The sequence below is a fragment of the Rousettus aegyptiacus genome, unplaced genomic scaffold, assembly GCF_014176215.1.
Source record: "Rousettus aegyptiacus isolate mRouAeg1 unplaced genomic scaffold, mRouAeg1.p scaffold_m13_p_4, whole genome shotgun sequence".
In the NCBI taxonomy this organism is placed as follows: domain Eukaryota; kingdom Metazoa; phylum Chordata; class Mammalia; order Chiroptera; family Pteropodidae; genus Rousettus; species Rousettus aegyptiacus.
The window spans coordinates 82,749,633-82,821,721 of NW_023416307.1; positions in this window are offsets into that span (position 1 = coordinate 82,749,633).

Consider the following 72,089-nt stretch of genomic DNA (forward strand, 5'->3'; position numbering starts at 1 on the left):
TATTAAACGATTGTCGATAGCTTAACAACAAATATTACCTGAGATTCTAGCAATAACTTCTAGAAATTCCTTGGAGAAAGAAAATCCATCAAATATTCTTAATCATGATGGAGTGAGAGGAAGAGAAGGAAACCAGATAACATACTCAATTTTCTTCCTTTTTCCTTTCTGTTCTTTGTCCACTTCCAATGAAGCTGACTCCATCTTAGTATTCACTTTATAAAGCAGTTGACACAAATGTAAATAAATTATAAATTGAATCATCCTAAGAGAATTTTCAACTCAGGAAAGAGTTCAGTTATCCAAAATGAATTTCGAATTGATTAAATATATAAAGAGACATTATAAGGAGTGGCATGCTTCTTGCCTAATCCACAGAATATATGTGTATATATATATGTGTGTGTGTGTGTGTGTGTGTGTGTGTGTGTGTGTGTGTGTGTATATATAGTTTGTTTGTTTGTTTGTTTTTTCTGCAGAATATATTTTAATCTGTCGGGGGGTTAATATAAAGAAAACAACAAAAAATCAGGTTTGATTATACTTTTTAACTACTTTTATTTATCAAGCACCAATTTTTCTTAGACCTATTTCTCATTGATTCTTCAACAAATATTTATTGAGCACCTACTATATACTATGTATGAGAACAACTCTGGAGATGTAGATTTCAACAGAGAGATGGTTTTCTCTTTTCATGGAGCTTATATAAATCCCGAATCTCCTATTCTATTCTCACAGAACCCCCGTGAAGTATCTAAGTCATCATTCTTGCCCAGTGCTCATTCAGAGCTGTATAAATGTAAGCTGAGGTCATATCAATACAAAGTAAAGAAGTGAAGAATATCAGCTAAGTTTTATATTTGATTGAATGGTCACTGTTGTAGGCTGAAAGTTTATATATATATATAATATATATATATATACACACACACATATATATATATATACACATATACATATATACATACATACATATTCTAAGCCTAAATACCCCAGAATTTAACTGTTTTAGGAGATATGGTCTTTAAAGAGGTAATTAAGGAAAAATGCAGACATATTGATGGACACTGATACAATATGGCTGGTGCACTTATATAAAAAGAAAATTTAGACACAGACAAGCATAAGGAGAACATCTACAAGATAAAGAGAGAGGCCTCAGAAGAACCAATCTTAATGATACCTTGATATATGATTTCTAGCCTCCAGAACTGTGAGAAAATAAATTTCTGTTGTTTAAGTTACCTAATTTGTAATATTTTGTTAGAGAAGACTTAGGAAACTATTGTAGTGGTCCCAAAAAACACACCCCCATGTCCTAACCTCCAGAACCTATGAATGCGACCTAATTTAGAAAGTGATCTCTACAGATATTATTTAATTAAATATCTCAACATGAGATCATCTTGAATTATCCAGGTAGGTCCTAAATCCAATAAGCATCCTTAAAGGAGGAGAGGCACACAAGGTAAGGAGGAGAAAATCCTGTGAAGGAGTAGACAGGGATTAGGATTTTGTAATCACAAACTAAGGTACACTTGGGACTACCAGAAACTAAAAGAGACAAAAAACAATTTTCCCTTAGACACTTTTGAGGAAATGTGGCACTGTAGATTCCTTAATGTAGGACTTTTGGCCTCCAGAAATGTGAGAGACTAATATTCTATTGTTTTAAGGCACATAGTGTGTGGTAATTTGTTATGGCAGCTCTGGGATAAAGAACCCTAGATTCTTCATCTGAAGAATGCTTCTTCTGGATTTCCAAGTTCAAACTCCTTTCACTCCACTGTATCGCACTAACTGAAATTTCTAAAGAAGAGACCAGTACAAAATGTTAGAATACAAATGTGATTGTTGATTTTATATATGCCTTCAGAATTTGCCAACAAAAGTGGCTTTTTAAAAAAAATAATTTGTGGACTTTTTCTTTCCTAATCTTGTCTGTTATTTTAACAAAATCTTTATACTGTCATCTGTCCCATAGCTAAAACTCCTAATTTAGTCTGGACCTATTGCAAAATTTGATAAAAATGAATGTTTAAAATAATTTCTGATGGTGTGAACAGTCCTTTCCTCAATATTCCCAATTCCTTCTATAACTTTCCCATGATAATTTAAATATCATTTTATACCCTGGGAGAGACCATAACCAATCATAAAACAAAATATTTCTAATAGATCCTAAATCTAATGAGATCTCAAAGAAACAAAGATATAGAATGAGAAAGCTATGAAGAGACATTCAAATTATGTTCTTTGATCACTTTTCATGGTGCCCTAAAGAGAAATATAACAGCAATATGGTTGAGAAAGCAATCATATTGATAATCTAGTTCTTTTCCTGCATCATAAATAAATTCCCAGAGAGGTTAAATGATTCGACTTCAATTGTATAGTTCTAAGGGAAGAATAGCAACTAAAACCCATTTTTTTTTTCTGGGGGAAAAAAAACAAAAACAAAAAAAACAAACCAGGACATCAAAAGTTGGAGATTAGCAAGCAGACATAAGAGCTCTAGTCAGACTGGTTGGCAGGAGTCCTGTGAAACTGCCTCTTGTGATTCAGAGTGGGTAGTCAGCATCAAGCCCCTGCCTGCACCTGTGCTTCCCAGTAGGTTGACCTCCACAAAGACTATTTTGGTTAAAATATTGTCTTACTGAAATGAGTAAGATAAAAAAGAAACAAGTCATAGACTTTCAAATAATAGTAAAACTGAGCTGTAATGTCAGAAGTTAGAAAAATGGTAGCATAGTGCTACCATTAAAAAAGAAAGAGAGAGAGAGAGAGAGAGAGAGAGAGAGAGAGAGAGAGGGGGGGGGAGGGAGAAAGGAAGGAAGGAAGGAAGGAAGGAAGGAAGGAAGGAAGGAAGGAAGGAAGGAAGGAAGGAAGGGAGAAAAAGAAAGGTGTATGGTGGATTATTTTAGCTGCAGTTATCTAGAGAAAGTAAATAATTTTTTTTTAAGCAAAATGGATAGGAACAACAACAACAACAAAAACCCCACAAAGTTTATAAACAATATGATACAGTTCAAATGTCGGCTTAGCCACTAAATTGCTAAGAGCTATTTATTTATCTAAGCTTCAAGTGACTTAATACTTACTTTGAAATATTTATGTTAGAATTAGAGATGTTCTAAAAGTCCAGAGAGTGTCTATACATATGCAATGCTATATCATTACTTTTTTACTATGTAATCTAATTAAGAATTTGTCCAGAGACTAAGACTCTGTCATAGTCCTAAGCTCATAAAGAAACCAAAGGCAATAGTGTCTGAACTTACATTTTGGCACCTCATGTTTTTAAAGAGGTAAAATATGGATGATGATAAATGGTCACCCAACTCCCACTATTTCTTCCATAACAACATCTTACACTTCATGAGATTTTTTTGTGTGTAAGGTAAAGCATACAAAATCAGGATCAAACTAGGCATACCATAGTTTCAATTACTTGACTATCAATTGCAATATCAATGAACAAATAGTTCAGTAGAAGTACATACATTCCATTTTTCCTTCCTTAATACTGTGAGATAAGTTTACTAATAAGTTTTATATCAGAACATAATAAACAATATCTCTGGAAACTGACAACATTGAGGCAGGAAGCAGGCCCTAGTAAAGTTCCTGGAGTATAAGTTAGGATGGAGAGAGAATAGAACTGAACAGATAGCAAAGTTGGGAAATGATCCAGTATACTTATGAGCTTAAATTGGGATGCCACCCAGGAATTTAGCATAATTGTCAGCTACCACCAACTTAAGCCATATGTCAATAAAGTTTGTTCCCATTTTTAATTGATAATTTTTCAAAAACCTTCATAGTTTTTTTATATTCTGGATTCTTATTTATGATTTATTTATGAATTAGTAGACTGACATGGCTCTCGGTGTATTATCTGTGGGCTCATATTGAACACTCATGATAAGAAATGGTCTGGAAAGAGCAACTTGAGGGAAATAAATATATGTAATATTGACATGATATAAAACCTACCTTCACTTTAATCCTTCACTTTCGTTGCTGATGAAATAGGATTTAGAGAGATGAAATGGCAGAGCCATGACCAGAACACAATGATTCTGACATCAGGTTCAGAGTTTGTAACATGAGCTGACAGTTGTCCCGTGACCATATTTATTTCACTGAATTACTCAACTAGTTACAGAGAAGCTAATTCCTTCTCCTACTAGAAGTCATGTCTTAAAAGTGTTATTAATGAGCATTTCTATTAATCTTGGAAACTTTTCAGAAAGAAATAGTTTTAAAATCCAAAGTATAAGACCATACTCTTACCTACTAAAACAACTATAACAATTTTAAATAATTTATGCTTAAATGTAAACATTTTTATTTTCTATTTTTTTCATATTTGAAACACAAATCACAAATGCTGTCAATATGGAATTTTTAAATGTAAATATACCTTTTGGTAAAAAAATTAGCAAAATTATTTACAGAATGAAACTCAAGTTTAATCTTCTTAAATTTACGAAGGTCGATAAAACCTATTTTCTGTTTTTGTTTTGTTGCCTGGGTACAACAGAGAAAACAAATAAACAAAACATTATTTGAACAGAATTGAAACAGTCAAAGCAGTTATGAGGTTACAAAAATATTTGCATATAACTTCATGTTTACCTTGGCCAAAAGCTGCAGTCGTCAGAATGCTGATATTTGTGCTAAAATTTCAGCAGCCATGTATGCTAAAATAAAAAATATAAATAATCAAAACTGCCACATGAACATGAAGCAAGTAAGAGAAATTTCGAACTCTGGAAATTTTATAAGTTGTCTTTAATAGTCATATAATGATTTCTAAATATAAATGAATTTTGAAAGCTGAACATTTTTCTCCTGTAAATACTTTGTTTCACTCAGTAAACAAGCAGACCAGAATCACAGAGAAAGTTGAAAATGATCATGACATAAAGAAAATATTACTCTCCTAGTTTTTGTTATAAACCTAGGAATAAATGTTAGTAAAATATCAAAAGAGAAGGAGAAAAGAAAGTATTGGTGGAAAAACAAAATCTTTTTTTTAAAAAAATAAATTAGCAAAATGAGGAATGCTTGAAAAAGGATTAATATATATATATATATATATATATATATGAAATTCTGTACTTTTTCTTTACTTTTATGTTTTCATTGTCTCAGTTTCCTGGTCTCTGCAGTTTTGATAGCTGTTGTTTTGGCCACAGGGTTTATTGGCCTCATTTGTGATTTCCTGATTGACAGACATCTGTGATTCAGAGAACAGCACAGAATAAAAGAGCATTAGGGGATTCCATGAGCAGGTGTTAAACCTATTATATTTCTCTTTAGCATCCTCCAGTCTTCTGACTTCAGAATTTTTAAACAGATGTTTTAGACAGATTTTCTCTACCTTTTGTGTTTCCATGGGGTTGTCTCTCACCTGATTAATTGTTCTTTTCAAATAAAAGAAAAAGAACATGAAATACACCTTTTCATTTCCCAGGTGTGAAGAGTTTCCTATTTGATTTTTTACATTTTTGTTCACTTTCCTTTGAAGGTAAAGAGCTAGTAATAGAGCAAAAACAAACTTCTCTATTAGATTTTAAAACTCTTGAATACAGGGACTATCACCCCAAGTTCTGCATTTTCTTAGTGTTTACAAAATTTCTTGAATATCACAGCTCTTCAACCAATATCTTCTCTTTGTCTAAACAAATAACTTTTTGATTTAAGTCTGGCAAAAAACTTAAACAAGAATAGTGAGTGTAAATATAGTTATGCAGAAAGCCTGGGTTTAATAAGTGGATAGAAACAAAGAAATGTAATACTTAGGAAGAAGGAAACTATATGTCATGTAGAATTCTTGGTTTGATATCACATAGCATCACATTTCTGTGAATGTCTGGAACACTGGTAGGGTAAATTCACAGAATTTTATAAATATACATTAACTATGACTTGCTTTCTGGAGCCATTATTTTAAGGAAAGAAGTAGTCATGTATAATGAGCGTGAGTCAGCAGGAAAGCCTTGGACAGAGAAGTGGAATAGGGTGCTGAATGCAGCACAGTAGTATCAGCAACCCCTGGCCTAATCATAAGCAAATAGGTTCTTATATTTCTCATCTGGAACCTGAAAAGAAATATCTGAAAAAATATAAAATAATGGGAATAATAGTGTCTCTTTGAGATGTTTCTACTGAAAGGCTTTTATGAGTGCTGCCACCATCAAGTTGGAAAGAACCAATACCTAAAGAAAGGGCTTAGATTATATTAGTGAAAATAGAATGCCAGATAAGAGTTTTTATAAAAATATTTTGGGGGCAGATTTTGGTTATTCATTTTTGTGTCTGTTTGACTGGGCTATGAAATGCCTAGAGATCTGGTAAGGTATTTCTAGTTATGTCTGTGAGAGTGTCTCCAAAAGAGATTAGCATTTGAATCAGTAAATAGACTAAATAAAGAAGATTGGCCTCATAAATTTGGATGGGCATTGTCTAATACACTGGGGGCCGAATAGAACAAAAAGGTAGAGGAAGAGGGAGTTTGATCTAAGCCGAGTTTGATCTCCGTCTAAGCCGAGATATCCATCTTCTCCTGCCTTCAAACATCAGCAAGTCCTAGTTCGTAGGTTTTCAGACTCATCTCCCATTCTCAGGCCTTTGGACTCAAACTGAATTATACCACAGACTTTAATAGTTCTTCAGCTTACAGATGAGATTTTGTGGGACTTCTAGGCCTTCATAATAACATAAGCCAATTTTTATAATAAATCTCCTCTTGTATGTATGCATATATGTATGTGTATATCTATTTATTTATTATTATTTGTTTATCTGTATAACCCCGATTAGTACAGGGATTCTGTCGAAAGTCAGAGAACCTGAACTAGCTTTGAGAGTGAGGGTTATCGAAATTTAAATTATATCATAGAGTTGTTCAATATCAGTGCCAACCTTCTAAATCTTTTCTCCTCTGGACTAGTTTTCCAACTAAATACTAACTCTACTGGATTCCTGTGTTTCTGAAGTCGTAGATGTGATTTTGATTCTGCAATCAAGTACAGTGAGATGAGAAGTGAAATGTGAGGTAAAAATGGCCTGGTTATAAAGCCAACAACAGTGATCTCATTTTCCTCAGTGAGCTGAGGATTTATGATTATAACAGGAAAAAATGCCATTCTGTCCAGCTGTGTAATGTGGCCTTGGTAGTATTCTTAGTGTGAACTAAATTTTGAATCTATGTCACCACCTTTTTCATAATTCTGTAGTCCAATTAATACCTTGAAAATCACCTTTTGCTTAAACTAGCTATTGAGGTAATAATTGTTTGAATCTGAACTCTGACCAATGTAATCAGTAGATGCAACTCCATCAGTTCTTAAAAGTTTCCAAGGGAACAAAAAATTCGATTCCATATAGTGCAGGGCAATCAAGGTAGATTGAGCTGTCCCAATGAGGAGAGTTTTTATAGAGTATACAAATATAAAGGAGAAATCAAGTTGAGCACAGGCATAATCACAAAGGGAGCGCACTCACACCAAATATTTCACCTGTTTTCTGAATGAAACATTGTCTCTGGATATTGGGAGCCTTCAAATATTCCTCACAGACTCACAGGAGAACACTGAAATCCTCAACATTTATCCTATGTAATGTCAACAAGTATAGTATGGCCTCCCTAAATAGATACAGGTCCTCACTCTCCTGACTTCAAGGACCCCTCTCTATGCTGCATTAATCAACTACAAGTATGCAACGCCAGTTCTCATCACCCACCGGAAACATGCCAATTTAAAACTTAAAATCTCTCATTTTCTCTTTTTTCTCAGAATCTCTCACATATATTGAAACTTATCTTTGACCAAGATGCTGTTTTTGTTTTTTTTCTTCTTCCCCTCCCTAAGCTTACAGGCTATTATTCCTCCCGAACCATACTTGTCTTGCTATTTAGTGTACATCAGATAGTTATTTTGACTGTGCCTTTTCCTGTAAAGCATAATAACATAATTTCGATCATGAAACTTAGCCCATATTATGCAATTTTAATTAAAGGGTTGATAAAATTATATCAGATTTGCTCAGAAAAAAAATGACCTATCCAATATTGAATGAGCCCTCATTGCATCTTGATAGTAATTTTATTAATTTGTATTTGACTTCGCTTATATTTGACATACACTGTAATAGTCTATTTTATTGTTTTCAAGTTAATAAAAACTTTTTATATTATACACCTAACACATCATCTGACTATTTCCCTAAGAAAATCAAGAATATCTTATGTGTGTTGTACACCAAAAACTAATATAATATCATAAGATAACTATAATTTTTAAAAAGTTCAAAGAAAAGAATATCTTATGTGACCTTCTCTCCTTCCTTTCTATGCTAAAGTCAATATCATACATTGTCTCCTACTTAAAACTAATTACCCATAGAATACTTGATCATTTCTCCTTCCTTATCTTCTGAGATCTTCTGATTATGACCATTCTTATTTAAATTTTCAATTGCACTTATTCTACTGGCTTTCTTCTCTTAGTGTATTTAAATAAGCCCAAGCCTTCACTTTCTCGAAGACCAAATTTAAAAATAATAATAATATATATATATATATTTGCTAGCCTTGTTTTATTTTTTTATTTATTTTTATTTTTATTAAACACGTATATATGTATGTTTATACATATGTGTGTGTGTGTGTGGGCATATAAATAAATAAATAAATAGATAGATGATAGATAGATAGATAGATAGATAGATAGATAGATAGATAGATAAAGGATATCACTTTTTAGGAAATCTTATATCTTTCTATACCCTATCTCCAGCAATGGTCTCTCTCCATCTGGTCTCTTAACTATCCTCACCATGTACCTTGCTCATTCTTGTTTCATTGTTCTTTTAGCTTTTTTCCCCTCACACCTGAAGTACCCTTTACTTTCTTAACATTTAAGCAACATTTAAGCACTGATTAAATTCCACTTTCTTATTAAAACTGAATTCATCTTCAATTTCAAAATTGTAGACTCAACATTATCTTCAACAAGCCTTTATTTTTTATAATCATAGTTTAACCTTCCAGAATTCTGTCCTGGTTATTTAACATTTAATGCAATAAAAGTATATTTATTATATTATACAATCTATTGTCAGAGGCTAACTTCCTCTCATTTAGCTATATTGCGAATATCTTCCCATGTCCCATATAAAACTATATATTTTTATGACTGCATATTTTTATTTTGTTTTATGGATGCTCATAATTTATTTCATCAATCTTCCATTTGTTGATAGTTACATAATTTCCAATTTTCTTTATTTATGAACGATTCATACATTTAGCAAACTAACATTTAATCTGTTATGTAGAACTCTTGTTATCTAGTTCCTAGTCTGCCTTTTAACTTTTGTGGGTTTGCATTCGAAAGTTTGTTTTTAATTTTTTTGTTTGTTTATTTTTGATTGTCTTTACCTATTTCTGTCCCCCTCAACCCACCTCTTAACTCTAGAAACCACCAATCTGTTCTCTGTATCTATGAGCTTGGTTTTGTTTGTTTGTTTGAATTCCATATAAGAGAGTTCATATACTTTCTCTGTCTTAGGTATTTCACTTAGCATAATGCCTTAAGGTCCATCCATGTTGTCATAAGATTTTATTATTTTTTAGGGTTGAATAGTATTCTATTGTGTGTGTGTGTGTGTGTGTGTGTCTGTGTGTGTATTTCATCAGTACATATATAAAAAGATATGTTCAGCAGCATTATGTATAATGGCCAAGGGATGGAAACAATTTAACTCTGTTCATCAATAGATGAATGGATCTATATATAGATATACATGTACGTATACATAATGTATACGTACATATAGATACATACATATACATATATACACACATACATATGTACTAATGAAATATATATATGAATGGAGCTATATATATACATATATATGTGAATATATACGTATATATATTTATATATATACGTATATGTAGATACGTGAATATATACGTATATATATAAATATATATATGTATATATTTATATATACGTACATATATACATATATATGTAGATATATAGCTCCATTCACCCATTGATGAACAGAGTTGATTATATCCATATCTTGGCTATTATACATAGTGCTGCAATGAACATAACTTTTTGAATTAGTGTTTTTGTTTTCTTTGGATAAATACCCAGAAGTGGAGTTGCTGAATTATATGGTAGTTCTATTTTTAATTTTTGAGGAATTTCCATACTCCTTTCTATAGTGGCCATACCAATTTACATTCTCATCCACAGTGCATGAGGATTTTCTTTGCTCCACATCCTTGAAGTCACTGTTATTTTTTGTCTTTTTGGTAATATTCTAACAAGTATGAGATGATATCTTTTTGTGGTTTTCATTTGAGGTTCCCTGGTGATTAGTAATGTTGAGCATCTTTTCAAATACTTGTTGGTCATCTATATGTCTTCTTTGGGAAAATGTCTCTTCAGATCTTCTGCCCATTTTTTAATTTAGTGTTTATTTATTTTTTGACTATTGAGTTGTATGAGTTCTTTATATATTTTTTTATATCATCCCCTTATCAGACATATGATTTGAAAATATTTCCTCCCATTCAGTTGGCTCTATTTTTATTCTGTTGTTGGTTTCTTTTGCTGTGCATAAGTTTTTAATTTGATGTAGTCCCACTTTTTAAGTTTTATTTTTCAGTTAGAGTTGACATTCAACATAGTCTCATTTTTTATTTTTGCTTTTGTTATTTTTAATTTTTATTGGCTATATTTGACATTTATCATTGTGTAACTTTAAGGTATATAGAATGTTATTTTGCTATATTTATATATTGTATTATGATTGTTGTAGTAATATTCAACATATTCACATTACATAATTAATTTTCTTTTTAGTGGTTGGGATAATTAAATTTTAGTCTCTTAGCAGGCTTGATGATTATAGTACAATATTATTGTCTACATGTATTATATTCTTCATTAAATTTCTATGGCTTATTTAATACTTGTTGCAACTTTGTACCCTTAGATAATATCAATCTTATACACTCACTCCCGTCCCATGGTAACCATCATTTCACTCTCCATTTTTATGAATTTGACTTTTTAGATTCCAAATATAAGTAATATCATATGGTATTTGCCATTGTCTGGTTCAACTCACTTAGCATAATGTGTTCAAGTTGCATTCATGTGTCACAAATGGCAGAATATTTTTTACTCATGGCTGAATAATGTTCCATTACACACACACACACACACACACACATACACACACACACACACACACACACAATTTATGTATATCACATTTTTAAAATCTATTTATCTGTTGATAGGCATTTAGGTTGTTTTCATATCATGGCTATCATAAATAATACTGCAAAAAACACGGGAGTGCATCTATTTCTTCAAAATCTTGTTGTCTTTTTCTTTGATTATGTACCCAGAATTAGAATTGCTGGATAGTATTATATGCTTTCAATTTTATAATAGGAATGTGATAATCCTGAAAGATTACTCTGCAAGCAACAAATATAGTATGTGAAAGAGAGATGTCATTGGCACCTGAAAACAATTTAGGGCCCCAATAAAAGACAGTTGGAAAGGGGGAGGGGAAGGAGTGGGAAGCAAATGTGAATGGAAAATAAAGAGCAAATAAAAGAACGCTGCAGAAGAGAAGCAATAAAATAGTAGAGGTAGAGTGTGGAGAGGGACTGGATTTGATGCCATGAGGTACAAAACATTGGCAGGAGAAAAAGTAGAAAAGATTTTTTTAAAAAACATTGCTATTGTTTTTATGAGATAATTTTCTTATAACTAAATGTTGACATAAAGTCATAGTAAATGTTTCTCTGTATTTTTTTCTACTAGACATGTCATATGCTTCAGACTAGCCATTAGTTATGTTACATTTGAGTTTTGAATACATTATATTCAACAAAAAACAGTAGTTCTTATATAATGATGACTTGAGAAGACTTGATTGATAATGTCTTAGAAATTAGTTCAATTCTAACATAATTTAAATCAATTTTCTTATTAAATAAACAATACATTTCTAGAGAAATTAAAACATACAACCATTTAGTGAACAAAAATATTATTTAGGCAAGGATAAGGATATAGATGATAAACGGCTCTTGTCTCTACTATTTGCTTATAAAACAATATGCTTTTATACTTTTATAGGATCATTTGAGCAAAGCTGTTGCATTGGAATGGCTACTTTGTATCATAATTTATCAGTTATATGACTTAGAATGAAATTCATAAAACTCTAGTACCAGAAGTATGGTCAATCCCAAATAAAGTTTAATGACACACACAAAAAATTTCATAATTTAGGTTGCAAAACTGAAGCTTTACTATACCATTTTAATTAAAGGGATGATTTAAATAGGCAAATAGTAATTATATAAGTTGAAATTTAGTCAAGCTGTTAAGATCAGCCAAAAGTACTGACCTTAACATGTATTCATGAACCAAAGTAATAAGTGGCTTCTTTTCCAGAATACCCAAAATAGTGTGTTTAAATTCACATTTCATATAAATAAGGTGTAAAGGAATGAGAATCAGATGAGCTCTATTTTTTAGAAAGCCTTTCAATTTAAATACTAAATAACATTTTTTTTTTGAGAATGCCATATTAACACGGCCAAAAAAAAAATTTTGATAAAAAGGGTTATAAATAAGTTACTTTGATGGCATGAGATCCTGTAGAAAGAAAAGAGATAGGTAATGAAAAATATAGTATTTATTTGTGCCTAGTAATTAAATGCATTCTTCCCTTGCAAAAAAGGAATGGATACAACATCTTAAAAATGCTGTTACCAGTAAAAGCTCAAAAGCCTTAAAACTGTTTTATTTACATATTTTGGTTTGCATAGAATAGATATCGATGAGTTTTAAAAGATTTCAAATGTTAGGATTGGGTAAGCTTAAGAATGGGTTAGTGGAAGTTAGAATGAAAAACTCAGATCTAATTTTCTGTAAGTAAATGAAGATTTTTTCTTTATATAAAGCCTTTTAAACATAGAATAATAAGCACAGCAGTCGAGATGGGTTATGAATGAAATGTAATCAACTGGCAGCTGGGTTCAGAATATAATCATGTTACTTATAAAAACATGTTATGGCTGATGTAAACCAGGCCTCTGACAAGATGGGTGGTTTATCCAAAAGGGAATCCAGGATCAAAATGTCATAACAGTTATAAAAATCATTGTAGGGAAACTAACAACTTTCCTTTATTGCAAAAGAACATTTTTCTAGAATTGCATTTGAACTTAGAATTCATCTTGAACATATGGCTTTGTTAAATTATTGACAACGAAAATGCCTACACAACCTAAATGGGCTAGTTGCACCAATCTGAATGGTACAATAGAGTCACAAGAGTATTAATAAAATTAAATCTCTCTAGCTTGCTCCTATCACCAGCAGCATTTGTTTCAAGGTCAGAGACAGAAAGGATGGCATTTTTTCTGTAGCATTTTAAACAAACATGAAAGAAATTTCTTAGGAATAGTAAAGTTGAAAAATAAATATTGATTATAATTTAAGGATATTTCCACCATTTTATAGATTATTGAACAATATCTTTAAATCATTCATTGAACTAATAGAAAAATGTCTCCAGGTAGCATTTTTATCCCTAGTTTGTTTTTGCTGTTTAATCAGTTTCTCCTCTATTCAGAGTCTACTGTGTGGGACTCTTTTCATAGGCCATGAAATGGTGCTATTTTGTGCTTTATTATTTTAGAGATTTTAGCGTTATAATCTTTTAATTTTATTTTTCCTTAATTACCACCTATTCCTACTGAATACTTGACTAAAAAGCAATCTAATGACTGGTGCTATGCCATGCCCATAATTACCCTTATGATTTGCTCACTGATCCAAGTGTCAGGTACAGTGTCTGTGTTTCTTCAAAATGAACAACTTTTCTACACTCCTACCTGGAAAGTTAAAGGCCATCTTCTATATTTTGACATTTCAGGGAATATTAGTCCTAAATCACCAACTACTAATGTTTCTAATTATTTTCCTACCCAAATACACAACTTCTTTCATATTCTGAACCTGGCCCACCTTACTGACTGATCCTCTAGAGTCTAAATTGTCATAATTTTATTGAATGTCTAATTGAAAAAGAGTTACAGTGCAGATTGCAATTGAGCATACCAAATACAGTAAAAATTTCCATTCATTATTTTGTTGTCTTTCATATATGTTAACAGTGGAATTCTCAAGTCTCTTTGAATAATAAAAGTTTCTTATTTCTTTCAGTCAGTAAATATTATTTTCTGGAATCTGATAAACATGATAGATAGAATTTTAATTTCCAGTAATAAATATGAAACAAATTTTTTCAAGAATTATTCTAAAATTGGTTAATTTATTTTCTATGGTGTTTAGAATAATTAGTTTTTAAAAATTCTGTGGGTCTAGACTTTTCACATTTGAACATATTTCTAAAATTAAAGACAAACAATATCAAACATATTTCATCAACTATAAGTACAAGATTCTATGTGAAATTGCACTTGGCCATGAGTCAGCAGAACAGTGTTCCGATCATTTCAGTTCTCAGGGTCTCATGAACTAATTGTTACTGTTTTATTTTTAATTACAGTCAACTTTTTATATTATATTAATTTCAGGTATACAGCATAGTGGTTAGACATTCATATAACACAAAGTGATCCTTCCAAAAAGTTCGGCATCCATCTGACACCATACAGAGTTATTACAATATGACTATATTCTCTATGATGTACTTTACATCCCTATGACTATTTTGTAACTATCAATTTGTACTTCTTAATACCTTCACATTTTTCACCCAGTCCTTCAAACTCCCTCCTATCTGGCAACCATGTTTGTTCTCTGTATCTATGAGTCTGTTTCTGTTCTTATTTTGTTTTGTTGTTTGTTTGGTTTTTAGATTCCTCGTGTAAGTGAAATCATATGGTGTTTGCTTTCTCTATCTTACTGATTCACATAGCATAGTATCTTCTAGGTCCCTCCACATCACAAATGGGAAGATTTTATTTTTTATGGCTGAGTAATATTCCACTAAACATATGTACCACTTCATTACCAGTGTCTACTGATGGGAACTTAGGTTGCTTCTATATCTTGGCTATTTTAAATAATGCTGTTATGACCATAGAGGCACATATATTTTTTCAAATTAGTGTTTTGCATTTCTTTAGATAAATATGCAGAGTGAAATTTCTGGGTCATAAGGTAGTTCTATTTTTAATTTTTTGAGGAAACTTTATACTATATTTCACAGTGGTTGCATTAATTTGCAATCCTACCAACAATGCACAAAATTTTTTTTCTCCACAAGCTCTCCAGCACTTGTTGTTTGTTGATTTATCATTGATAGACATTCTGACAGGTGAGATGATATTTTATTTTGGTTTTAATTTGCATTGCTCTGATTATAAATGACATCGAGCATCTTTTCATGTTTCTTGGCCATTTGTGTGCCCTCTTGGAGAAATATCAATTTGGATCCTCTGTATATTTTTTGAATGAATTGTTCATTTGTTTGTTTTTTGGTATTATGTCAAGTTGTATGAATTCTTTATATATTTTGGATATTAACCCCTTATCAAATGTATTATTGGTGAATATCTTTTCTCCCTTGGTAAGTTGTCTTTTTATTTTGTTGATAGTTTCCTTTATTATGCAAACTTTTTAGTTTGATGCAGTCCTATTTGTATTTTTTTCTTTTGTTCCCCTTGCCTGAGAAACATATCTAAAAGGATATGACTGAGAGCAATGTCAGAGTTTACTGCTCATGCTTTCTTTTAGAAGTTTTATAGTTTCAAGTTGTCATTAAAATCTATCATCCATTTTGAGTGTATTCTTGTATGTAGTGTAAAAAAGCAGTCTAGTTTTACTGTTTTTCATGTATCTGTCCAATATCCCAAATACCATTTATTGAAGAGACTGCCTTTACCCCATTGTATATTAATTGACCGTAAAGATACGGTTTTATTTCTGAGCTCTCTATTCTGTTGCATCGATTTATATGTCTGTTTTTAAGCCCAAACCATGCTGTTTTGATGACTGGAGACTAGTATTATAGTTTGACATCTGGTAACATGATACCTCCAACTTTGTTCTTTCTCAAGATTGTTCTACCAATTTTGGGTCTTCTGTGGTTTCATATAAATTTTAGGATTATTGGTTCTAGTTCTTTGCAAAATTTCATTGGTATTTTGATAAGCATTGCATTGAATCTAAAGATTGAATATTCCATTGTATATATGTACCATATCTTGGGTAGTATGAACATTTTAATGATGTTAACCCAGTTTACAATTCCATTTCCTTGTATCTTTAATTTTTTTCTTCAATATATTATAATTTTTTTCTTTTGAGTATAGGCCTTTTACTTCTTTGATTGATTTTTTTTTGATACAATTGCAAATTAAATTATTTTCTTTATTTCTTTTTCTTAGAGCTCCTTATTGGTTATAAAAATGCAACCAATTTCTGAATATTAATATTATATCCTGTTACTTTACTCAGTTTATCAGTTCTAACAGGTTTTGGGTGATATTGTTGTGGTTCTCTATATATAGTATCATGTCATTCCGCAAATAATAAGTTTTACTTCTCTCTTTCCAATGTGAATGCCTTTTATTTATTTTTATTGCCTGATTGCTAAGGTTAGGACTTTCGATACCATGTTGAATAAAAGTGATGAAAGTGCACATCCTTTTCTTGTTCTTGATCTTGAGGGAAATACTTTTAGCTTTTCAGCATTGAGTATAATGTTAACTGTGGGTTTCTCATATACAACCTTTATTATATTGAGGTATATTTTCTCTATTCCCACTTTGCTGAGATTTATCATTATAACCGGATGCTGGATTTTCTCAAATCAATGTGACTGTTCTTGATTATAAAATCCAATTTTATTATATTGTTTCAATTAGTCAATGCCATTACGAAACATTTGGATTATTCTAGAGATTCTTAAGAGAAAAAAAATTAAAAATAAAAATTTAACAAATGTCAATAGATAAGCAATTATAACTTATTTGGTTTACTGGTATTTGTACTGGTTTTCTAAGGCTGCTGTAACAAAATACTACAGATGCGATGGCTTATACAACAGAGATTTATTTTCTCATAATTTTGGAGGCTAAAATTACAAGATTAAGGTTTCAGTATGCTTGGTTTCTTCTGGAGCTTTTCTCTAGCTTGCGGATAACTGTATTGTCATGTTGTCGTTTCTTGTGTCTGTCATGTCCTAACCTCCTTTTCTAATAAGGTCACTGTTCACATTACATTAAGGCCATCCATCTGAACTCATTTTACCTGACTTACTTCTCTAAAGATTCCATCTCTAAATACAGTCATATTCTGTAGTACCAGAGGTTAGGACTTCAGCACATGAATTTTGGAGGATACAATTCAGCCTATAACAATATAAAATAAAATAAAATAAATACAATACAATACAATACAATAAAAAAGTATAAAAATATGGTGTCATACACACAGGTATCACAGCCAATGTATGTGTTCGAATAATGATTTGCTAAGTGTGAAGCCAGAAGAGTGACTTGAATGTATATATACTTTATTTTTACTGTTGAGTTTATATACATGCTAAAATGTATAATTGGGACATCCACAAACATCTCTCCTAGAACCTGAAGTACGACTCTCAGACCTTTATGCTGCAGACCATAATGTTATGAAAACACACGGACGAATTGTGTCAGCAGCATTTTTTTCAGGGTCAGAAATAAAAGGCTAACATCATTTGTGATGTGTGCTTGTACATAAAAGAAAGAAATTTCTAGAAGTACTGAAGTTGAAAAATAATTACCAATTATAATTTAAGAATATTTTCATCATTCCATAAACTATTAAGCAAAATCTTTGAATCATTCAACAATCAAGAAAATTGTCATAGGTGAAAGTTTTAAATTTTAATATCAAGGAAGAAATATAGTATATTTTTTATTAATAAATTTCGTATAAAAAATGCTGCCCCGAGTTTACAATGTCTGTAATAAACTATTCTCAAATTTGATTGTTTGTTTTCATCATCTCTGTGCTTGGTGAACTTCTTACTAAGTTTCTGTAGTAAAAGTTTTATCTTTGACCTTCTTTGATTATCACATATAAATTTTATAAATATCTGTATTTTTTCCATCAGTTGCTTTATATGGGAAATTTAGACTCTTTTCATTATGAATATATTATTATATAAATAACTTAGTTGCCTGTTTTTATAGTTTGTGACATGTTTTTAAAATATAAAATTTAATTAAATTATTAAAACAAATTATAAAAATAATATTTTTATAATAATTTAGATAAAATCACTAAAGATCTGAGAGATATCAAAGTTCACAGTTACTGAGTGGTAATATTTCTCAATTGTAAAATACACTTGAGCATAGATTTTTAAAATTTAATTATTTATTTTTCTATAGGATATTATTCAATTGGTATAATGTCGATAAAATCTTGTTCGGTCCCCACTCCTTTTAAAATGAAAATAATTCCACACAAATCATAATGACATACCTGTCTCAGGTTAGGAATCTGTTTAAATATTGAGCGAACCAATGATTTTTGGATTGCTATCAAGGGTAGAGACTTGCATCATTGCTTATTTATTTTATTATGATAAAATAAAGAGAAACTAAAATACCCATCTGATGAGAACATACTTGAAGATGTTTTTATTTTCTTTTGATAAAAATACTGAAAATACGAAAAATTATCTGTTTGGAGTGGAGATATGGCTGAAAACAAAGTTCATAAAGTTTCATCAACAGCTACAAATGAAACTATTTTATATTTTTAATATTTACCTTCAAATGAAACATTGAGTTTATAAAATCTAATGACCTGAATTGAGAAAGATTTAATTATCTGGTTACAAAGACACTTTGTATTTCCTTTCTTTCAATTTATTTTTCAAGTATAATCACTTAAAAAACCTTTTTCCATCCATAGAATTAAATAAATCTAGTATGTCACAAAAGTGTATTTTTTAAGGGATTTTGAGAGAATTAAAACTTTTATTAATAAGTAATAATTCAGCTGTATTTTCTAAAATATTTTCAAAAAATATTTTTTTCTATTATAATATTTAACAGCAATACAAAATGACTAGACATGGTATAAAATCTAAAGTCAATTCCCAACGCTTATGCTTTCATTTGTGTAAATGCAGAAAGTGCCAACTATTCAAAAAAAAGAACGAAATCATTCATGTTTGGGATCAAATTATTATGAGGTTAAGCAAAATTAAAATGCATGTTCTTGGTAAACATATTAATTCAAATCTAACCATGTAATTAGAATGCTGAATTATTGGATGAAAATTAGATGAGTTTTTGTGGGTGAATGAATACTCACTTTATATCCCAAGACACAGTCTAATTTCATCAACATTCTAAGTATGCTCTTCGATTACTACTGTGCTCTCTTGATTTATAGTATTTTCTTTAACCACACTTCCTATATTTTAACAAACTTTATGTCTATCATTTAGAATATTGAAAGTGAGGAATTAAGTTCAATGTGTTTTCTAGTTAATTTTAGTCTATATAACACTCCTTGCTTCAGTAACTGGTTAGAGTGTCGTTATCCAAATATTTTAAATATATGAATATGTTGGAACGCAATTAAAATCACTGTGTAGTTACTTCTTTTCAAATGGTTCAGAAAATTTCTAACAAACAGTTTAGAATATTTAAACAGAATAACTGAATGATTCAAATTAAAATCTACCAAACAATGCTATTAACTAGTGAAGAGAATCTTGCATAGATGAAAAATTTATAAACATATTTGGACATGAAATTAACATTTAGTTAAAATTAGTCAAACAATGCACACAATTACTAATTTTACTTTAAACGATACTGTCTGTAATTTAAATTCGCGAACACCAAATACCTTATTCAACTTATACAATAAAATATTAGGAGAAAAATAGAATATCTAAGATGATCAAAATGGAGAGCAATGTTTCCATTTTCCCTTCAAATTAACAAGATAATATCAATTATTTTTAGTAGTTTGCTTACCGCTGTTAGGGATCTAGACTATATATCCTCTTTGTTATGTTTCTATGTTGGTGATTTTTTTATGCAATCAGTATTGAGAATAGAAAAGAATAGAATTGTCAGAAAATATAACAGTTGCAAAACACCATAGTGCTCAGACTCCAGGTTAAGGCAGCCTACGTTCAAATATACACACTCACGCATAGTAGTGTGAAAACCTTGGTCACATTATTTAACATTTCTGTGACTCAATTTCTTCAAATATAGAATAAGGATAATACTAATGTTTTCATTTTAGAGAGCTCTCATCAAGATTAGAATAGTCATAGTGAATAAAGCACTTATAACAGCACCCCACTGTACTGTTTAAATGGAAGCTTACTATTATACAACATATATATATATATTTCCCTGAAGGAGGAAAACATTTCTCATTACCTTTATCCTGGAAAAGAATAACTTAGAAACATGTCCAGTTTAAAAATATAATTTTACTCTCAGAAAAGAAATTAGTGATACCTTCTAAAAAGAATCCTTAGTGTAAAAGACATTTAATTTTAACATATGAGCTCACATTCCTGTTGTCACAGTGTTGTTTAACAAGCAAATTAAGTAAAATACAAAATTTTAAAATATAAGATAAACAATGTTAAGTATAATAACGAGTAAAGAAATAAATGTGTTTATCTCAGCTGGAATATACTGTTTTGACAGTATATCCCTTAGTATATTAAAAATTTACACCTTAGTGCAGGGGTTCCCAAACCCTGGGATGCAGACCGGTACTGGTCCATGGCCTATTAAGAACTGGGCCACACAGCAGGAGGTGAGCAGCAGGCAAGCCAGCGAAGCTTCATCTGTATTTGTAGCTGCTCCACAGCTCTGGCATCACCACCTCAGCTCCATCGCAAATCATCAGGCACTAGATTCTCATAGGAGCACTGGTCCATGGTGCCAAAAACATCGGAGACTTCTGCCTTAGTGTATATAGGTTGGACAAAAAGTACATGCTTTTTCCTTGACTAACCAAATATTTTTAAAAAGTAGTATTTTATCTGTAAGTTTAAAGATTGTTTTTTTATATAAATTGAACTAGATACCTCTTGCCTAACAAATTAATGATCTTGAGGAAAGTAGACAATCTTCTATAAGTAAATAATTTTTTAAAAATGTAAATAGGTATTCCTTTAGGGAGGGAAATTTGGTAAAATATATGCTTTGGAGAATTTCTCAAGAAAAAAGAATCAGAGTCAAAAGTTTATTTGGGCAGAGCACAATGTAGAAAAATATTCCAAAACTTTAATACAAGCAGATGTTACTTTTCACCATTCCAATATACATGGATTTCTGTGACTATGGTTTAGTGCTTTAGCTAAATAACATCAGTTCCTCAACAAGAATATTCAAATTTATGTTACCACAGTGTATTAACTGTGAGTAATTTCATAAAGTATAAACTTTGCTGCTAGTTTTCAAGCCAAAAGTCATTACATAAAAACAAATGTATATCATAATGATAGACATGTCACTTCTCTCAAAGTCTTTACATCTGTTATTTAGTTTATGCTTAAAAATAAAGCATATAGTTGTGGTGCTTCTTTTTATTTCTCAGTAATGAACACATGTGACATATAAAAATGAATAACCCAGAGAATAAATTGACTGACAAAAATAAAAGTACAAAACAAAAAGCGATAGTTCTGGCAGTAAAATTTGAATCAAATGTAAATGGAGTTTTAGAAGAAATAGCTGACCATTGAAATGTTGACAGTACTGTCATTCAAAGGACTTTAAGCATGAATACTGAGAAACTTGGCGAAGGTAAGCTTGTAGAGATGAATGAAGAAAGTAGTTTCAATGAAAAGAATAAAGGTGTATCAGGGGAAGTGACAGAAAGAATGTCACAGCAAAGGCACTATTGGAAATATTACACATTAAAACACACAAAAAATCAAATACTAAATTGATCCAAATTGTGAAAGAGGATGCCAAATTGTTAAGGCATAAAAAAGATTTCTCACTGCATATCCACAGCATGTCAAATGTGAAGGCAAACACTGTTCGAACTACTTTTGATAACTTTTTTGTAAAATAACACAATGCTTTACTTCTTAGTGCTTCTAATGTTCCGAATAACAATATTGTAAATAAATTGTGTTTTGTTAATTTTTTGTTTTATATGTAACTCCCATTAAAAAAGTTTTAATGTTCTGCTTAAAATTTTAAAGGTCATGAAGTAATCAAAAGTTTTCTCATTAAGATCACCTTGAATGCTTTCAGCCTTCATGGTTTTCCATAGTCTTGCAATACCATGGAAAGTGAGAAGTGCCTTTCTTAATATTGGTAATTTATGAATGAAAATTGACATATGATTTTCATTTATTAATAAAAGCATATAAAATGTGTGTGTGTGTATGTGTGTGTGTGTGTGGAGAGAGAGAGAGAGAGAGAGAGTTGATTGTTTTAAAAGATACATAAGTTAGACAAAAGCTGTCTTCCAGTTTCTGATGGCACTGATGACAAAAGTATTAAACTAATAACTATTATCATTAACAATAAGCAAGCAAATGGGGCCACCACAATAGCAAAAGCAATGATAGTATTTTAAAGCTACGTGTATGACCAGAAAAAAAAATTCAATCTATATGGGATTTTTATGAAAGTCATATACAAACATATCTAATTTGTATCAAATTAGGGGGAACATATACTTGAATTTATATAATAGTTTTCATATAAGGTGGTTTCCAGTGAATTATTAAGATGTGACAATCAACAAAGAGAATTGTCATAAATCTTTATACCATTAAACAAATAATCTCCAAGAAAGAAACTCCTGTAATTATAAGAAACAGGATAGTAAACGCTGATAGCACACCCATTGGGCAATTGAAAATTGTTTTTAAAAAATTTCATAATAACAATAACTATCTCAGATTTTAGAATATAGATAGGATATTTTGATCTTGGTAATTTTAAAGTCATATAATTGTAATTCTCATTTGAAATTCTACCTAAATATGTAAGACACTTTAAACTGCCTGTGAAAAGTGTGATAAATCTTTTCTCTACCTTGGTTGTGATAGTGATCACATGTCTGTATGCATTTATTGAAATTTAACAAATTTTTCACTAAAAAATAGTTTAATTGTATATAAATGATATCCTAATAAAAATATTTTAATTCATTTGGTAACAATAATAACAATAACAAAGTAAATGAAAAGCAGATAAAATATATGCAACTTAAATCAAAAGGCTAAGAACCATAATCTAAAGTGCTTCTAAAACTCAAAAAGAAAGAAAAGAAAAAATGTGAGAATAATTGAATAAAAATTATAAACAGACATTTCATGGAAAATAGAAACACATAAGATCCTTCAATATATAAAATGATATTCGACATTACTCATAAAAGAAATACAACTTTAAACTAATCATGTCTAATCAATTATTTTTAAAAATTAAATGTGTAATGAAACTCTAATAGCAAAACTAAGCACTCTCATAAATTGCTAATGTATACGTAAAATGTAATAAAAAGGAGAGGGTACGTGTTGAGTAATGAACAAATGGGTGAATTTTCAGTCTTAGGTACAAAGAGACCTTTGATTTAGTTCAATTAATGCGATGTTTGACACAAAATATTTCTCATAGATAGTTGGCATCACCTCATTGCTACATGACAATCAACCAATATTTCCAAAGGAAAATGACTAAGTAATATGAAAGGGATTTCTTCTCCTTATTCCCGATTTTTTCCATATCAAATAGTTTGAGCCAACTGTCCTTTTTCTGCCTCTTTCCCCCCCCCCCCCAGACTATTTTGACTGACATCTGATTTTTCTATTTAAGGGAATAAATTGAGCATGCTTTATTCAGTTTCTTCATTTCGTTCTATTAAGAGTAAATTCTGGAAGCAGGGGGTCTCTTCAGTTAAATTAGACCATAAATCTTAATTGGCAAAACACCTGCGTGTGTGTGTGTGTGTGTGTGTGTGTGTGTGTGTGTGTGTGTGTGCCGGGTGTGTAGTATAGTTAAATATGCACAATTCTATCAGTGTTGTTGTATAAAGCAAATCCTTTTTTCTAACATAAAAGTTAAATCCTCAAACATAACCTTTATCAGTAGGCTGATAATTTGGCCTCCACCTCCTGCAACTTCCTTAGTCTCATTTCTCAATTTAATCAAAACTCATTTAGAAAGGTATTATTTATTGAGACTTAGCACAGACACTTTTAACAACCTTTAATAATCCTGGTATGTAGAGGGAGTCAAAAGCACTGATCAGGGATTTCGCCATAGAATTCAGTAGGAAAAATATACTTCGGGTTCTCTTCTATCTTAAAACCCACTTTAAGTGAATTAAAGTCCTTTAAAATATCGTTAGCATGTTGTTTGTTCATTTCTTATGTCATTTGTTAAATCAATATGTATTTTATTAATGTTACATATATATGTAACATGCACTATATGCCATATCATGTATGTAATATATTGTTTAACGTCTTCAAGTTTGTTTTTCATAACTCTTATAACAGTTGTTGAACATGCTTATTCTACATTTCCAATATTCACTGAAGTTGAGAAATAGGAGAATATTTCAATAAAAGCTCTCTTCCATGGAAAAAATTACCAGGAATTTTTGGAATAAAGTAACATATTCATTCACTTATTCATTCAAAATAAGTCGAAATATTGCTAAAATATCTAATATCTGTCTAACATTTCTAGGCCATGGCGATGCAATAGTGAACCAAATAAATAAGGCTTTTCATATTATAGAGTTTTTATTATACTGAGGGGACTCAGTCAATAGACAAAGTAAAGAAAATAAATACATAAATATGTTAAGACATTTGGCATTTCCAAATAATAATTGCTTCTATGAGGGAAAAAAAATGTGATAGGAAGTATATCAGTTATATATTGCTATGCATCAAACCACTTTAAAATTTAATAGTTTAAAAATACTTTCAATTACTTGCTCATGATTTGCTGGATTGACAGTTTAGACTGGGTTGTTCCCTTAGTCTCATTTGAGGTCATTTATGCAGCTATACTCAGCTAGTGGTTTGGCTGCGGTTGAGTGTTTGAGATGGCTTTATTCACATATCTAAAAGTTAGTGCTGGCTTTTGAATGGGCCTCTCCAATAGGTTTGTAAGGGCTTCTTTACATAATGTTTATAACACTAAAAGAGTACAAGCCCTACTATACAGTGCTTATTAAATCTCTCTTTGTGACAGGTCTGATTATTATTTTATTGGCCTATGCAAGTCACACGGCAAAACTCAGAGTCAGTACGGGAGGAAACTATACACAGACATGGTTTTGGAGGGCCATTAATGGAACAATCCCCTCAGAGATATACTAGTATGCATGCGTATATATGTAAGTGTGGGGAATGTGGATTAGGAGCATCCACTAATTTCTATAACCATGGAAACTTTTAAATAAGTAACATTTGAGGTTAGATATGAATATTGAGACCAACCAGTCTTACATTATAATCCACTAGTATATGAATGAAGATTTCTATATAACTAAACATTTTATTTATTTTAAGACTGAGATATACTAAAAAGTAAAGAGCAAAATAAATTGCATCCCTATATTCTAGCCAATACTTGGAAAAAATGAATCTATTAAATGAAATAATTTATGCTAGCATCAAATTAAGTTTTAAAAATAAATTAAATAATAATGTTACAATTATATTTAAAGTCAAGTATTGTTATTAGCAATGTTTTATTGCTCTTATAATATTGTGTAACTTTATTAACTTGTTTAAAGTAAGCTAGTATTTTATAAGGTTTATAAGCATTTGTTTCACAAAGCAGACATAGAAAATCTGAGTAATTTCTATTTCTCTTTTTCCTTTATTATTTATTTATTTTAATAGTATCATTTTGCCTGTAGGAAAAGTTTGGTCAGCTCTTTGACTAAATTTATTATTGTTATTTTAATTTTGTGTATGAAGTCTTTTTATATTATAGTATTAATTAGGGATTTCCAGAGAAACAGAAATGATAAGATAGATAGATACACGAATAAAGAGAGAGATGGAGATGAGATAGATCTGTATTTACTAGAGATAGAGATAGTTGAGAAAGAGAGATAAGAGACAAGGAGAGTGAGAGATTTGTTTTAAAGCTAGAATTCCTTCTCCAGGATAGTTCAGTTTTTGCTCTTAAGGTCTTAAATTGACTGAGGCCCAGGCATATGAGGAAGGATAATCTGCTTTACTTAAAGTCATCTGATTATAAATGTTAATCACATCTACAAAATACCTTTGCAGCAACACCTATATTAGTTTTGTTATATTGGCCAAAAAATTGGGCATCATCACCTAACCAAATTGACAAGCATAAAATTAACAACCATAGAAATTTAAGGAAAAACACAAAATATTTATAATGTCAAGCAAAGCTAGATTCTCAAGGAACCTTTGTAAACCCTTATAAAACTATCTAATTATCTGTTAGTGTTTGTAATATTTGTGAGTGTTCAGTCTGAATTATTTCGCATCAATAGATAAAGCAGAATTGCAGAAAAGAACCTACTATTTTCTGCGTAAAAGTATTTTCATGTTATTTTTCCATCAAGTCCACAATAATCAAGTTATAGATAAAATAAATAAGTAAAATTCCAAACAAAGAAGTCCAAAAACCACTAGAAAAGTCTCCCAGGCTGAATAGTTACATATTACACTTTGAGAATCAGACTTTTGTTAAAGCTATAGTGAGAGGCTGACTCTGTAATATGAAATTATTTTTGTTTGTTTGTTTGTTTTGTTTTTTAGTGACCTTTTCACTTTGCAGAAATACAAAATTTCGATATAGCAGATTTTCACCTGTAATATATGATTTCTGGCTAAAATATTTATAATGTAAATTAAATAAAATAATTTTTGCAAAGCTTTTAAATTTTATTTCTGAATTTTAGTAGTCAATAAACACTAGCTGTAATTAAAATTGGTGTAAGTTTTGTTTTGATTTGTTTTGTTTTTCATATTTAGTCTATTACTATAGAAGTGTTAACAATGACCTCATTTTATGCATTAGAAAAATGAGACTCAGAGAATAAGTGACTTTGAGCAAATCACAAAATTGGGGAGATTTTGATATTTAAATGAGTAAACAAAAGATGTAAGATTTTATAGTCAGATCATAGAATGTCTAACAATATCTGTGACCTGGAAAATATTGTTATATAATAAAAAATTATGTGAGATAAAATCACTTTTTGGTGACACTGAACAATGAAACAGAATAACAGTGGTTTTAAAAAAACATATTAAAAAAGCTTGTATGTGTAGAATATGAATGGGAAACGGCTATTAAAATACATTACAGAATTTTGTTCTCTAATTCAACACAGCATATGTTTTTTAAAACTGTGGCAAAAATAATAAAAACATAATAAGAAAATGAAATAATCAGTACTTTCATCAAAGATTGCCACAATTTCTTACATAAATGCACATTTTGTTTTATTGTATTTTTTTTGCTAAACAATATAAACATTTCTAGCAAATGATTTTCCTGTATTTCTGAATGCATTTTAAGAAACAAAATAATTGATACTTATGATTATGATAACTATCACAAAAGTAGGTAATCTCATAACAAAAAATTAAATTTATTTTATTATTACCAATTTAGTAAGTTAAAAGGGTAACTCATTGTTATTTGATCTATTTTTGTTCTGAGATTATTATGGAGACTGAACACTTTTCTTATTTATGGGCTATTTGTTTCTTTCATCTTGTGGATAGCCTGCCCAGATGTTTTAGCCCCAATCAAACTCAAATTATTACCAGTTATGCATTCAATTTCCAAGAAAATAAAAATACAACTATATAGTTACATAAACTTAATTTAAATGTCCTGCATTTTTCTATTATGATTTTCTAATATGATTTTCACTCTAAAAAATTAAAATACTTTAAAACAGTAAAAAGAAAGTAATAAAGCACAATTACTATCTTTCATTCTAATATTCTGCTAAACAAAATAATAACAGCTAACATACTGTTGTATGTCTTTTGATGTTTTTCACATATATATTTGATTGTATATCCTTGTTTTGCAAAGCATAAATAAATAGGTTTATAGATAATAGATAGTAGATAACAAATAGTAGAAAATAGATACTTTCTTCAGCACACCATATACACAAATTCTTCAAAGCAAACTCAGAATACCTTAAATGCATATGTCATGTTACTTATCTACTTTAACTCCAAATTGTGTGAAAAAGTCCTCATGTGTGGGTATATCATGTTTTGTTTATCTATTTGCCTGTTAATGGAGAGTTAGTTGTGCTTTTCAAAATCTGTAATTTCACATTTTGAAATTTATTTTAAGAAAAACAACAGATACGGACACAATGCTTTATAAATATAAATACTGATACATTTTAAAAGGTATTTATTGTCTACTATGTGCCCCAAATTACATTAGCCACTAGAATTAAAACAGTAAATGGAACTAACAAAATTTCTAACTCCAATAAGATTATACTTCAGTAGGAATGATAGTTAATAAGAACATACAATTTAAATACTTAAATATGTTTTTATGTTATATAAATATAAATGTAACTATTTATGTCAAACAGAGTTTTGAATATAAATATTTATAGATAATATATAAAATCTATATATCCTATAAGAAATATTAATTTATAGCATAAATGAGCCTCATAATTCTTACACTGGGTGAAAGAAGAAAACCCCCCCAAAAATATGCTGTATGATAAGATTTTTATAAAATTATAGAAAACACAATTTAGTTTACAGAAGTAAGAAACAGCTCATAAATTGCCTTTGGCTAGAGAGGAATGAACAAGTAGATTGCAAAGAGTATAAAAATCTTTTGTTTTATCTATTTCACAATATACTAATTGAAAGCACATGAATATTACATTCTTTTAATTGTTCCTTTCTTTTGGTTATTGGTAGGAATAAAAATATATTTTTGACATTTATACATAATTTATAAATTTTCTTTGCCCACATTTTTCTTTAAATGAAGATGACATTTTTCTTATTGATTTGTAAAGACATAATCAGCTTTTAAAATAATAATAACTATCTCAAATATATTGTAAATATTTTTACTAATTTATTTCTTACTTTTTACGTTACTTAAAAATTTATCGAGATAAAATGTTTTACATTTATATATAACCCAGTCAATTCAATTCAACTCAATTTAATTTAATTATTTATCCATTCAATAAATATTTATGAAACATCTGTTTTGCAGTCTGAATGAATACATTATTATCTTTATTAAAGAATCTCAATTCTGTTATAAGATAAAATGGGACATCTTAAAATTTTAAAGAGTTATGTGAACAAAACTTGATTTCAATATGGCAGCTCCAAGCCAGAAATAGTTAGAAGCAAGCTCCACACACATGAGCCAAGGGCAAAGCTTTTATACAGGAGATGAAGAAGCAAAACAAGGAAATTATTTGATAAATAATTATTTAATAGATAAGCAGTATCCTTATTTGGGAAAGCCTAGGTGGCTATTTGTGATTGGTTGCACTTAGGCATTTAAAGGCTTAGGTTTTGGTTTATGTAGGCTGTTAAGGCATTAGAACAATCCTAGTCTTTTAACCTCTTTGTTTAATTAATTTAACGATTCTAAATAATATTTTTGCCTTTTAAAGAAAAAAATAGATTCTAATTATAGATGATATTCTCTTTTCATGTAGTTTTTAAAAATTCAAGAAAGATATTCAATAGCCTATTTAGGAAGGGATCAAATATATATATAAGCAAAGTGTATGTTACATATCAAGCATTAGAACTAATCACAGTAGTTGTCAAATCATTATAATTTTTAAATATTTTTTTACTATTGTACTTTTTGTGAAAAAGAATAATTTCCCCCTCCTTTTGTTCTGCATAAGAGTTATAGTAATCTTTAAAATCTCACTTTGCCTTTTATAAAAAGTAAAAGGTATACAATTGAATCTTACTGAAAGTCACTAGCTCCAGGGACAGAGTTTCATTTTGAGTTATTTTAGACATGTCAGAGTTTACACAGACTTATGAGTAGCTATCTTGCTTTTGGAATGCTCACATGCTTAAGAATGAGGAAATTTGTAAATAAATGAACAATCATCTCTCTGTAAATTACACTTGTACTCCACCAGCTGAGTGACCAAGCAGAATAAATTTGTAGCCAAGAGATTATTCTTGGTTTCCTAGCAAAAACAGATGGTAATGTTTGAACATTTTACCAAATTATAAAAAAAAAAAAAAAAACATACTTCCAACTTCCATGTGTCAATCAACAACGATTACATACTCACTCAAATTTCAAAATTCATCATTTATTTTTATGATGCTAAAATAGAATGAATGAATTATATGTTTAAGATTTAATCATGCAAAGTCAGGAAGAATATCAAACTTGGCTTAGTGTCAAGTTTGACATCACTGCAATTGAGTGCTAGATTCAAAAATATCATGAACACAATAATCAATAATAGCAAAGTCTAAAAAAATTAATGTGAATTAGTTTTGCCTCCTAGATAACTTTTATTATTTTTCTTGTGTACAGGTTAAAAAAACATGCTTATTTTTCTATGTCTACAAATAATTATAGTACTTGCTTCTAAATTATTGCAGAGATAATCTTTAATTTGAAATAAAAAGACATCATCAAACATGAATCTACATTTTTTTGTGCAACATGTTAATTTCAAAACTTAACACTCATGTGATGTTTTCATTTATGTGATGTTCTTATCCATGTGATGTTCCCTAAGAATATGTTTTTTAAGCATCCTGTTTTCTAGTTGCCTTATTCTCTATTAATATCATATGTCTACACTGTGCAGTATAATAGCCACTAAGCAAATATAATTATTAAGCACATGATACATGGCTTAGTACAAAAAAACTTTTAAAGTAATTTTAAGAAATTTAATTTTAAGTAATTTAATCATATTTAAAAATGAACTTCTATTTAGTTATTGGAAAACTTTCAAGTGCATTTGGAACATAATAAATATGCAAATCTCATTTTCAACTAAATTTTATAAAATCCACATAAAAGCTAATTATTTCTCCAACAAAATTTAGCATTTAAATTAAAATATGCTGTAAGTTTAAAATATCCACTAGATTTCAAAATACTCACTAGATTACAATAATAATGTAAAATACAATAATTTTGTATTAATTAAATATTAAAATAATTTGGAATTATGTTTTAAGTAATAGATATTGTTAAAACTAATTTCACTGGTTTTCTTTCTAAATTTTTAATATGAATACCAGAAATTGTAAAAGGAAGAGGATTAAAACCTTAATATTGGTAACATAGGTAACAATTCCTATCACATAGTTAACTCAATATTCATGAATATCATCAGGATCCATCTTATATCATAGGCAAAGAGGCATTTCTTTTATAATTTAAAGGTTATTATTAAAAACTTCCTCAAAAATGTCACCTTATTCTGGCCTGGCCTGGAATCCACTTTTTTTTTTTTTTTTTTTTTTTTTTTAAGAAATGCCTTTAGAGAAGAGCAAGAATCTTCAATCAAAATGCATACTCAATCAAATGCATCAAATGTTTTCAAATTTAGCTGAGAGAGTAGTATTAAATGCATATCCTGTATTATCTTGGTTAATTCGTACAACAACTCAATGCAGTAGGTGTCATTAATAACTTTAACACAAAGAAGAGCAATTAATGTGCCCAACAGACACATGTGCAGTCATTCAACAAATGTCTTCTGAGTATCACCATGAACAAAAGCAACAAAGACTTTTATCTTTCTAGAGTTTATTTAAGCTCTATGTTCTTTATTAAAATATCGTGACTTCATAAAATTGTATTATTAACATTAGTTTGGTGACTGTGGGCTAGGTACTTTATTTTTCTGATCCTTATTGTTTGCATACCTTAAAAAGGATTAACAACAACAATAATAATAAAATAAGTACAACCATTCAAAAGTTGGGGTTAATAAAATATCATATGCAAACACTGCTTTATTCACTACACTTCCCGTAACATTTTTTAAAAATGTTTATATTATTTTAAAAATGTTTACTATATGACATAGCATATTTTACAATATTTTTCATTTTTACCAGAAATATTTAATTATTGATGCTATCAAATGAGCATAGTCCTATCCTAGCAAATATGTTTATAAGAAGATTTTAATAATAAACCCCTAAGCTTAGATATGCAAGAATAGAGAAGGAAACCACATATATTTTTACATTTAAAAATAATATGAAAAGCATTATAAATTTTAATAGCTTAATGTTTTAAAAGTTTCTAAGAAAATTCTGAAATTTTAATTTTTATTTGAGAAGTCAAAGTGCTTTAATTAATTGTTCTCATATACAATCTAAGAAAATTCTTGGGATTTCTAGTAAATCAAACAAGTAATAAAGGTATATTGATACCCTTGAGGGAGAAGAGACTCAAGTCAGTCTGTATTTTTTATTTCTGCTTCATTTTGATAATCATATATTTGTCCTATTGAAATACATGCATATTTAAAAATCTGAAACAGTATTTGTTTCCTGCAGCAAAATATTTTCAGAAGTAAAATATTCATGAGAACCTAGGACAAAATATTCTTAGGACATTTTAAATTAATGGTAGTTAAAGTAGTTTTTTAATCAACTCATTGCGTTATTGAAAGGAAGATGTTTTTAATTGAGAAGCTAGGAGGTTTACAAATATGTATAAAATAACTCCTTGTGAAGCTTACAAGAAAAGATTAATGTTTATTTTTATTTTGAATATCACCTTACTACTTAAATACCAAATACCAAATAATTAAATAACTTGCCAGCAAAATATAACATAAAATGAGTGTTTTTATTAATTAAAATTTATGAGTTTTGACCTATTTATTGACTTAAATAGTATGTGATAGCCAGAATTTAGCTATTCTAACATTTAGAAAATAAGCTTTGGAAGAAGTGATTCACAAAATCTTCCATAAATAACATTGAATTATTAATTCAAAAAGCAAGATATATTGTTTTGTCTATTAATTGAGTTTCCTGATTTATTTAGCCTGGTCTTATTTGGCCAAAAGAAACATATATAAAGAGCCGTGATTAAAATGAAAGAGAATATGGCTATCCAGAAAAATCTTATTATTTCTGGCAGTGACTTGTGATAATTTGTTTAAGATGAATAAATAAGTAGAAAGGTTTCTTTAAAGGTTTTGATATTTTATTAAAACTTTTTTTCCTTAAGAAACAAAAGCCTTATAGCAATAAGCCATTAAAAACTGCTACCTGTTATTCTATAGAGATTTATTTTGCGTACAGTTATGTACAGATATCAGAAATATTACTAATATTTCTAAGAATTCTTTCATCCTAACTTCAATAAAAATTACATGTCCACAAGCTTAATTTTCTAACTTTGTGTGAGTTGTAGGTGAGTTGGATTTTAATGCTGTTTATTAGATGTACTAAGCCTTAGCATATCAGCTAATATGAGATATACAAAATAATAAATACAAAAAAGAGAATATAAATACAAAGAGAAAGAATATGAGGACTACTTTCTTCTTTTCTACAGAGAATAAATCACTTTCATTCTGACAAAATCATAAACCACAATCTACAGAAATTTGATGGTTGTATTATAAATAGCAGCTTATTTTGTTAAAAACAAGACTTCTAGGAGCTATTAAAATCAGTATCCATCTCTAATAAATGAATGTTGATATACATTAGACATTTGCTGTTTGAGTGTTCAAAGAATATCCCCCACCTCTGGATTAATTTTAAGAGGTTAATATTATTTCTTTAAAGTTGGCCCTGATGCTAAAGATAAAACATAAAGGGAGGTATTCATTTGATATGACCAGATTGGTCTTCATTTAACTAGAAACAGGTCAGAATTCCCTGATGTATGATGTTAAATTGTATTTTTGTATATACAAATAAATATTTAATAAAGCACAATGAATTAAAAGATGTTGCAGAAGGAGTTCTGTTATTCTCCATTCCATAGATAAAAATCATTAAACAAACTGTAGTATGAAGCTGCATTTATCTCTAATGGATGCTCTAAATTAGCCTAAGAATATGTTTGAATAAAAGAAAAAAGGGGAGGAAAATAACCTTGTGTTTCTAAACATTTAGATTACAATGAGAAAATAAATGGGAATAGAAAAAGAAAAAATAAGTAAAAAATATGAACTATTAAATAAGGCATAAATTATTAACAAAAAAGAGACATTTATTAGAAGTCAAAAATTAACTCACAGGTAGTTATATTTACAGAGCTACAATATTAGGTAGGGAAGTTAGAAATCACCAATATTGTGATCATTTCTATAGAAATGTAAGTTGGAAGATTAAAAAACTTGTCAGAGCTGAATGTCCATCTGTAGAGGAGCAAGTATGGAAGTACAGGTCTTGTAATCAAAGTCTTTGCTCTTTTGATCACATCATCCCTATTGACATGCTAGTCTTTAATGGTGCTCGAGAGATTTCTTAAGGATTTTGAGCTTCAATTGCCTGGTGAGAGAACTGGAAATGTGATTTGGACCACAGATCCCTTTGAAAAATGTTGCTTAGTGAGCCAGAGTATGCCATATTTCATTGTCTTTCCCCCATTCATATCATTCTTATCATTTCGGCAGTGAAGCTACATCCATAGTGTATATTCGAAATCTACAACATACTGCATTCAGACTATGTCTGAAGAAAACAAACAAGTAAACAAATCAGTTATCACATTTTTGTTCCTACTTAACCTGAGGAAAATATTTTTATATTGATTTTTTCCTTATGGATTAAAGGTTTGTTTTTTTCTTTTAAATGAAAATGAATAGTAAAAACATTATTGATCTATTTAAAGCCAATTTAAAATTCACCTTAGAATTAAGAAAGGATAAAAAAATAAGATACCTAGGGAGAAGTAAACTATTATTTGTTATTCTATTTCCATTTCAAATCTATAAAAACAAAATAAGATAAAGGTTATATTATAATTAAAAGAAATTCTTTAAATTTAATTTTTTAATGAAAATTATTAGCTAATAAACTCATCAACTTTTTAAATAAGTTATTTTATCAGTTTTAATTTTTCTGTTAATAAAAGGAAATCAATGTTTTAATAATAGTTAAGGAAAGAAAAGGCCACTTTGACTTACAATTACCAAAATACACAGTAATTTATGTTAAGTATATTTCTTAAGTTGTAAAATTCCTGAGAAAATTGGATATGTATTTTTATTCTTCATCCATAACATTTTCATGGTACATCTGAAGTGAAGCAGATGCTCAATAAACATTTATAGAGAAATGTTAGGCCACAAATTGAAAAAAAAAAAAAAACAGAACTGAATAAACATATCAAAATTATTTGTATTTTAAAGGAGTCGAATACCTGGGCTTGAAAGTATATTGAAGGTGAGTTCATTGTTCAGATCATTATAATAAATAAAAAAGTGAAAGTTGACTTGTGGTCAGAAATTGAAGCATAAAATAAATTTATCTTTAAAGTTTCCAGTGCCTCCTCCCAAATTTCAACATTAATATAATTTGTTGTTAGTAATCATTTGCTTTATGCCTGAAGAACTTTAGAAAGCATCTAAAGCTGTGATACCCAGATCCTTGAGCAGTTGGCATATGAGAGTTTTTCTTTTTATTTACTTCTTATTTTTTGGCATATTTATGTACTCATTATTTAATTTTTCTTATAACATTTTTTTTTTACATTCCACTTTGAAAGAAAAAGGCAAATGGTCTTTATGATGATGCTATTTCACAAGTCTATGATCAAAATATTGATCAAAGAGCTAATTAATTATAAAAATATGTGACCACTTCCTCTAGTGCTAAGAGAAAAGCCATTCTTCAGTATACATAGGAACATTTAGAATTGTTTTTTTATTTGTCTACCTTTACTGACATGTGATAGTTAATGATTATGTATGTGACAGATGAAATATACAACATATTTCTTTTTACTCTTTACAATTGCTGTTTTTGACAATATCATATAGCAACTAAGAATGAACATTAGTTGGAAATACAAAATGACAAATGAATTTTTGACTGCCTATTTCTGGTTACTGTCTCTGTTGTTATTTCTAAATCAGGATTTACCTGTCATTTTGCATTCAAGATGATTTAGAATTTATATTGTTATTTGAGATGCTCCTTTAACCATTCGTTATCTCCCTGCATTCTCTCCTAAACATTAACAACTAAGAAGTTTACTGATTTGGGGTATTTGGGGTCTGATGCACTGTGTTATGAATTTTCCTTTCACTATTAATAAACAAAATCACTTCAATTAACTTAAATATTTAAAATACATTATTGTAATAAAAACTTTCACTTCTACGTGAACAAAATCGTAAACTTAGAAAAAAACAAGGATAAAATACATTCATTTGAAATTTTGTTTGAATGCCACTCTTTACCACTGAAAATGTAATATTGGAGTATACTAACCCTGCCCCAAAAGAGCTCATTCTGTCATGGAGGCAGCTATAAAAAATTACTATACAGTATGCTAAACCTATTTTGTAGCTACTGTGTTTAATTGGAAATGAATAATTTAAAGAAGAAATGCCTAATTTGATCTGAAAATATTGGGAAAACACTTAACAGACAAAGTGACATCTGAGCTTTTGAAAGAGAAGTATGAGTTTGACCAGAATACAAGACATTGGAGTTTGGGAATTACAAGATCTAATAGCCATTGTTAACTTTAGGAGGTTTTTAAAAGAAAAAGAAGAAGAAGAACGTTTAAGGAATATAAAACATACAGTGTGTTTTTGGTAATATAAGAAACTCCACTCGACAATACATCTTTTGTTTAGACTTTCCTCTTCAGCTCAGACTGAGTAGATCTTTCCTCTGAATATCTTGTTGCCGCCTTTCATGTGGTGCAGTTTGATTTCTGCCTTATGATTATGTAGTGCATGTGTTTATTTAAGACAGATTCAGATAGCTGAGTTAAAAAATTAGTATTTTATGATACTTAGAATTGTAAAACACAAAGAAAGAAAGAAATGAATCTGATTTTAGAGCAGTGATATTACTGAATAAAATGAAGCCATTTTCTGATATTCTTAATGTAGATTAACATAAATTAATGATAAATATAATATCCTTAATATAAAAGATGAACAAATACATTAGAAATTTTTATTGCATAACAGGTCACACAAAATGCATATTCTATTAATTCTTTCTGATTTCTATCATATGCGGGAGTTTCCATTTTAACATAGATTTTCTATCTTTTCAAATATAACTTCTACCATTCTATTATAAAATTCTTTTGTTGTGGAAGAAAGAGAATAATCTGTCAATCAATGCACTAAATAGGAAAAGGTCAATTTTTTTTTTCCTTAGAAACATTCAGTCATTATGTTCTTTGTTCCTCAGATTCTTCTGAGCAACAATTAATTCAATTAAACCAACTCTAAAGCTGTGAATTGTCATAGATCATAACCTTTCAAAATGTCTGTGTTCTTCTTCAAATTTACTTTAGTTAGCATATTTTAATGGTACTGCACAAAAGAATATTATTAAGTATTCTTAGTGTTAAAAAATGTCATGCTCTCATCAATTGAATTATAAGAAGAATGAGACTAGTGGTATTTCAAGACAGAGAGGTATCAACACAATGAATCACATACAAAAGATCAAAAATTATAAGAATAAACATACAAAGTGACATCAACCTTAAATTTATTTATTATGTTTGTGTCATGGTTCACCTTTATCTCTTTAGTTCTATTCATAAGAAAAGGAATATCAAATGGAAAAGGCTATATGTTATTTAGTTAATTTAAAGATGAGGGAGAAGTAATATAAAATTTCTATATTTAAAATGTGCAATTTTTCATTAGTAGATTATTTTGCACTGATACATGACATTTCTTGTATCTTTCTATTAATGAAACATCATCTTTTCCAAGATCCAGTTTGTTTCATTAAATGTACTGCTGGAGTATCTTGAAATAACTAGAATTCCAGAGCAAGACTGAAATATTGAGAATATAGTATAATTTCTTTAAAAACATAGTATTTTATTTTAAATATAATATAATATTTACAAAAATACTTAGACAGAAATTGCATTTCTATAATTTTTGGTTTAAAATTTTTATATGCCTATAAAATATCTAGATAAACTTAATTTTTTCTAATCATAAAAGCAATAATTCAATACTACAGAAATTCAGAAAAAAATTAATATATCTATAATTTTAAAGTAAAATTCAAAATTGTATTTCTGTGTATTATGTCTGATTAAAAACATACCATCCATAATTTTAAAATAAAATTTGAAAGTGTAGTTTTGTGTATTAGTTTTGTGTTTTACATATGCCTGTATATGTTCTAACATGCAACATAAACCGAGAGGTATTTAATCATACCCCTGTTATAGGTCTTTTTGCTTTTCTCTGTGATAATTCAGCAACAAACATATTTCTTCCTACAGTTTTTTCTCCACTTTATGAATTATTTACTTAGAGTAGATTTTCAGAAGTAAGATTTGATGGGAGCTGTTGTATAGAAAGGGTAATTACAACTTTGAAAAAGGGTTAATTGCTGTTTTCCTTTTGATTGTGTTAACATATATTAATATACATGATGACATTTATCATGTTTTTATCATGACATTTATCATGTTTTTATCTGTTTAGTGCCCATAAAACTATAAGTTACTAAGAAATAGTGTTCATATCATTATTCTTTTTATTAAACATAACACTTGATATATAGCAGATCTCAATAATTATTTAGTAAATAAAAGTTACATTTAACAAAATGACACAGAAATCAACCAATCTTTGTAGTTTTGGGTAGGTAAATCAGAAACATTTACTTTTGCTTTTATTTAAAAAAACTTAACTATTGACAAATCCCTTAAAGACATTGGTTATTAATTTGAACATGCATGAGTCAATTTAATATTCGAAAGAATTTTAACTCCTTTGTATTTGAGAGTCTTGGTATAGAGACAGAGACAACTATTTCTAACATAGATGGTTGTTATTGTTTAATTCCCCAAGAAACATATTTTCTTTCTATAAAAATAAATAGCTTTATAAAATAGGATCAGTATGAGTTGAATTTTGTCCCTTCAAAAGATATGTTAAAGTCCTTACTTTAGGTTACCTTATAATGTGACTTTATTTGGAATAAGGTCATTGCAGACGTAATTATTTAAAATGGAGTCATTCTAGAGGAGGCGGTGTCCTTAGAAAAAGAAGAGAAGAAATACAGAGACAGAGACACAAAGCTAGAACCCCATGTAGTGTCAAAGACAGACTAATGTTGCAGCTATAAGCCAGGAAATGCCAAGATACCTGGCAAGCCTCAGAATCTGGGCAAAAGCAAAAGTACATAAACCAGGGATCAGATCTTCACCAGACACAGAACTTAATCATGCTGACACTCTGAACTTGAACTTCCAACCTCAGAACTGTGAAAAATAATTTTCTGTTGTTTATAAGTTAAGCAGGCTATGGCATTTTCTTCGAAAAACCTGACTAGATTAAGACAGTAGCTCTAGAAAACTAATATAAAAATAAACAGTTTTAGCAAGTAAAAAATACAGGATGCACAGTTAAATTTAAACTTCACAAAAACCATGAATATATATTTAAGTATATCATAGTATTGTATGTACGTGGCAACCCTATTTATAAAGCAGTTTAAGATTTAAGACTAAACAAGCCTGCAGATAGTCAATGTGATGATTTTCTGAGAAATGTTGATGTTTGGCAGACTAATAATGTACAAAAGTAAAAATGTGCTTCATTTTTCTTCCCATGTCACTTCCAGCATCCTTTTAAGAAATAATGAAATAATAACCCAAATTCTTAATTGACATGTGATGAAGCACTTATTACAGATTCAAAAGTATATGTGAACTAAGGGAATCACTGACACCAGTGAGATCATAAAAGAGCATTGACTTGGAGGAAATAAAGATAATTTGTAGAAAAAAATTGAATAATTATGAACAATAAAACAAGTTTCTTTATAATACAATTAATATGAGGGTAAAAGAACACTGAATCTCTAAACAAGTCATTTGAAAATGACAAATTCATGTTGCCCCCTCTTGGACACTGGGAAAGTAAGAGACAGTCTCATGGAATATCTATGAGAAGTGCTATGAACCATCCCTAGACTTTTTCAGAGTTTCTGTGTGAAGATCTAAAAAATCTGACAGTTTTCATTTGGTCAGAGTTTACTTGAGAATTAAAGCTGGAGTGCTTGCTTGCCAGGGTGACATTGTTGAGCAGAGCGTGAAAACATATAGTAGATGGCAGTAACTAGAGTCATGATGTGACTAGTTGGAAGATATACCAAGAATCTATGAAGAATGGACGCATAGGAGGCAAATGTGTGCCAGCAGCTTAATGATTGCCAGACTCCCATGCTAGCACTGAGCACTATCAAGGGAAAAGTAAACTCTTCTATGACATATGAGAGACACCTAAATAAACCTCCCAAAATCTCCATGGATGGAAAACATTTGGGTCTCATGAAAATGAATCATCTATGGAAAACTGAAATGTAGTCTTGATTGTCCTGCAGCTGTATATTAAATCATGAATTGACCTGAAGTATAATGCTATCTAATTAAGAAAAACTAAAGTTTACTATTTATTTATTTTTTCACTGAGGTTTTCAGTCTAAGCTTTCATATCCACAAAGGTGATTGATCTTGACCACAGTAATCATGTAATAATTTCCAACATTCTGGATAATAGCTATAAACTTTAACAGAAACAATATATCTTAAATCCAATGGAAATACCAACTTTTTTTCCTATAGCTCTCTGATATTTGAAAGAAGTACACATTAATGTATAACAGAAGCTCTCAAGAGGTCTGTTTCTCAACTGACAGTTCTTTTCTCTTTCCATTGTCAATTTTTCAACTTTGATCTAATATTTACTCTCTTTTTGATGAAGCTGCAATTTTTGTATAAAGGAGAAAGTGTCTGTCTTCCAGACTACTTCACCATCATTCAGAGGTTTTTACCCCTTCGATAATTGTACCAAAAAATTTTCCTAAGAATTGAGGTTTAATGAACAAAACTGAATTCTTACTTTCTTTTAATTCTTTTTCCAAAATTAAGATTATAGAATGTTCTTAAATTGCTCTGTAACAGTACTTATTTCTGGATGAAAAAGAGTCACATTTTTACTGCTGAATCTTATTTGTACTTTTTCAACAGCTGCAAAAATTTTTTTGGAATATCTAAATGGATTTTTTTTCTGACTCAATTTTAAATAAATGACTTTTCTGTTCTCTTAAGTATTAATTCAAAGCATCTGAAGTTACTCATTAAAGCTATCCGTGTTATCTAGTGACAGCACACACTCATAAAATACAATTGCCTCTGGCTGTAAAATATCAATATTTCCAAAACAAATCTAATAACCCTTTACAATATACCCCTCCCCCTCCTCTGGGACATTGAATGGCCACATATTAAAGTAAATTTAATAACATAATCACCTTAAGTACTTAGCAGCTTCTTTGCTTTGAGATATATAATTTAAAACAAAATAGCACTATTTTATAACTCTATAGACAGTTGAAAAGAATAATCAATTTAAGTATTAATAAAATACTACTTACACAAAATCTTTTTTCGATGCTACATTATTTATCCAAACATGTTTTAAATATCTCTAATATAGTTGTAAAAAATAATTTATTGTTCGGGCAGCATTTAGTTGTTTTTCTCTCAGGAATTTTATTTTGAGTCTTTCTCTGTAGGCTGTTATATAACCTCAGATAAATGGACAAAGTTTTCATATTCTAACCTTAATATTACCCTGCTTTCATTAAAAATAGATTCTAATTTTCCCAAGTTATTACAGGAGTTCATAGTAATGATAATTCTGACTATAAATATGTTAATGAGAAAATATTACTGTAAATATATTTGAGCCCTTTCATTCATTTTATGCTTAAATTTATACTTTATTTATACACAATGTTTGTTATAAATTTACCTTTAAATTGTTATGAGTATCTGTGTTGCTTGCATAAGAAACTATGTGGATAGCCTACTACATAATGTAATCACTCCCAAATCATCTATTCTGTATGAAAGAATTTTTCTAATCAAAACTTCTTTCCTATTATAATAAAAAACTTACAAGCAATGTCCATAAACTTTCTTTCATAAATACAAAACTAATTCTTATCTTTACTTAATAAAGTCAAGGGGAAAAATAAAAGCAAAAAATATATTTTTTCATAGAAAAAAAGTGGCAAAAACCTGAAATTATAGATATAAAAGATATCTCAATATAAACAGTACACAGCTGACATGTTAAAATACCATAATAGGTCTCTAATTATTATCTAATATACATGGAAATGAAATAATCAGAAATTCAGTTTCAGTGATAAACAATACATTTTCTTCTCACTCAAGAAAAAGTAGTTTCACTTTCATTCTATGCTCATCTGCTTTAGTGTTAGAGGCATTTATCATTTTGTAACTTTGTATTGTAAACATATATGTTAGTCAAGTGTAAAAAGTAACAAACCTAATTTTGATAATTTCGATTGTTTTCTTTTATTTTGAATTCTTGAAAGAAAAAAATGTTTTAATTCAAAGAATCATCAGATAATAGTTTAAGCATCTAGAATGTACATTTAGATAATTTAGTGATTTGTCTTAGAAACACACAGTCTATGCAATGTATTGGGTTCTATGTACAAAGTAAACCATCAGGAATCAGAGAGATTATGTAATGGCAAGTTTAACCAGATCATTTAGCATGATGATGGTATTTGTAAATTCAGAGCTGGGCATGTGATGTTTTTGTCATGCATATGTCTGATACTCTTCTGGACATGATTGGTGAGATAGCCATGGCCCCTGTGTTTGGAAAGTAGTGAAACATGACAATCCATATGTTATCTTAGCCTTTTTCTGTTCTCCTTGATGACAACATCTAATTGAATCTCTGTTTACCATTCTCCTGCAGTTAAGCTGAGTTGTCCTAATGTCTTCCCAATTTCCCACCAAACAATTCTTTGAGAACTTGACTTCACTTTTACTAACCCCAAAGTTCTCTCCATTTGTTTAGTCTTCGCAAGCTATATCTAACTTTCAAAATTCAGCAAAATAGATTGTGCACAGTTCTACATAACACATTTCTTTGTATGATCCCCTTAAAAGCTTCAGCACTTAAGAAAAATCAATAGTGCTTGATGTGGTTTTGTGACTTTCAGTCTCTTGAACACTAAATTCGATTTGATCTGTTGCTATTAGTAGTTTAGAGTTGCAGTTCAGCCATCTAGAAAGGTGAGGAGCTTTGGCCCATCAGCTGCCATAGATTCACGCAGGTTGACAGAGTTAATAAGTTTTAAATTTACAGAGTTATTTTCAAAAAAAGGATTAATATAAAAATAATGTTCTATTTTATGTAACCACAATATCATGCGGTAGAAAACAGTTTTGATGTATCATTAAATCATTTATTAACAGTCCCAGTATAGATGTAAATAGAATTTGAACAAGCCTGGATACGTGGTAAATTTGTGTCATGGGCCCAAACCATTAGTGTATTTGAGGACCCTCCTGAAAGAGAAATTAAACTGCACTTCTTAAGGTTCAGACACTGCTGGACATATCCTGTGAAAGTTACCCTAAAGAAGTCAATTGTCATGGACAAAGAAATTTTCTATTATAAAAAATAATTTATTCTAAAGGAAGAAAAACCCAAGAATAATTACTGCAATTCATAAATGAAGCTCTTAGTATTGGGGAGAGGGGTAATGGTTCTGAGTATAATGTATTAGACACATGCCTAGACCCTAGTTAGAGAAAAGTTTATTTTCAGAAAAGTGACATAAAACCTCAATATTACCTCATGTTCTCAATATTATATCTGTATAAAAAATTGCCACAAGCAATTGAGTTCTCAATACATTATGGACATCTGACTTTGAAATTCACTGAAATAATACTTTAAGAAAAGATAAAGAAAACTTATATTATTGTCTAAGCCGACTAGTCGTCTCCAACCTTTTTGGCACCAGGGACAGGTTCTCCTATGAGATTCTAATGCTCGATGATCTGATGTGGAGCTGAGGCAGTGATGCTAGTGCTGGGCAGCAGATACAGATGAAGCTTTGCTGTGTGGTTGGGTTCCTAATAGGCCACAGACATGTACCAGTCCGAGGTCTAGGGGTTGGGTACTTCTGGTCTAAGCCACTGTTGTTTAAGAAGCAATCAATTGCACACATGTTTACAGAAAAGATTAGTGTTTGGGGCTCCTTGTAGCTGATATTTATATGAAAAGAAGTACAACAGTTTATCACTATCTAAGCTCCTCGATAGTCCAGTAAGGAGGCCTCCATGCCTAGAAGAATTACTGGGGAGGCAGAGCATGCAGAACAGAGAACCTGACAGGAGAAAGTTTGTTCCTCAGTCCCAGAATGCAGCATTAATAAACTCATTAATGGTCACATGTTATTACTGGGCACATTACATAAACACTAAATTTATTTATGTACATATATAGATAGTACTAAAAATTCAGTAATTTTTATACAGTGGAATACTTTATATATATGTGCACACATACATACATATATACATACATATGTGTATGTATATACATATACATACACATGTACACAAATACACATGCACAAATATATATGTATATCTGCAAAACATACTGGTGACGAGCAAAATCATTGATTTGACTAAAAATTGAGATGTCAATGTCATTGTATTGGTATCTATATCCAAATTTTCTGAAGTCTGGAGAGCTGATTATTCATTCAAACTATTTTACTCTGCCTGACTTACTTTTTACATGGACATATTCTGTTAGGGAACTTGGGAAAACATTAGTGTTATCTTTGAAAAAAGGCAAAGCTAAAATGATATATAGACTCCCCGAAAATTGTAATAAAACATTTGCTTGTCTTAAGAAATCATACAGGTAAGGTTTTATATACTCTTCCCATAAACTTTGAAATTATAGAACGATATAAAGATATCCATCAAGATTATTATAACATTGAGGAAAATTTGATAAAACACAATTTTGACAGTGATAAATATATTTAAAAATTGGTGTTACATGATTAAAATTTTTGAAAGCCAAGTTTCAAAATGTTTGGCAAAATCAAGAAACCATTAATTTATTTGATGGACAATATTTTAGCAAAATAAGGACTAATTATGTTTTATTTGAACAATTCCAGAACATTTGATAAACTTGGGGTTCAATGAATTTACAAGTGCAGTTTTTATGAGCTTATTTAAGTATTTTTATTTTTAATTAACTTGTATTAGGTTAGGACTTTTATTGTCGAACATATTTTCTTAATATAACATATATTAAATCCATAAACTCAAGAAATGTTATAGCAAAAATAGGACTAAATAGCATGTACTAGAAATTCAGGGTTTGCATTGTAGTCTTTATAGAATGCCAGATATACAACCTGTTTAATATTTACTGTGGCAATCATGAAGTAAAAACAATAAAAATGAGAAATCTGAATTCTCAATCTTTTTTCTTAGATGTTTTCTTTGGGTATCTTGCTTAACTGCTTTGACTGCCAATTAATTAAGAACAAAAAGATTTGTCTGTGGACATATTACATGTACTATGTATTATTTATACTAAATACCTGCATAATCAAATACAAATGCTCATTAGATGCTAATTATATACCAACCTTACTTTAAACTCTTCAGACTTATTAACTTATTTAATTCTCACTACAATCCAGTGTTGTAAATACAACTTATTCCTTCAAATTATGGATTAGAAATCTAAGCCACAAAGAGATTGCAAAATAAACAGATATCTACTTTGTTATTTTCAGAAAACAACAGTATCAGATTCAATCTAACATATTCTCTTAAACAGTGAATGAAAAAGTCAATGAAGCAGAAAATGATTTCTCTTATTAACATATAATTTTTAAATAGTCTAAAAATATTTTAAATTTATTCCCTTAAAAAATAAATCCTAAATTATTTCTCAAGCTACTTTTTTAAAAACTATGATTAAAAAAAAATTACTGAAGATCTACTAGAAAAACACTAGACTATACATACATTGGAGGCCAAAAAATGAGTAATATATAGTCCATGTTTTCTTAAGCTATACAGTCTTGTGATCATTATTACTTTTACTTGGGACAATTCATTGTTCCAAGAGCTTTAGAATGTTATATAATTGCGTGTATAACCATTTTATATTATTTTTCAAGTATACTCAGGAAAGCACTTATCTAATTTTGTATTAGTTTCCTAATTTTATAATACAGCTCTAAGAACTTACATATTTTTCTTAAAATAGTATATATACACATTAATAAATGTTATTTTTGGAAAATAATATACTGAATTATTAAACATAAATATAAAGAAAAAATAAAAATAAGAAATTATTTAGCTTTGCTCTTTCTTTAAAGTTTACAATAATGAATATCAGATCCTATTTCTTCATATATATTAATTCTAATCTGTTTTTTTAACATTGTATAATTCATTTAAAAATTTTTTTAATTAAATTTATTAGTGTGACATTGGTTAATAAAATTATATAGGTTTCAAGTGTAAAATTATATAATACACATTGCATTGTGTTCACCTCCCAAAGTGAAATGTCTTTTTATCACCATATGTTTGACCCCCTTAATCCTTTTCTACTTCCCTACCTCTGCCCTTAATTACCTTCTGGTAATCAATAAACTGTTGTCTGTGTCTATGAGTTTTTTTGGTTAGTTTGTCTTTTTTGTTAATTTCAGGTTTTTTTATATTTCACGTATGAGTGAAATTATATGGTTCTCAACTTTTTCTGTCTGATTTATTTGATTAGCATAATAATATCAAAATCCATTCATATTATTGAAAATGGCAGTATTTCATAATTTTTTATGACTAATATTCCATTAATTTATCTTTAAAAAAACTGAATCAAGAAAAAAACACTAAGAAAGTAATTAAGTAATGCCTGTTTCACTTATAAGGATGATTCAGATGCCCCAAAGGATTGATAAGTATTAGACAATCCACATTTTAATGTAGGAATTTAAAACATCTTAAAATAGAAAATATTTTTACACCTATATTTATAGATGTATATTTATTTTTAATATAAATGTAACCTTTGTTTAATAAAACTTTTTCAGACTTGTCTATTCTTTTATTCTTATTTAGTTTTTTAGACAAACTTCGTATAAAATTTCAAATGATTATTTTAGACTTCTATCATTGAGAAATAACATAAAAGTGCTACGTGTCAAAGAAAGGAGAATATAGAACACACAAAAGTTTATTTCAATGTCCTGTCTTGCTATATTATTGAATTAGAGTTACTGTATTATAGCATTTTGTTCTTCCTTAAATTTTTCTTTTCTTGCTATATTTTTTAATTTTCCCTTTTTGAACTACTTCTCTCAATATCTCCTTATTCAAGAGTATACTGTGAATCTATTTAATTTGAACATCTTTTTGTATTTTTCATATAAGTTCATAAGTACAAATTTAAAGAAAATCCAACATATATTTTATAGCTAAATTATACATCTAAATTATCTTCTATTTATAAGTTTAACATTTTTAATTTTTATTTATGAATCATATTTTTTTGTTTTTTGATAATTTTCGAAAGCACAAGATCAATGTGTTCAAATAAATCCTATTATATTGTCACAAACTTTGGCAAATAGTCTCCATTTATAAGACTTAATAATAAAACACTATGTTTTTGAACTGGATATTTAATATTTCCACTTTACAGAAACTTGAATTGCTTTATTTCTGGGCTTTAACATTTTTTCCTTCATCTTTTGATGGACCACATATATTATAAGAAGAATAGAGATTAAAAATAACAACAAAACATTAGGAAAAGTCTTTTAGTGATAAACTTATTTATTCTATATAAAAATACCCCAAACTACTGTGATAGCAATTATTTATTGAACTTCTCAAAAATGACTTATTTGTTGAAGAATGAAAACATTTTTCTTCCATTTCCTAAACTTGGAAAGAAAATTAAGTCAAATATTCACAAGTGCCAACTTCAAAGCAAATTTACCATGGTAACTATACCTCAAAAGCCTGTGGTTGCAGATTTTTGCCAATTAGCAACTCTAAAGGTGCTATTAGTTCCTTCAAAAACATAACGGATGTGCTTTCATCTGTGATTTCTATTCCTCTTTTAAATCATGCCATGATAAAAGATGGAATACACAAAGGCATACTATTTAGTTCTTATAATCATACAGCTGGTACATAAAGAGCAATATATATTTTAGTATAACACTTTTCAATAAAAAAAAATGCCTTTGGTAAATTTTCATCACTAAAATTATTTCATTTAAGCAGATTGTGCCTTACTAACCACAAAATTCTAAAACACACTTAATATCTAGAATATGCATTCTTTTTATAATGTTTATCTTCTATACTGTGAGAGAACAGAAGACAGATACATAACGAGAAGCTTTAGTACTATGAATGTGGCAACTGGAGATAGTCTAAGAATTATTCTTCATAATTAAACATCAACTACCTATTTTGATTGCCATTTCAAGAATATTCAATTTCCAATTTATGTTTTTATTTCTATTATTTTTCCTGAAACCTTATAAGGTATCCTCTCCTACCAATAATGGTCTGAAGTTTTTTAAAAAGTTAACTAGAATTATAAAATTATTATCTTAATGCATTAGTACAAATGATTTTATGAAACTGCAACCAAGCATAATAAAAAAAATAAAGAAAATTAAAAGTGTTTTGCTTTTTATTAGGAGCAAAAATTTTTTAAAGTTTGCATCTTTATCATTGGAAAAATATAAATCCATTTAAAATATTTAAAGAAAAGTATGACACTATCACAGGCATAGCATTATTCATTTTGAGATATAATTTAGATGGTTTGAACAAGTCTGCCATAACAATCAAATAAGTATTGAAAATATTAATGTTTATTAAGTGAAGACTCATATTATGCAGCTCTCGAACTGAGAATATAAATAATCATATAATAATACAAACTGCGGATAATCAAAACTACTTGAGAAGAAAAAATCCCTAAACAATTTAAAAATCTCCTTTGAAAATTGAACCTCTATTTTTAAACTAAATTGGTTATTTTATTTAACCCTTCCATAAAATAATATAAATAACCTGGACTGAATACTAGTTATAAAGAAGTTCTCTTCATATAAATTGTCAACTCAACAAACTTACGAACTATGAAAAATGTCTGTTAGTTTTCAAATTCTACCTTGAACTAAGGCAAAAACACCATTTTAATAATACAAAATAAAAAGAAATCTGGGAGTGGCAATTTGTAGCAATTTTTATTGAGTACTGTTATCTCAGCATTTTATACTATATATTTGACATTTATTATTTCTACTTTTTAAAAGACTAATGATATAAATTATGTTTAATTTTTTTCAAATTATTGCTCCATCTACATATATAACAGAAAGCACATAAATACCTCTGAAGAAAAACAAAAGAGATTCTAAAAAGATTTTGAAAACCCATAAAAAATAAAATTTCTAAGGTACACTAAATGTCAAATAGGAAAGGGCTAATGATAATAAAAATTTTATTATTCTGGACTAACTACTGTTGAGGCTGCAAAATATGCGATGTGTTTTAAATATTTAAAATCTAAATTTTATATTTAAAGATTCTTTATCCTTTGAAAGGTTTTTTTGCTCTGCCTATCATTTTTTCCTCAAGAAGGAAAGATCATAGTCTTAAGAAAGTACCTCTATCTTAAGATAGCAAAAGGTTATACAGAGAGAAAATACCACTAGAATCTGCCACTAGCTTATCTATATCTGATGTAGGACAGGATGAGTTCTACACTGAGAGTGTCCTTGACTGTGCAAAGAAAAGAATTCAAGTGCAAGCCAGGGTTAGACACACACACATACACACACAGAGTTTATTAGAGAAGGAATAACGGTCCACGGAGTGAGATGTATTCTCTCAGAGACAGAGAATGAGAGACCCCCAAGTGTCCAAGGAACTCAGTGTAAAGCTGCTTTTTTCTTTTTTTTTTTTTTTTTTTTTTTTTTTTTTTTTCCCTGGGTGTGGGTTTGCAGTGTGAAAGGTACAGGAGTAGTTGCTAGGAATCTTGCAGAAATCTTCCTGTGGGTTCCCTGGTCTGGCCTTAGGCAGATCAGCCAGGTTCCTGAGTCTAACAGCACATAGCAAGCTCTGAATACAACCTGGTTTAATATTTAGTCACTTGTGTAGTGCTCATGCCTATTTCTTATATCTATTGTCTTAAGAAAAAAATATATCTATTTTGTCTATAGTAAATAAGAACAGAATTTTCAGTGGTGGACCTCTTTCTTCCCTAAGCATGCTAGATATTTAATTTAATTGGTCCATTACTCTCTGCAAATCATACAAATGACGTATACAAAAATCTCCTTGATTTTTTTTTTTTTTTTTTTTACCTAGAATGACTAGTATGCCTCTAGGGAACAGTAAAAGTCACACTAAAGATTTTTTCTAAAAACTAGCTCTTAACTCATCTGAACAATTTAGATCTGGTGGAGAAAAAATATATTGAATAGATACATTTGATATCATGACATGTTAGGTTTGCTTTGTTATGCTGATTATTTTCTGAAACAGTTCCTGTTTTTTATTTTTATTTTTTTCAATTATAGTTGATGTACAATATTGTATTAGTTTCAGGTGTACAACATACTGATTAGAAATTTATATAATTTACAAAATGATCACTCCAATAAGTTCAGTAGCATACATAATTATTAAAGTACTACTGATCATTTTCCCCACTCTATACTCTACATTTTGTAACTGCCAATTTGTATCTCTTAATTCTCTCCCTTCTTCACCCATCCCCTACCCTAACCTGACATTAAGTATCAAAATGCTCTCTGTATCTATGAGCTTGTTTCTGTTGTTTGCTTTTTTTCTACTGTTCTTTAGATTCCATATATGGCATTTGTCTTTATCTGTCTGACTTACTATGTTCAAGACAATACCCTCTAGATCCATCCATGTTGTTGAAGATGGCAAAACTTTATTCTTTTTTACGGCTGAGTAATATTTCATTGTGTGTGCGTGTGTGTGTGTGTGTATATATATATATACACCATCTCTTTATCCATTCATCCATTGATAGACATCCAGTAGGACTCCATATCTTTGCTACTATATATAATGCTGCAATGAACATATGGATTTACATGTCCCTTCAAAGTAGTGTTTTGCATTTCTTCAGATAAATACCCAGAAATGGAACAACTGGTCCTTTTTTGTCACTTGTAATAGCCTTTGTTTTAAAGTCTATATCGTCTAGTGTAAGTAGTATTATCCCAGCTTTTTTGTTTGTTTTCATTTTCATGAAACATTTTTTTTTTATCCCTTAACTTTCAGTCTATTGTGTGTCTTTTGATCTGAATTGAGTCTCTTGTTGGTAGCATTATATAAGAGTTTCATTTTCTTATCCTTTCAGCTATCCTGTCTTTTGATTGGAACATTTAATCTTTTTATATTTGAAGTAATTGCTCATAGATATGTAGTTATTGCCATTATATTATTCATGCTGCTGATATATATCTTTTTCTTCTTCTTAAAGCAGTATCTCTAACATTTCCTGTAAAGATGGCTTCCTTGGTGATGAACTCCAATAGCTTTTTCTTGTCTGAGAAGCTCTTTTATCTGCCCTTTGTGTCGGGAGCCATTTTGAGGAAAACTAGACTGTTAAGCAGGATGTTTTTGCAGAGTTGGCCAGCTGTGCTGTCTGCTGACTCAGGAGGAGGTGCACCTGGTGTGGAGGAGAGAAACCGAATGTTCTTTGAATAGCTACAGAGTTTCAGTGATTGTTACTTAGAGGTGTTTTGCTTCTTAGGCACTCTGTAGGGTATAAATATGCTGTGCAAAATAAACTCGGGGCTGCTGCAGTATTGACTGTGAGCCCTCCCGAATCTATCTCTTGTCTCTGTCTTTTTCTTAATCCTCACTCTCCCTCTCAGATGGGTTCTGGCAGGTGGCGCCCGAACAGGGACCTGAGAACAGGGGATACAGTGAAGGACGCTGCGTAAAAGTGTGCACGGAAAAAGGTAAAGGTTGCGGTGAGTAAGTCTAAGGAGAAGGGGAAAAAGAAAAGTAACAAGAAAATGGGAAATGGAAATAGTCGCATGCTTTTTGTACATATGCTTTAACTAACTTGTTCTCTATTTTAGAAGGGCCTGCAGCATTGGACAGTCCTCGGGAACAAATGTCACTGGTGGAAAAGGAATTTTAAAATTGTATTATTGAAAGAAAGACACTCTCGTGGTCACGAACTTGCATTGCTTAGATTTCATCGTTCTGTGGTGGGGGTTCCTTCTCTGGCTTGAGGTTTGAAAACTATTGGTGATTTCCTTTTTCTTTTATTGGTTAATTAGTCTAAAACTTAGGACATTTTAGCATGGAGTCAACAGTGAAAATAACTTGATTTTGTATTGGAGATGAGGAAAGTAATGACTAAATTACAAAATTTAGTGCTTTTTAAAGTACCTTTCTATTCCTGTTTCTGTTGACAGGTCACCAGGGGTCCATGGAGAGACTAGACGCAGTCATATCTCCTGGACCATGGCCAGGCTGCGGGATGCCGCCTTCTGTGCCCTGTTGTCAAAGTCTGTTTATTGTCTTTGGTCTTGTCTGGGTTGTATGTAGGTGGCGAACTTCTCTGGGCCCACCTTCACCCCAGTAATTGTCCTTGTCTGAGTGTCTGTTTTGTGTTCTCTGCGCACCGGGTGGGGGTGAAGGGGTTGAGGGAAATCCTCCGCCTCCACGATCGCTCTCCCCGTGTGGGAGGGAGGCACGGGTCAATGGCGAAACTCTGCTGTGGAGGAGCTGTTATGTGGACAAACCAGTCAGGTATAATGTGTCGGGAACAGATCGGCATGTTATAGACTGGTCTGGGGGGCAGAGAGACAATGAAGAAACAAGCCTATCCGTAGGTTTGTGGTGGTCAGATGATGGACTTCTAAAGACTCACATATGGAAGCTTGCTGCCGCTTTGGATGGGGTTATTAGAGGGAGCGGGAGCAGAAGCAATGGCTCCGTAATGATAAGCCGAGCAAAAAGTGTACTGGCATGTGTAACTTCACCCTATGTATTGCTAGTTGGAAATATTAACATCACCATAGCGGATAAGAGATTTAATGTTACTTGTAATAATTGTACTTTGACCAATTGTGTTTCTTCTGTTTTTGATGGAGCTACTGTAATGGTGCTTGCTCAACCCTCTTTTGTTATGCTTCCAGTTAATGTCACTGGGCCTTTGTGTGGTTATAGGTTTATGTCTGATTCCTCCTTTGTTGAAGTACTTCCTCAACTCCTTCTTGAGAATCCGTGCAGAAATGCATGGTCTCAGGCTCCAAGCTCAGGTTTGAGCAGGTTTGATCTCCCCGCTAGCAGAGGCTGGTAGTTAGTGACGGGCAAGAATCCTCCAGGGCTGGGACCAACCTAAGATAGGGCGGGGATGCGAGAGATTCATGTGCTGAAGACGGGTAAGGCTCAGGCCTGTGAAGGGTCACCTAAGACAGGCACAGTCCTTCTGCGTCACAGCTGGGAAGGCTATGGCATTTATAAAATAAAAAAGGGGGAGATGTCAGGAGCCATTTTGAGGAAAACGAAACTGTTTGTTAAGTAGGATGTTTTTGCGAAGTTGGCCAGCTGTGCAGTCTGCTGACTCAGGAGGAGGTGCACCTGGTGTGGGGGAGAGAAACTGAATGTTCTTTGACCATGGAAAAGAGTATATTAAGATAGTTACAAAGTATGAGTGATTGTTACTTAGAGGTGTTTTACTTCTTATGCACTCAGTAGGGTATAAATATACTGTGCAAAATAAACTCGGGGCTGCTGCAGTACTGACTGACTCCCGAATCTATCTCTTGTCTCTGTCTTTTTCTTAATCCTCACTCCCCCTCTCAGCGCTGGTCGACCTAGGCCAGCTGGCTCCGGCACCTTTGATTTTAAATGATAGCTTTGCTGGGTAAACTAATCTTGCTTGTAGGTTCTTGCTTTTCATCACTTTGAATACTTCCTGCTGATTTCATCTGGCCTGCAAAATATTCGTTGAGAAATTAACTATCAGTCTTATTGAAGCTTCCTTGTAGGTAATTAACTGCTTTTATCTTGCTGCTTTTAAGATTCTCTCATTGTTTTAGCATTTGGCATTTTAATTATAAGGTGTCTTGGTGTGGGGCTTTTCAGGTTCTTCTTATTTGGGACTCTCTGTGCTTCCTGGGCTTATATGTCTACTTCCTTCATCAGATTAGGAAAGTTTTCTGTCATTATTTCTTTAAATAAGTTTTCGATTCCTTCTAATATCCCTATGACGAGAATGTTGGTATATTTGCTCGATGTTCCAGAATCCCCTTAAAATAGCCTCATTTCCTGGACTTTTTTTTTCTTGTTGCTGTTCAAATTGGGTGTTTTCTGCTACCTTATCTTCTAAATCATTTATTCGATCCTCCACTTCATCTACTCTGCTGTTGATTCTATCTAATGTAATCTTCATTTCAATTATTGTATTTTTCACTTCTAACTAGCTCTTTTTTATGTTTTCTATCTCTCTGTTAAAGTTCTCACTGAGATCAACTTTTTCCCCTAAGTTCATTGAGCATCCTTATAACAAGTGCATTGAACTCTGCATTTGATAGATAACTTGTCTCCATTTTGTTTAGTTCTTTTCCTAGATCTTTGTTCTGTTTTTTGTTTTGTTTTGTTTTGTTTTGTTTTATGAGGGATATATGTCTTTGTCTTCTCATTTCAATTGCCTACTTATGTTCATTTCTATTTATTAGATAGGTCTGCTATGTCTCCCAGTCTTCATAGAGTGGTCTCATGTAGTAGACATGCTATAGCTACAGTGATAACAGTCTTCCCTGGTCTCCTGAGCCAGGTGATCCAGGTATGTTTTTTATACAGATTGTGTTTGCCCTTCCGTTTTAGTTGAGCTTTGGTTGCTATTTGCTCATCAACAGAAGGGATTGACCCTTGTGCTAATTGGTTGTAGGAACTGGCAGGTGACTACAGTAGAGGAACTGTTGTACAGGAGCTGACCCTACAGAACATGGTTTTCTTTAGCAGAGTTCTGGTGCCTACTCTGTCTGCTCTTTGCATATATCATCCTCAGATATGATTATAGGTTGTGCTCCAGCTCAGACCAAAGTTGGCCACCAGGTAGTAGATCAGGGCCCCCTGAAGGGGGCTCTACCACAAGCCAAGTTCAGTTGCATCCTGTGCTCAGCCTGGGGCCACCTGGCATGAGCCACTAAGCAATCTGCAGAAGGCCACCACTCACACAGGGCCTAGAAGTACTTCAAAAAGTCAAGCTGAAAAGAGGGGCCAGCTGTCGCTAGTGCTGAGGTTGGCTCAGCAAGAAGCACAGGGCATGCCTAGGCCAGGTGATGCTGATTTCGGTTTGAGAACCTTTGAGAGATTTTAGGAAAGTATACAGCATAGGCCAAGACAGGCCGTTTGTACAGAAAATTCACTGCAAGTGGCTAGGGTGGGCCCACACATTGGAGGGAGAAGAGTACGGGGATCTCAGAGAATCACCAGGGCAGGGTGACCAGTGCTAGCTAAATTGATAGAGACTCAGATATGGCATCCACCTAGGTCTGCAAGCCAGGCAGGGGTGGGCTCAAAAAACAAAATAAAACACAAAACAAAAAAACAAAAAACAAAAACAAACAAACAAACAAAAAAACAATTCCTCTGTAAGGCTGCCCCTCTAACACTCAACCTGAAATTTGACCATTCAGCTCCTCCCACTATGTCACTGGAACCTTACAATCTGCTGCCCCAGTTCTGGAGCTCAGAGCCAGTGCATCTGTCAGTGATACATTTATGTGCTGGTCCTTTAAGAGAAATGTCTGTGACTATCTCAGCTCTCCATCTCGCCTAGCCACAATCTCTCCTAGTTTTCAAAGCCAGAATTTGTGGGAACTTCTCTTCCTGGCAGTGGAACCCTGGGCTGGAGAACTTGGTGTGGGGCCAGGAAACTGCTTTTCCGAGGGACTTCCACAGCATGGATATTTCTCCCGATTCTCAACTACCACATGTGACAGTGGGACCAGACAGTTTCACATCTCCACCCCTCCTACCAGTCTCAAAGTGGCCTCTTCTTTGTGTCCCCAGTTGCAGGACTTCTAATCAGCTAGACTTTAGATGACTCCCAATGATGGTTATTCTGTAGTTCATTTGTAATTTTTATGTCATTTTAATAGGAGGCAAACACAGAGCTTACTTTTATAGTTTCTGTTTTAAAAGAAAAAGAGGATTGAGAGAAATGGCAGTGACTGATTTTAGAAGAGATGAAATCGTTTTGTCAATTTAAAAATGATGGGAATTTAAGTACAAACTTTAAAATAGAACAGATTAAATAATTAGCTTTTTATTTCAAATTTCAATATACATCTTTTTATGAAATTGTACATTAATCATATTATTTAAATTCAGTTTTAAAGTACACCTTCAAAAAAGCATTTTTTCCTTAGTTTATTGATCTTCCCTGTCCATGAAATAAGCATTTGTAATTGATTCAATAATTTATCTATTTTTTTCTGAATGCTCTGTCATATCCTACTTAATGTTTTAAAATATGAAATTTGTGATTATAATCATAAATACATAAGCATGAAAAACAAATGTAGATAAAAGCCAATGGAAAGACCCACTGATAACTCTGTAGCTGCTTTAGGTTTGCCTACTTTTTCCTTTCGACTATGAGTAGTTGCTTGTCTTAATAACAGCAATGATTTTTCTTCTGTTAATAAAAACGGGGATGAAACTGTCTTTGGTCACAATTACTTATTTATTCACTCCACTGACCTGATGTGTACCCAGAGTTTGCAAGTGACTGTGCTAGAGTTTTAAGATTTAGCTAGGAACATGATAGACATGCTTTTCCCATTTCGTGGATTGTGTCATCAATACAGAGAAAAAATGTAAACACGTAATTGAAAATGTAGAAAAGTTCAAGTGCAGAGAACTACAAGTTCTTATAATGTAAAAGCTGACAGAATCTGCGGGGACAGGGAAGGTCTATCTTAGGGGAAAAAAAAAAAAAAGATTAGCTTAGTAAAGAAGGAAAGGGAATACTGACAGAAAAAAAAAGGAGTTGGAATTTATGTGACTGATAAAGATCATGTTTCTATTTTATGACTCAAAAAAAGGGGAAAAAGAAAAACAAAGTAAAAATAGCTGTTGCTGGAGCATTGAGGAATGTAGAAAATAATGAGGTCATAAACAAGCTTTATTTTTAAGATGTTATAGACTTTAAAAGCTATGGAAGGGATTATAGAATTTATCCTAAGTACAAATGATAAGCAGATAAAATTATGTGAAAAATAATGCATCAAAAGTTTATTTTTACTAAAGTGTTCAAAATGGATTAGGAAAGGATGGAGGTGGGACAACAATTCACACAGGAGATCTGCTTAGGCGAAGCTTAATATCAGTTAGATGCTATTGTGTTTGTCTTACTTTGGGATCAATGTGACTTTGACTGACTGGCATTATGGAAGGAGACAAAATGATGATTTGAGAGATACTTGTGAATGAGAAACAAAATAATTAGATATAATTGAATAAGTCTGGATAAATGAGCAAAGAAGAAATAAATATGCACCAGTCCTAGTTTTCTATTATTAAAAACATAATAAATAGGGCTGCCATTTTCAGAGATAATCCTTTACAGGGTCATTAAAAAAAAAAAGTTTCTTAAATTTTTGCCTGTTGAATTTGTTATAAGTCATCCAAATAGAAATATTATTCACGTGGGTGAAAACACAAATCTGGGTTTGTGAGTCAATTCTGAGCTGGAAAGGTATTAAACTAAGAGTAAACTTGCCAAGTAAACTGATGAGAAACATTAATTTGTGAAGGAGTTCTCCACAGATGATGCATAGAATAATAATAATGGGCTAAGAAAGTTATTTACAGAAACTGGCCTTTCAATTAAAGTAACAAAGAGAACATTACAGATTATTTTTTGAGTCTTAGAAACGAAGGCTGGAATGGAGTAAGTCAAGGAGTGAATAACAATAATAGAATAAAGACTTTAATAATGACTATAATGACTAGAAGGCAATGTGGAGTCTGTAGATATTTTTGTCTTTGCTTTTATTTCTGGCACTTTTTAATGTTGTTTAACTTAGTTTTAATATAGAGGACAACTGTAATTACTTAATGAGAAAAAGCTAACAGAGAATTGAAGTTGAGAATTCTGGAGCGGGAACTATCCAAAGCATCATTGTTCTTGAAAAGTAATGATATATAAAACACTGGGCAGATGCAAAACAGTTTGAAGTTTGTTGGCAGATGTTAAAGTGTTTTTTATCAAATGATTCACATTTTTTCCCCCTGAGAGTTTGAAAGCAATGTCATCTTCTGAGAATGAAAAGAGATATAAGAAATTTTGAGAAAACTACTTTAAAAAGTCACTTCGTATATTCATAGGAATATTTTTAGAAGAATGAAATGCTATCATTGCTGTGCTATATTTAGAGTCCAATGTCAAGATTATAAACTTATATTACTAAAAGTCTTTCCCAATCTTCCTAGAAGTGTGCTTTTCTTAAGCAGTGCTTAAGAATAGCAAGAGTAACCACATTCACCAGTGCCAACTTGTAAAGCTGTCACTTCTCTCAGCTCATGTGCAGTGGTACAGGGTTTTTCCTAAGAGGATATGTATTTCAGAAAACTTCATAGCTATGCCTATGGAATTTGTTCTTATTTGAGAAAAAGCATGGAGATTTCCATTCATAATAGTGTTGTCCAAAATAATACCAATATTGGTGAAGAACAATTAAGAGAGAGCTCATAGCTCCATGATAAAAGTAGAAAAAAGCAAAATGACAGTGAAATAAAGACATTCTAAGATGAACAAAAGCTGAGAGAATTGATGGCTAGCAGATCTACTTAAAAAAATATAAAAGAAACTTCTTTAGGCTAAAAGAAACTTCCAGCAGATAATAATTTGAATCCACACACATAAAAAACAAGAGCACTGGAAAAGGTGACTTTGAGGGTAATTATAAAATGTAAATACAAAAATAAAATAATTGCATATTTGCCCCCTTAAATGACTTAAAAATCAACTGAATAGATAATATGTATATAACGATTTGGGGTCTTTCAAATCTAGAAATGTAACATAGTTGATAATATGAACACAAAATAAGTAGGAACAAAGCTAAATGTGGACAATTAAATAATATGAGATAGTAAGTTAAATACTCAGGAAGAAATGGGAATAATCAGAAATGGTAAATAAGAAGGTTAATATAACAAACTCTACAATTATATGCCTACTCTACTTCTATATTTAAAAGATAAGCATTCATATAAATTAATAACTATAATGATGTATTATGGATATGTATATATGTAGATATGTATATATGTAGAACAATAAGAAAAGTAAAACAACACAAAGAAACAGGAGAAAATGTTTGCATATAATATAGCTTATAAGAGATTTTAAAAGATATAAAGAATATTTATAACTCAATAATAGAATGCAACCTAATTAAAATATAAGCAAAGGACTTGAATAGATATTTCATCAAAGATTTCTATAGGAATGCCCAAAAACATATAAAAAATTGATCAAGATTATTTGTTATTATGAAATTGCAAGTCAAAACTACAATTAGATACCACTAAATACCCATGCTCACACACTGGAAATAAGAAACAAAGAGAGATAATAAAAAGTGCTGCCTAGGTTACAGAGAGACTGGTAGCCACATTTCTTGTTGGTAGGATTGTAGAATGATGCATCCATTTTGGAAAACAGTTTGGCAGTTTCTAAAGTTGATAAACATAGAGACTCGGCAATTCCACTCTTAAGATACAAGAGAAATAAAAACATATTCACGCAACAAATTTGCACACAAACATTCACAGCAATATTTTTCACAATCGCCAAAAAGTGGAAACAACCCAGATGTCCATCATATAAACAAAATGTGTCGTATCCATACAGTCAAATATGATTCAGCTTGAAAAGAATGAAGTCCTGACACATGTTACAATGTGAATGAGTCTTAAAAAAAAATTATGCTAAATGAAAGAAGCCTGATATAAAAGACTATATAATGCAAGATTTTGTTCATATAAAATATCCAGAAAATGTAAATTTATAAAGACAAAAAAAAAAAAAAAAGGCTAATGGTTACCCAGGGCTGGAGAGGGTATGGGAGAGAATGGCAATGAGTGCCAGTGGGTACAGATGTATTTTAGGGATGACAAAAATATTCTAAACTTAGATGTGGTGATGATTGCATAACACTGAATATATTAAATAAATTGAATTGTACATTTTAAATAGGCAAATTTATGGTACGTAGATAGTACCTTAACACAGATTTCTTTAAAAAGTAGAGGAGAGATTGTGAGAGAGAAAAATAAGATAAGGCAGATGTTAAGAGGTTTCGGTGGACTGGGCTTTGATAGATGTTGAATAAATTGTCTATTTTTCTTACATTTCTTTCTCTGAAAATTGAGATAATCTCATAGTGTTTTGGTTTGTTTTGTTTTTTTGCAAGAATTGAAAAAGATGATTTTCATGGAAGACTTTACTCTGTCTTTGATATATAATAATGGGTGTTTTCACTGGTATCACTAATCAAACTATCAAAGGATTGACTAAGGTCTAATATCTTCATATGGGCTACAAGGATAAACATCTACCTAATTGAGTAGTGGGATTATGAGGTCACTGAGTCGAACCTCAAATTAATTTCGAACAGGGCAAAATATGAGTTGAGTAACCTACCTAGCAGAGTGTCCAGAAGTAATATTCATATTTATTGTCATTTTAATAGGAGCAGGTGTCTGTGCTAAATACTTCACAAGGGATTACTATCCATTTTTAGAGGCAGAATTCCATTAGTCACCACAACAGCTGCATGTTTTGGGGGAAATAAATTAAAACCAAAAACAACCAAATAAACACAAACTTTTGCAGGTCATGTGAATAATTACATCTGGGCCAAATGTGAAATGGTGAAAAAAAAAAAAAAAAAGCAGAAAACCATTCTTTCTTATACTGTGCAAAACATTTATAATTTATGTCCAGTCTACTTCTAAAAAAAGATTTGTAATTGTGTATTAAAGTATTCCGGGATTTAAAGACAAAAATCTGACTTCATATCCTTATATTACCTATTTGTCAAGTTATTTCTTGAGCCTTGGTTTCCTCATTTCTAAGTTGATACTTATATTAAGAACATTGATCATATTACACAATGATTATAAAACTTTAATGAGATAATATATGATACTCTATATCTAACAAATTTCTATTACTATCCTGTAAAAGGTAGTGGTAGTCGTTATTGTTTTTGTAATAGTATAGTAATGGTAGCATATACATTTCAAAAATGGCTCACAATAAAAATCAAAACCAAAACCAGTGCCCATACAGGAAAAAAGAGGAAGACTACATTTAGTTTAACCCTGGACTCCCTGGAAACCAAAAATAAAAGAAAATAAAAGAAAGAAAAAAAAGAAAGCACTGTAATTCTCACTGATAAAATAAAAATTTTTAAAAAGGCATTTTCTGATGCTAACCTCAGAGCCATTTATCATGTGTCTTTAAACTGGAGTTATTAAATGCACAGCATAATGGACAATGTCAATGATAGTTTTTCAGAAGATATATAATTCTTATAAAAACTTTTAATGAAAGTTCTTGATAAAAATGTATATAAAAACATTAAATCATTGCTTAGTGAAAGTATTCTCTGGGAACTAAACTACTGAGGTCTAGAATTTAATTTTCTAATGATGAAAGGTATAGTGTCTGTTTGAGCTTATATGTGTACCAGATATAGGGCCAGCATATTGCATGCATTATATCTAATAGTCATGACAGCCTCTAAAACAGGTGTTGCTGTCACATTTTACTACAGTTAGGAGGTGACGGAACTATCACGCCTTTTCCATTATACCACACAATCTTAAACTTCACATACAGATTATCTTTATAGTATGAGTAACCAGAATGCTCTTTAGCTTATTTGATTCAAATATCAATGCCCTCAGTGAGGCTTTGGAAAGAAACCAGACAATAAGCTCTTCAGGAGTCAGCTTGCTGTTGAGTATTCAGGGATTAATGTCCACTGTCCCGTTTAAATGCAGATCCTACAGCTTCTTTGTAGCTTTTATTTTACTCAATATTCTGCGACATTTCATGATATGGACTCTACTTTCTGTTTCTGAAATAAAATTAAATTATATTTAATAAAATTATTCACATTTTTTTAAAAGAGAAAGTGATTATTTAAATCTCCGTATCCTCAGAGGTCATTCCCCTATGCCTGTAATGATGAGGGTATAAAATTCTCTTGTTCCCTGGATTATAGATAAGATCAGATATAAAGAATGACAGTGGCATAGGAATTTCATAGATGAAAATAGCATCTTCCTACATTTCCCGCTCCCTCCCCGACCTTTCTGATAAATCTGTAAGTCTGTTTATTAACGAGTTAGCTGGATTTCTTTTCTCTATATACCCATCTCCAAGAAATGGTAATGATTTTATCCAGTACTTATGAAATACTAAATCATAGTGCAATGTAATGCATTAATCATGAGTGTGTCCTTTCTCCGAAGATCTCTGAGGTCGTGTTAATTCTTACTGGATATAGTTCTCATCCTATACCTGTTTTATAGCTTTTCTTATAGGAGATCTATGTTAACTCGGTTCTGGTTACATATCTTCAAAAAGCTTGTCCTTTCTTACATGGAACTTACCCTGGACTGGAATAATGAGCATATGGCCTATTAAATGACAAGGAGTACATAGCTATCCCTGTGTTGGTGGTGGAAAGCATTCAAGTCTAGGGCCCCAATCAAACTGCTTAACTATGACTTCTTCCTCCTCAGAGATACTACAGTTTGTATATTCCATCAAGCTAGCAAAATAATGTCAGGTAAGACTTGACCCTTGTGGCCCCATGGTATCGCTCAGATTCCTGAGGTGTCCCAACACTTACTTTAAGCCTTTAGTATTGTAATTTTGTTTCAAGCTGCTTGTCTTCTTTTGTATCTACTAAGGAAAAAAAAACTTGAAATGTTTCTACTCTTAGATAGTAACTTGATCTGCTTCATGTGTAGAACTGTACAGTATTTCGAGACTTTCAAGTTTGGTGTCAGCAGAGGTGAGTGAAAGTGGAGATTAGGGACTCCTTGTTCTGAAGTTTAGAATTTCAAGACAACAATAGGACATTCAGTCAAACACAGGACTCCATGAAACTGCACAGATTACAAGCGTATGCAGCCAGCCCTGGGGTATGTCTTTGGTTGGATTAGTCTCTTTAGGCTGCTATAACAGAATGTCATAGACTGAGCGTCTTATAAATAACAAAAATTTATTTCTCATAGTTCTAGGAACTGATAAGTCCAAGATCAAGGCATCAGTAGTTTTAATATCTGGTGAAAGGCAGCTTTATGATTCATTTCAGACTATCTTCTCGCTGTGTCCTCACAGAGCAGAAGGTGCAAGGGAGTCTCCTTTATAAGGGCACTAATTCCATCCATGAAGACTCTAATCTTCATGACCTAATTAACTCCCAAAGTCTCACATCTTAACACCATCACATTGGGAACATGCAGTCTATAGAATAGTGGTTGTTCAAATCACATCTTTCATTTATCCTTGTTCTTTTCTGGGATCCCTCTCTAGAATTCAGATGACTTAAACCTCTCAATCAAATTTTTTAAAGTTTTATTTAAATTTTTTATATTTATAGACCACCTGAATCTACAAAATAGGTTTAAGCTTCCTTTGGTACCCTATAAAACAGCCTCATCACGTCTGCTGGTATTCTTAAAATCACTAATGACTTCTGAGAGTGCACTTCATCCCTGGACATCACCCTTTTTTACAGGGTTATAGGCCTTGTTTCAAGATGAATTGCCTTTAATTCAAGCACTGGGCTTTTAAATGGCCACTGTTACAATTATATTCTGTAAAAGAATTCTTTGAAATTTCAGAGGGACCTAAAGACATGAAGTAGCAATATCAATCCATTAGAATGTAAGAAATGTAATTTTCTTTCTTTTTCAATGACAAAAAAAAACTTGGTTTCCATTTACAGCACCAGTTCCACTGAATGGTGGAAAAATAATTTTAGGCAATTCAAGGTAATCTGCCAAAGCAACTTCCCCAGGGAGAGAGAAGTAGGTAGCCTAACAACTTTCCCCAGGGAGAGAGAAGTAGGTAGCCTTTGGTTAAGTTCTTTCTACAGTGTCATCCGATGAGGTAGCCCTTGTTTTCATTTAGTCTCAGTAGTCGTTTACAAATAGGTCATCTATGTACCTGCTTCTTTCTGACACAAGGCCTCATTTGGGTAACTTTTACATAAGATCTGTCCAGTTTTACCTTTTACTAAATCTGTATTTTAGTAGATATGCTCATATCACATTCCCTTAGTCCTCACTTATCTGTTTTTAAAAACAGATGTAGACTCTGCAAACTTCCTTTCCAAGTCTTCTCTCCGTAACTCCTGCCACTCCTCTCTCTTTTCTCTGCTATTCTGACTTAGTCTTTCTTCAAAGCCATGAGCTTGTACAACCTAGGAGATAGAAATTCATGACCATTGCATTTCTCAGAGGCAATAATCAACAAATGGACTTCAAGAGTCAACGTATAAATGCCACAATCTCTCATCTTTCAGAAAGGTAATTAGTAGGTTCATTCTATAAGGTTTTTCAGGGTATTTCTATGGGGGTTGAGCTCCAGGTTCCAAGAGCAATAACCAAATCAATAACACAGTCTTGGTTTTTCATTTTACTTTCTCTTATTATTCCCATTTCATCACTCCCTCTTCTTGGGATCTTTTCCCAAAGCAATTGTACACTTAAAATGGAAGAATCTTATGGACTATAAATTGTGTCACAAAAAGGTAGTTAAAATCTAAGCAAAGTTCCATAGGAGAAAAAAAAAATAAAGCATATTAGAAGTAACATCAGAATAGAAGTTCTCCCTGATTTTTTATTTTTCAGGTTTCTGTCACATTAGAGCAGGATTCAGCAAACTGAGATCAGAGGACCTCAGTGATCTTTTGACATATCTGTTCCATGGCCTAATAGAATTAAGCTCTGAGAAACATTCTTCATAATTTCTGCCATTTGACCACATAAGAAATATAAATAAATAAAAGAAAGACTACTAGGCCTAAAGTAGACAGGCCCAATAGAATGCAGAAGCTTAACTACAGATAGGTGGTAACACACATTCCCTGAAATGTGGGAACAGTTCAGATCCCAGCTCAGGGAAATTTAAGTTTATAGGCTCATTTAGAGGGCTGTGTGCAGCATCAGTAAGAATAAAGAATGATGTGGAAACTAGAAAAACTCTTTATGAGAGTTCTAATTTTAGTTGTCTGACATTACTTTTCAATGTGATTATAAGTATTGAATGGGCTGAGAGGAAAGTCATCCTAAATCTCAGACGAATGCCACACAGGCACATTAAATTCATGTATACTGGAATTTTACTGCATATAGAGTTTAACGCATTTGTTTTTAACTTGCGTGATATTTATAAACAAAAAGATTCTAGTTTAATCAAAACAGACTTTTTTTTTTTTTTTTTTTTTAGTGTAGGTAGTTTTTTCCTAAGAGGTTATTTTCTTGGAAAAAATATATATACTGTACTAAAAAATACACTAAATGTTATATATGCCATTGTAGGAATATATCAAGATAATTAATATTCCCTGCTAAACAAGCCTCCAAATTTCAGTGATTTTATATATTAAAAGTTTATTTTTTTATTCATTGGGATCAGTGGCTTTAATCCCATTGATGACTCAGAGATCCAGATTCCTTTCTTTTGGTTTTGTTTTGTTTTGATTTGTTTTTATTTTTTTTAATTAAGTTTATTGGGGTAACATTGGTTAATATAATTATATAATTTTCAGTTGTACATTGTAATTTGACATCTGTAGATTCTATTGTGTGTTTTTACCTCCCAAAGTCCAGTTTCCTTCAGCTACCATTTATTTGATCCCCTTTACCTCTCCCCCCTCCCCCCTCCCCACTAGTAACCACTAGTATATAGTCCTCTGGTAACCACTAGTCCATTGTCCAAGTCCCTGAGTCTCTGTTTGTTTATCCTGTTCATTTATTGCTTTTAGGTTTACATCCCATATATAAGTGATATCATGTGATTTTTACCTTTTTCTGTCTGGCTTATTTCACTTAGCATGATTATCTCAAGGTCCATCCATGTTGTCGCGAATGGCAGTATTTCATCTCTTCTTATGGCTAAGTAATATATTCTACTGTATATATGTACCACAGTTTCTTTAGCCCAGATTTCTTTCATGTCGTGTTCGACTCATGGCTTTTAGATTTCCCTGGTATCATCCGGCTAGCAGATGAAGAGGAGAGATATTATGAAGAACCATACAGCATATTTAAGATATCAGTACAGGAAGTGGCAGAAATCTCTAAAATGCAAAATACATTGTTCTGAATTTAATCACAACCCCTTACCTAATCACAGAGGAGACAGAAAAATATAGCTAGGCTGTGTATCTCAAATGAAAATTAGTTTTTTTGGTAATCACAGGGAATTCTCTCTACCATAGCCATTAACTCATGCAGCCCACCTACTGATTATCATCTTGCCCATTAAATCTTTCAGGGTGAAAATCCCAGGAGTATGCGTTTAGAGGAGTGCAGCACACTCTTCCTTCCAGCCACAGCTCATTGGCCAAGACTACACATAGACTCCTACTGTTGAAGTCACTAGAGCTGCCTTGAGTCAACAGTGGCCCTCTGGTAATTATTCTATAAAGTTCTGTTTGTTGGAATTTTCATAAATGTTCATTTGATTGTGTATCTTTATACCAAAGACACACAACTGGCAGTAAATTAAAAGCATCTCCTTTCTTTGTTAAAATTCCTAATTACAATAATTTTGCATCAATTCTCTTCTCTCTCTCTGAACACTTCAACTATAATTGTCATGAGCCCTTTAAACTCAACATATCTAAACTGAACTCATCTCTTTTTCTCTCCTAACCTAAGTCCTTTTGTAACTTTTTGTATTTTTCAGTAAAAGAAATGTAAGCAACTTAGACTAGAGACTGAAGTCAACTTTGACTTATCTTCTTCTTTAGAAATTTTATATATATGCATATTTATCTTTCGTTTCTTACCCAATCTTTTTGCTTTCATTTGCTAAGCCATATCTCTAGTTTACCCACCTCATCTCCTTGCAAATCCATTTTACATTCTTCTTTAGTAACATCACCTCTAATTTAAAATATATAATTTACTCTCCAGTGCTTATATAAAAATGGTCATAAAAATCAGTTTAGAATTAAACATCCTTAACAATAAAATCATAACATCTTTTCTATTTTCTCCTACATTAATACTATGTTCTCTATAAATTGGTATATGCCTCTGTTCACAGGCATTATGTATTACCTGCAAAACAGTGACTTCGACTCTAGCTCAATTTAATATTTTGCTTCTTTAAATTATTTTAATTTATTTTTGATTTCCAAAAATATTTGTGTATATTTATGTTTGGAGGTATTTGTGTACACACTTAATTTTACTTCCATTTTGTACTATAAGTACGTTACTTGATTGGTGTCTTAAAGACAAAGCAGTTGATAAAAAAATAGCAGACTACTACTTTAAATGTGTTGAATGAATGAATGGATGAAAGCAATCACTCTGCTGATGAAACAAAATATTTCAGAAAGAAAAAACAGATAATTTTCAATAAAATATTCTTGAAACATAGAATTTTCTGTCATGTTTATCTAGATTAATGTTACCTTAAAATGCGATTATATTTTTCTTCCTGAGATATACACATATATTACCTTAACATCTATAATTTATTTCTCATGTTTCTATTTATCTCAATTAAATTATTCCTGCTCAAACTTTTTCATCACAATAAAAATTAAGGTAAAATAGCCCTAAGTATAATTTATATAATGGAGATAATATAATTTATATAATGGAGATAATATAATGGAGTATATTATCCCTATTGTAAAAAATTAAGAAAAAATGAAAATGAGGCATATTAAAAATCCAGGATCCTCAATATTTACATCATTTGAAAAAGTGTAAGAAACTTTTCAGAAACTCCACCAAAGTCACTTTTTTAATTATGGTCTGTTTTTTTTTTTCTGCTTAACACTTGTTTTGCAACAATGTTTTACTTATTGTATAGCAAATGTAAATCGCTTCAGAGTTATTATCTATTAAATAGGCTTTGATAGATCAATCTAAGAAATAGTATTTATTTCTGACATTCTTTTCTAATAGAAAAATGTGTTATAAATTCCAAAATAATTGATTTATGAATAAACGTTATTAATGTTGCAAGTCATTAAGAGCCTCTCAGACAGGAGACAGGGGACATACTCATACAAGAAGATGTGGAAGCAAAAAAAGGAAATTATCCTAGCTTAAAGCTTAATTGTTTGTTTGTTGTTGGTTGTCCATAGCATTTCGATTTTGTAATGTTGAGACATTTAAGCTTATATTTTGGTTTGCTTAGGTAGGGAGCCATGGTATTAGAGCCACCTCAGTGTAATGATCTCCTTGTTTAATTTATTTAACAAAGGAAAACCTCAATATTTTCTTCATAACATAACATAAAGCATAACATAAAGATGCATGATGATTTTTACAGCATTGGTAAATAGTCTAAGTTTTATGAAAATTGTAATTGTATACATGTGAAAATATTAACAGAAAATAACTTTATTCATTCACATTTATCAAATGGAAATGTACACCATTCACATACTCAAAAAATACAAAACAAATTATCTTTATTAAACAAATAAAAACAGATTTATTTGAGTCCTAGATGCTTATAATCTCTTCAATAAAATAATGCATTATTCTTTACTTCTTGGAAATGGGTCGAAGAGTGCTTAAAAATTAAATAAAAATAGATAAACTGTCTAACTATTTAATTATAGTGTTAAATAGAGCCTAAAATTTTAATCTCTTTATTATCTTTATAATTATAATGTCTTTTAAAAGTCATTCATCAATTTCCTGGTTTTGATAAAGTACCATATTCAGGTAAGATTTACTATTAGGAGGAAAATGAGTGATTGGCACATAGTACCTCCCTGTAGTATTTTTGCAATTTCTTGTGAGTCTACTGATGTTTCAAAATAAAAAAAAAAAAAATTCTTTTTAAGTCATTTATAAAACAATTGTATTATTCTCTATCATTTTTTTTGTATCAGTTAGCTGTTATGAAATTAATTTTTACATGTACACCATGTATAAAATCTCATGATTTAGAGCATGAAACAGACATTTTAGTACAAGAAAGGTAAACGGTCAGTTCATAGTTACTCTTTCCATTTGACATTTCTCTTCATAGTCTCCTTCATCTTCCAAAGGTGTGTATTTTGACAGAGATGCTGAGCTGTTGGAGATGCATACCAGATTTATAGGTAGAAATGCCATTTTCCTTCATCCTATTCTTCCTACCCAAGCTGCACATAATTTGCCTCCCTCATGTGAAACAGAGGTTACAAACTGTGTGTATGACAAGGGAAAATAACCCTAAGGGTGAATCCTCAGATGCCTTGGTACTCAGCTACAAGAACACAGCTCCAGGTCAGGAATGACGAATTTTCTGGGTATTTTCAAATGTTACTAATGCTTTTTGATTTCATCTCTTACATTTTGAAGTAGACATACTAGAAACGGGGATGTTGTAGATAGGTATTAAAACATACACATTCACATTGGAAAGTAAAATTGAATTTTAAATTTGTTTATAGAGCGTAAAACATCATTATCTTAGCAGGTTCAATCATGCATGGCCTTCACAGGCCTCACAACAATAGACCTAACTTCTTGCTGCTAAAACTCCAATCATCACATTGTAAATTATATATTTTAAAATAATCTTTTTAAAAATTAGAAGAGTACGAGAATAGCAGAATTGAAAATGCAGTTGTGATTATGTTCTAATCTTGAAAAAAAAAAAAAAATCATAGCCCAGTCGTTTCATAGCAATCATTTCTACTTGGTGCCTGTGACATAAGAAATAATAATAGTTATGTGTCAGATGCCACTGATTATATCTAAAAAAATAAATATTCTGTGTATCAGTTATCTTAATCTTACAAATATCTCATGTTTGAAGTGGAGGCTATCTCTTGAAGTTATCAGGAGGACTAATTAATTTTTGCATTATTATATTAATAAAAGATATTAGCTAAATGTTTAATATTGATCTTTAATGCATTTACTCTGAATGTACTCTTTACTACTCAGAGACTTCAATAAATGATGATTCTGTTGAATTCTCAGCAGCCATACAGATTACACAGTGATAATGCTAATTTAGAGCAAGTATGTTAGCATGTTAAAATCTTATCACTAAATTCAAGTGTAGAATTAACCCTGGAGAAAATTATGGAGAAATACTTCAGCTATTGAACTCTCTGTACTTGAAACAATCTCTCTCCCTCTCTCTCTCTCCCCCCCGCTTCTTGTTTGTTTCTTCAGTTTAGTATTTGTTTATTTTTTAGCCATCAAGAATAACTGAGTCTTATGTTTTAACTAGAACAATATTAGAGCCTCTTTTAATTTAACAAATTTACCAACTTTAGAAAATGTACCCTCAAAAGACTTCAAATCTTCTAGAAATGAGATATCAGATTAAAGAAATTGATAGATACGCTTTAAAGGCTCCTTGGAGTGGTTATATTATCACTGATTGATGTACTTGGGAAACAGTAAGGAAACTGTCAGTTCGACTTTTTTTGTTTGATATGTTAAATAAATATGGGCTAGCTGACTTCATAACAAGTGTGTCTGATTCACTATCTGCAGAAAATTCCATGTATAATCAACATCATAATCATAGAATTTGTGCGTGTATGAATTTCTACTTTACAAGCATCATTTGGAGAAATGTTTTTGGTTGTTATTTATAAGTATTAACTCCATGTTTTTCTTTAATTTAGTTTCTAATAAAACATTAATAGATTGTCTGCATGGTAATTATGTTTTAAAAGTTTAAAGTCTAATTAGCATAATAAAACTATCCGTGAAAAAATGCATACTTTCAATTTTTAACATTTACTCAAATTAGAAAACTTACCATCAACTAACTGTAAAAATCATTTAAGCAGGGTATGGTAGTGAATTATACTATAACTTATTATTTTTTTATTTACCTTAGGTTTAGTCATAACCTAATTATTTAGCATCTATTGTTTTTAGTATTACTAAGCATCTTGTATGTATTATTTGTCACAAAAACCTGATGAAGTTGGGACTATTAAGCTTTTCTAGGCATAGGGAGCTGAGACTAAGTTTATTCAAGTTATTCAGCTTGTCAAGGACAGGGTGGGAATTTCATCTGGACAGGTGGCTCCAGGATTCCTGTACTTAATCACAATAACAAACCTCTGAAAAACCTGATAATTATAGTAATTGCCTTTATAGGTGATGTTTACTGAGAAATTATTATATAGAAGGATCATGCTCAGAATTATGTATGGATTTACTTACTTCATCCTCACTACAATTTAATGAAGGAGATTCAGTTATTATATCCATTTTATAGTTAGGGAAATTGAGGATTATAAACATTATGTAATTTGTGCAAGATCTCACTGCTCTTAACTCTTAGCTTTGCTCTACTCTTATGATGTTAATCTATGCTCAGACCACTATAATACTTCCATGGAATCATAAATTAATTCAGCCAGCTCATGTTATATATGTGTTAAAGGATAAAAATACAATAATGAATAAAGAAGAATCTCTGATAAAGATGAATGTTCATCTTTTCAGTCAATATTTTTTTTATAATTAGTGCTATACAGATTTAAATATGCTATGGAAGAACAAAAGAAGGAGTAATTTATTCTGCTAAAGGGATCAGATATTTCTCCTG